This window comes from Paralichthys olivaceus, chromosome 7 (genome assembly GCF_024713975.1).
Source record: "Paralichthys olivaceus isolate ysfri-2021 chromosome 7, ASM2471397v2, whole genome shotgun sequence".
Classification (NCBI taxonomy): Eukaryota; Metazoa; Chordata; class Actinopteri; order Pleuronectiformes; family Paralichthyidae; genus Paralichthys; species Paralichthys olivaceus.
This window is the reverse complement of record NC_091099.1, coordinates 19734989-19786101: the sequence shown is the minus strand read 5'-3', so window position 1 is coordinate 19786101 and position 51113 is coordinate 19734989. Positions and strand designations below refer to the sequence as shown.

Here is a 51113-nt window from a genome sequence, read left to right as displayed (position 1 = left end):
ATAAGCTTTTCAGCCTCTCTACTGTCACTTTCTGCGCGTCAATGCTTGTAAACCTTTGAAGAACAACACAAGTACCCCAAACCCGAGTGTATCTAAAATACATTTTAATCTTGCTGAAATTTGTTTTCACAATATTGTTTACAATATTAATCTGTCTTCATTCTCTTCATCCTCGCTCGGGTCTTCTTTACCGAACTGTACAATCATGTTCATGTAAATTGTTCTACATCAAGGCACAAGACAACAGCCGTTGTGGGGGGGCCTTGGGTAGGCTGATCTTTAATGGCGTCCCTCTGGCACACAGAAAAAACAGGGTACCCTCAAGAGGAAAGGGGTGGGGGGTGGGGGGAGCATGGATCTCAAATGGGAAACATCGCAAGGAAGAAATGTGCTCTAACGAGGTGAAAGGAGGAAGAAAATAGGTGATAACCACTGCTGTTTTCATTTTATTTTCCAATGATAGTCATGTATAAAAAAAGAGGAACCATAAAGGATGATTTTTTTACTTCAGGAGTTCATTTGTTCATGTACACAAACTAAAGTGCTTTTTTTCTCATTTTTTTCTTCTCTTATTTGCCAAAAGCAAAAGATTTCACTAACAGGATGGAGATGGGGACGAGAAGTCCAGTGGTGTCTTTTTTCCATAAGAACGTGAGAGTGGATAAAGGGCCAGTTCAGAGTTTATTTTCTGCTTGATTTTGTATTTGTTGGTTTCTGTTCTCAGTTTTTTTCTGATGTTTTTTTTCAACCTCTGAAAGACAGAAAGACAAAAAGACATTGAATGTAAAACTTGAATTTCAAAGGAAAAATTTACAATTATTATATTTACAAATCATAAGTTGATAAGCCCAATATTATGTGTATCCATTAATAATTTATAAATATATATATAAATATATATATATAATATTAATGCTTAAAATTTGGGGAAATATTTTATTTTGTGATGTGTGTATTTACCATTTCCATGAAGGTTCTGGAGTGCTTACATCTGCACGCTTCTCCTCCGCCTGCCGAAGGCCTTGGCGCCAACGTTGGTGGGGACGAAGTTGCTGTTGCCCATTCCTCCCGACCTGCTGAGGAAGTCCGCCAGGCGATGAGTCACGCAGGTGGCTGTGTTGCAGGCTCGCTTCTGTGCTGTAACGCTGCTTCAGAAGAGCAAACAAGGTATTAACACCAAAATCTGACTGACATTCATATACAGACCCACACACACACACACACACACACACACACACTCTCTTTATCAACATCATCTTCACAGAACAGCAAAAACAGATTTTGAAACATCAAACATATTTTCTGTTTTCTTACCTTTGCACTTGATGAGAGCTTCAGAGAAAATGTGTGAGTCTAAAACCCTATTTATGTCCATTTTATCTACATGTATACCCACTGCCTGTTTTAAAGCATCCCTAAGAATGAAAATGAGCTAAGGCTTCCTGGTAGAAAAATACGTTTATTGAACAACAAACATGGTGTCGCATGAATGGATCATTTATTAATGGTTTAGTTAAGTGATCTCTTCCAACTCCTAGATTTCAGGGGCTTTTGAATTGCCATCGAATGACTCCACGCACAGTACACAAAGATGGACATCTGAACCGGCTCCTGAATTACATTTATGAAAACTAATTCTGATTGTCTGAAATGATGGGGACAAATCATTCTCTGCCCAAAACAAATAGAAAAAAGGGGAGGGGGGATTGCAGTTAAAGGACATATTCTTCTCATGTCAACCAAGCAGGTAAAATCAACATGCACTTGCCAGTCCAAAACTGTTCAGAGAAGGTGGAGAGGGGAAAGAAAAAGAAAGAGGGGAGGGAGGAGGAGATGCGGTGAAGGTAAAAGTATGAGGAGGGGTTAGATGCTGTCAAATGTCTCGCCGTAGCTTGCATAGCTGTCGCTCTCAGGCGCACTGCGCTTCTTGCCGGGCGTCCCTGCTCCGACGTTCGTGCGAGGGAACGTCTGCAACTTGTGCAGCTCCTGAGACAGTTTGCCCAACACGCAGGTGCTGAGGTTGGAGCAGCGCTTGGTTAGGGGCCTGTCCATGCTGTCGGGGAGGGGACACACAAAGACACATGCAGAGAACAGGCTCATAGATATGGGACAAACATGCAGGTAACACTTCCTTTACCTCTGTCTGTCTTTTATCTTCCATCTACACACCGTTTCTCTCACATGCATTCCTTCCTCATGCCATCAGAGGTATCGAAAAGTAAAATATAAAAACATTTCCCAACCAGCACCATGCTCCTATCCCCTTTGCATCATTCAAAGAACTTGTCATCCATCCCCTCATGCGCCGAAACCTCCATCCCCCACCCGCAGTCAATCCCCTCTTGTCACATCTTTTACACCCACAGAACAAACAGAAACCAGTCACTTCCTACTGTCATGCAACTCCATTTAATTGACATCATGCACATTTATTCGTTCCGTTAGGCATACACTGCTCACATGCCCGGCAGGCAGGCTGGAAATAGTCCCTTCAAACAAAGTTAAAATCAAACTTATCCATGCAGGAGCAGGGTCATGACAGAGAATAGGGATTTCTTTTGAGTGTATTAGCAGCTATTCTCGGAAATGATCTATTTTCCCTCTCTTTTATTCTGCTGATAAGTACATACCTCTACGCCTGATTGAAGTGGGGCCCTACAAAGACGCATCCTCAGTGAAACCAGAAAACAGTACAGTTCCGGAATAAGGTCCAACACGGCAGCCCAAAAACGAGCTGTGAGTTTTACCATTTTATTTCTGCCAAAGAAGTTTGGTTACCTTTCTATTAGTTCTAGCCTCCAGCGGCTCATTCTGTGTACGGAGAGAAAACTCCATCACAAAGGGTTAAAATAAAGAGGAGTCATCTGTACCTGTTTCCTTCAGTTGCCTGCTGCTCCAGCTCCTCCGCTGTCATCTGCACAAACTCCTTCACAATGGCGTTGAGTAACCTTCGCGCCTCGTAGTCCGTGAGCGTGACTCGGTCTGACATGGACTCTAAACCCGGTCTGTGCAGTGGAGGGAGGGATGGAGGGAAAAGGGGAGGTTTAGGGGTCAGAGGGGTTGGGGGAGGACAGACATTGAGATCAGTATTAAATCCTTTGCTAGAATTATCACCTGCAGTTAAATGGAAGGCAGGGGGGGTGATGTGCAAGTGGGTGTCAGGGTGGGGCAGGGTGCTGGTGGACTGCACTGGCTGGATAGATAGGACGGGTCAGGGGGGGTTTGCTGGGACGTCACCAACTCTGAGGGGGATGACGTCTGAGTTGGAGGGCCCCCAGCCAAGGCGGGGAAACAATCTGCAGAAAGTGCCCCATCGCAGAGAGGGGCTGATGAGCAGCCGGCGTTAGATTTATTACTAAATCGATAGCTTCATAGGAACAGAATGAGGAGTGGCTTGAATGGAGCTTCCTATAAATGTATAGGCTGCATTTAACTCTTGAAGTCAATTGTACTTTTTGTCCTTCATCTCTTTCAACTTTTTTGATCCTATTTTGTTTCTTTCATTCAAACAGTTAAATTGATATTCGATTCATCCGGTCAGATTACAGGCATAACAGGATATACAAACTTTAAACAGGAAAATTACACTAATGAGATTTAAAATTTTTTATAAACATAAGACACTGAGCCTAGAATTTAGTTTCATGAATTATTAGGTTTAGAACACACAGGCTATACTCAATGTGTGTGCTTGTGCACATTATTTCTCATTGTAATACCTACTGTAGATATATGTGTATTATGAATGTGTCAGTCTGTCCTTTACGTTCATTCAAAGACAAGTGCTTCCCCAGTTCTTTCGATTTTTCTAGCAGCACTGAAAATATATATAAATAAATATATATATATATATATATATATATATATATATATAATTTATTTTTTTTTTTCAAAAAAAGAAAGAAAACTCTACTTGAAACCCTTTACCACATTTTTTTCGGAGGGTGGGGGTGGGGGGTTCCTTTTGCCTGCACCTCTCCAATCCCTCCTTTGTAATTGTTAGAGATTCAGGATTTGAAATCCTGTCTACATGTCCATGCATTTCACGTTGCTGTAAAAAAAGGATGTCGGCTGAGAAAGTGAGGTGTGACATGTGAATGTTGAGCGTCTCTCACCTGGCAGGGGCGGCTTGTGAGCAGTACATCTGGCAAATGACCAGGGCGTAGGCAACAAGGAAAGCAGAGATCTTCAACATAACCATGGTCCCCTACATAGTGAGAAAGACATGCCCATCAGCTGCTTATGTTCACACTCCTCACACCACTGAGATAAGTTCTCAAGTCACCTAAAATTCAACACATAGACAGTACACATGCAAGTGGCTGATCCTCTTTTCGGAAGAAGTTTTTCAACGAGAAAGAAAAGAAAAACCTCTCTGTCACTTTGCTGAGAGGTGAGCTCAGCTCTACCCACATCTCAGCTTGCTACTATTTAGCTCTGGTCTCCTGCTGAACCTCCTCACTTTTACTTTACACTCCGTCAGACCTGAGCCGGATAACAGTGCCCCCTGCTCTTCTTCTGCAACACGCACTGTTCCTCCAAAACATCCAGCCATGAGCACAGGACAGGTAGTTCTCTCATGTTGTACGCCTCAGCACTCAGACATGTCTGCAGGTGGGAGCAAGTGTGTGTGTGTGTGTGTGTGTGTGTTTGTGTATGGGTAGGTGGTGGATCCTAACTGTGTGATGCATGTAGCACTTGCTATAGCGCTAGAAGAGGAGGGGTGAAAGGGAGAGAAAGGGAAGGGGGGGAGACTCCAAGCTCGCCAACTCCCTGAGGGACCAGTGCATTAGTGTAATGAGCTGCCAGCACTCCCTCTCTCTCCCTCACAAACACACACACACACACACACACACACACACACACACTTAAACCTGGTCACCTCCATCTCTTCCTTCTCCTTTCTCTTTTACTTGCTGTTCTTCATTGCAGCTTCTTCTCATTTTTGATCCTGCTCTTTCTTTCATCCACTTTCTTTCTCTCTGTATCTCCCTCTTTCTCAGTCATTGGGCTTCTTCTCTAGTTGCAGACTTGACCCTCACAAAGTGGCTGCTGGCGATACTGGTGACCCCAGTGGCCACACTCCAATCTCATTGCAAACACAGTCACATCACCGCGGTGTAACGCAGTGACTCTGTCTATATCTCCTCGGATCCACACACACATGCAAACAGTCAAACAATCACCCCAACACTTTGCCAAACACAATATAAAAAGTCAACACTTACCTTCAGCGATAATCACCCAGCAAAAAATAAATAAATAAATAAATAAATCTATGTATCTCTATGCAAAACACAATAAGTTGACTTTGTCTCAACTTGCAGAACAACTCTTGATTCTGTTGCATGCAGCGCCAACGCACCAGCCTATATATCCCACCACTTGGATTTGTGCATTGACTGTGTAGGTGTTTAATTATCCACCGGCAGCCAATCGCGTCGCTCTGATGCCACGGTGAACCAATGGGATGCCTTCTCCTCAGTCTTGGCTCACTATGAAGGATATGGGCTCTGCGCTGACGTCATTCCTCAGTCACTAAGTGCTCCATTCACAAAATCCACCAGTCATTTTGATCATTTCCTATCCCCAATTTGCATTGATGTCATTAATTAAGTAGGAGGCAAAGGAAACTGGTGGCTGTGGAGAAGCATCACCAGCAATAAATATATTTTTTAAAAACCTTCCAAAAATGTAACATCGCATGCTGCACCTCAAATGCCAAATCGATAAGGCCCCCACCCCGACCCCACCACCACCCACCCAGCTAAGCACTTGCAGGCGGGGCCATCTGCTGGGGAGGGACGTATACTACACAGTGACGCACTCCCCGGCTCTTCATTCATATAATGCTGTTTGGATGGCACCAACTCCAGCACGACACCCACTTTGCTTCAGCTCAGTATAGTCCATCCACAATCTGCTTATGTAATCCGCTTGTTATTGATTTGAATTTGCAGCAATATGATGTGATTCACTGCACACATTGAACTTCTGGCACTTCACATATGAGTCAACTCTTAAATTACTTTCAAAACTACAAAGCACTGAGCAGTTTTCATCTTCTCCAGCTCACAATGTGTATTGTTTATTATAGTTTGCAATAAAACCTGAGATAACCATGACAGTCTCCCACCCCACCACACTGAAACATCAAACCATATTAAGTTAATAAAGTGATACCACAGTCGGTCCAGTAATGATCACTGCTGCCTGCCTCCTCCCACACACCGAGTAAACAAGTTGTCCTCAGCAAAGATCAATCGATGACAGCCTCTGACAAGAGCCGTTTCTCAAAAGCAATTACACAACTGTTTGTCGTGCACCATCGTCTCAATTCCATTCCTTATCATTAGGGTGCAGGGTAGAGTGTGTGCGTGTACATATGCACCAACCCCTGTGTGCACATAGACAAGTATGTGTGTGCATCTGTGTCTATATGTGTGCACTCAAAATCTCTGCATGCTGCACAAAATGAATGGATGTACAGGATGTGTGTGTATGTGTGTGTGTGTACGTGTAAGATTATATGTCAGTGTAAAAGAAGGGGAGGGGTTGCCTGTCCTTGTCTGCGTCATAGAGGAACCCCATTAGACAGGATGAGCCTTTTAGTGCTATTGAGCCACAAGGCTTACCCATGTCAGACATTAAATCACTGCTGAAAAGACAGCTGCCGGGTCTCCAGCCATATCTACATCACTTCTCCACCTGCATATGTGCAGCCAAACTGGACAGCTGGAAACATAGACCACAGACTCATCATAGAATTACATCTTTCTGTAAACTTTTCATTCCAGATTCAGCTACTTCAATTTCCATCCAGAACTTTAAGCTTTGTTTTCAGTGTTCGACCAGCAGGTCATGAAAGACTATAAATGAAGAAAGAGAAATTGCTTTCATGCATTCCCCCATGCTGCACTCGTTCTTTTTAGTCCTTCAAGCCTCAAGTAAAACTAACTTTCAGAGTTCAGAGACTACTGGTTAGTAAAATCACTCTTTCATTTTCACTGATGAACCAGAAGAAAGTGTGAAGTTAAAATAGAAAGTGCCTAACCTTTAAAAATTGTAATATTTATTTACAATGTGCAGCAAATACGAAAGTGTAAAATGCAAGAATTTTAGGGAGTGGCCAATCATAAAAAAGCAAAGCATAAAAAGAAAACCATAAATTTCTGGCTTTCGTTAAAATCGATTAAACATAGAGAGGTGCTGATTCAACTTTCAGACCATTTTGCAGGTTTGTAGTGCTGTGGAACTGTCTCGCATTAGGTTTTTTATTATTTTGTCTATCCCATTTTTGTCAATGAGGGTAAACTAAAGGGCAGAAACAGAAATAACTCTCCGAACTTAAAACAAATCCTCCTTGATACACTTTAACCCCCTCATGAAGGTAGGATTTCCTGCTGTATTAGACTGCATCAGTGAAGTGTACTGCCAATGTGTATTTAAGGTTCCAAGCAACTGTCTCGTGCCTACATTTCTTCAAAGCTCCTTCTGTATTTATCTACAAGATTATGAATCAATGTCATGAGCTCCTTTAGAAGCCATAAGTCTGTAAGATATCAAAAATGTTTTAAGAAAAACTTTTTTTTTTTGCAATGTCAAGGAGAAAAACTACATTACTCACCATACCCAGGTGTAACAGTGGTGATTGATGGAGCTCTCTGTTACCATGGAAATGTTAACCACAACCATTGCAATGCTATGATCAGAACAAAACAAACATGATTTTTCTTTCTAACGTGTTTAGAAATAAGGAAAAGAGTCCAAAGGGTGAAAATCACTTCAAATCAGTTAATTCTATGAAGAAGTGCTGGAAGTCATTAGAAAGGGATCATTCACAAAGGAATTAATTAAAATAATTATATATACAGTCCTGCAGCTTTGCCTTTTTTTTGCTCCAAATTAAATGCTTCATGGTCAAGATTTATCTCGTAGCTGGTCGGCCTGGTTCCAGGCTTAAACTCTTTTTACAAGGATTTTCTGAAACATCAATAGAGAAAAGGAAGGGAAAATTTACTAGAACTAGAGCCGTCACTGTTACGCTCTGTTCTCTCTATACAAGACAAGAAAAAGCCATTTGTAAGATCCTAAAGATCTCCTTTTAAAATCAATTGGATGAAGAGAATGTGGTGTGGCTGCATCACGGTCAAACTAAAAATTAGTTCCTGGTGCCATTTATTCATTTTTAACTGACAGTGTGTGTGTTGTTCTTCATCTCTGTGTGTGTATGTTGTATTCCTGTGTGTGGGTAAGAACAACACATGAGCTCATTTTGTTCTGTGTGGGTGTTCCTTTTAGGTCATCTACATCCCCCCCCAGGGAGCTTTGCAGGCCACCCTGACTCCTCCGAAGTTTTTCACTCATCTCCTGAAAAAACTTTGGAGCTCTGAGTCGATACAGTAACCTTTGAAGCCCAGCCGCCCCCCACCTGAGATCAACATGCCCACTGTAGTGTAAGTTATTAGTGGGGACATAGTGACGACTATGTCTGCTGCTGCTGCTGCAACTATGCTGCTGCTGCTATGCCATTACTGGATGCACGCAAACGTTGTCATCTTAATGGCTCAGCTCGACTGGGTCAATCGAGTGTCTCATGTGTAAATGTGATGCTGACACACATGAATGGTGTTATTGACTCTCCTGGACATGTAAGACTGCTGTGCTACATGTCAGGGTAATGAACAAGCTCATTAAAGAGGTGGTGTGTAGGTATGTTTCATGTCATGCACACACACATGCACATTAATCACACACACAAAGGATTCAGCGCATGAGCTCAAATGCTTTGCCGCTGTGTCAGTGGCTGGTAGAGTTGTAGCAATTAGTTGGTTAATAAATTATTCAATTAAAAGAAAAATGATGTCGTTTCAGTTGTTGTGATAGAAAAAGCACAGATTATTTGATGGTTCCAGCTTCTCCCTGGTATTATACTGTTATATATACTGTTTGTAACCATTACTGTCTTGGACGATTTGAACACTTGAGTAAAAATTTTTATAAGTTCGACCTATGCCTCTGCTGCTATGTCAAAATTTGAGCAAGTTGATGAGGAAAACCTTACCAGATTGTTTCATTTCATTGATTAGAAGATGGAAAAATGATTAAAACATTTTTTTGTGTTATAATTGAGTTAAGTTTGAGTTGTCTTTTCTACTTTGCTATCCTGTTAAATCTACAGGGTTAATCCCAGAACAGCTAGCAAGAGCAGCCTATACTTGGAAATATGCATCAGATACATCCAATCCCATTCATTGGTCTTCTCTTTAAAGCTACACCCTCAATTCATATGAACATGCACTGACAACTGCTAGAAGAAGACTTTTCTGACTACTTCTCCCTGTAGTCTCTGTGGTGTGTCTCTCTCCACTCTGGTCATGCTAAGTGAAAGCACAGGCAGGCTGCAGGTAGGTAGGTTGGTTAGTCACAGACAGGTATGCCACCATTTGGTCCCAAAAAAATGATTGGTCATGTTTATTCCGTCCTGTGAGGGTCACAGAAACACTTTTTTTTCAGACTACTTTATTTATTGATAGCTGTCGGGACATGAAGAGGATTTCAACAAATAAGATACAAAAAGTGTTTCAGGAACAACTTACCGACCCCACCTTCAATCTTCTCATTAAAAGGAAGGGTTTCACATTACTGCCATCAGGGGTCCAACACCCAGGCTGGCGACCACAAAGCTCCCAGCTCCAGAACAAAGCAACGTAGTAGTGACCATATCAATATTATGTGGCTTCAAAACAACCAGCCAAACAATGAATGACATCGTAGTCACGTAATGGAAAAGTGACCCAACAGCTGTCTCAATAGTCCTCAATGACCTGATGCCACAAAACATGCTGTGTTTGTTCACGGGACACACCTCAGTATTTATCTGGTGACAGCTGCTGTTATTGCTCTTTCCACCTACCAAAAACAATTAGAGTGAAGTCACATTGATAGTGGATAGTCAATGCTCAGTGGCCAATGTTGTTTTCTGTCAATAACTTAAAGGTCCAATATGTAAGATTTAGGTGAAAGGGAACTATTGGCATGTAGAATAATCCTCATGATGTTTTCTCTAGTTCGTTTCATCTAAATTGTATGAATTGTAGTTTTCTTTACCCCAGAAAAGGCCATTTATATTTAAATACTTTATATTTACATCGAGGGGGTCCCCTCTACAGTTTTTTACATTAGTCCAGACTGGACAAACTAAACACCTTCTGAGTTTTTATGACAACTGAAGGCTGCCATAGGTTCTTTTTCATGTTTGGAAGTGGAGAGTGAGGTGAGGGGTGTTCAGCTGCAACATGAAACGTCACCACTAGATATCACAGAATTCTACTCACTGTACCTTTAAAGCAACCGATTAAACCCAACTAATACATGTTTGTGAAGAAGGAAGAAGAATTTACAAGCTTTAGTTTCAGTACAATACTTTCAATATAATGGTATAAAAGATAAATGGCAACAGTTCACATCAGATCTCCCGTGCTTAATGAAGGACATTGTGGGAATAGCAGGAAATCACTAAGTAGCCAGAGGACATGGATGATTGATTAAAATACTGTTAAGGATGTCTCTTGTTGTCACACTGATTATTCTCCATGTTACTTACTGCTTGTTAACCACCTTATTCCTATTACTCCTATAACAAGCCCATTTCAAAATGTATTTAAAAATAAAAAAATGTCATTTTTATTACAATAACAATCTCATATTAGTAGTAGTAGTAGTTGTTGTTATGTATCATTTGTAAAAGGTAAACACGTACAACTATATTTTCAAATCAGTGTTTCAGTTGCATAAAAGTCAAGTTAGGTCTTATTTAAAACAGAGAAAAGTAACAGAGAATCTGAAACCAGACAATATTTAGATTTTCATAATATTCGTCCTTTAAAATGGCTAAAACAATAAATTATCAAAAGATATTATCGCAGATAATTTTTCTGCCTCTGTCTGATGTATTACTCGACTTGTCGTTTCAGCTCCAGTCACTCAGCAAGTCAATCTAAAATGACACAGGACAACTGAGACATTATAGACACTAGGTGAAGGACAAGAACCAGTGACAGTAAGATCCCATCTAATAAGCTGTGAATGTAACCAGTATTGTAATGTCATACTGTTCCATGTACAGAAACCATAAATCCCCATTGGAAGGGCAGAGAGTGTTGTTAGGGTCAGAGCTGGGTGATATGATCTATGAATGGCACTGCTCACCACTGTGCGCCTCCCAGTTACTGAAGGCCAGGCCCATCCAGATAAATCACTTCCTGCAGAGAAAGGAAAGCGAAACAGCACTTAAGTCATTATCCAACCGCTGCCTCCTGTAATGGCTCTCAATCTCCAAATCTAATCAGTGGCTTGCCACCACAGAAGAGGCTCGCCACCTGATTAAATACAAGTTCAAGTGGTGGAACTGGTGTCACTTTGTGGTTTTACATTGAGGGTCAAGTGACTGTATTCAGACATCAGGGATGATGTGTTCACTGGGATTAGTCGGAGCAGTCTGGAGGGAAGGAAATGAGCAGGTGTTTCACTCTCTCTCTTGTTTTGTCCGTTGAACCAACAGCATAAGTGGTGCCAGAAGGTTCATGCTAACATATCAGGAGGTCATCAGTTAAGGGAGCATGTTTAATGTCAAGCAGTGAGCTAGGCACTCTGAGTTTTCAAGCGTTTTCCGTTGTTTATCCCCAGACATTAGGGAGATTACATTCATTGCGCTAAAACCTTAAAGCATCAATCAGCGGCCTTCAGTGGCCTCCTGGCTCTCACATCCTTTTTTGAATGACCAGGCTTGCTTGTATCTCCTCCACATTCATTCAAGAAAAAGAGACCTCTCAACAATCGATAGCTGTACACTAAGGAGGGTTTGTGCTTCCGAAAAGTGCCTGTTAGGAGTTCTATTTATCATTATAACATAATAATGAATGAAGTGACCTGACTAGCAATTGGGTTTGAGTTGAGGAGCTTGACTATGTGGAACATTAAAAGAATCATTCACTCACATTTTCATCCACTTACTTCTTCTAATATAATGCAGGAACTCCTGCAGTTGTAGACAGTGAAACACACACTGTAGAGAACCTTGCAGATGAATGCCAAACCTATCACATCTACATGTTAATATATAGAAATACTGATTCCATACTCCATCAATTTTGCATTTGGGTGTTCCAGTATACCAAACTAAATTTCCCAAACCCATCTCCAAATTGAGCTGCATTCAGACATGCACTGAACTCTGGATTATCTCCTGAAATTATCCTGTATGTGAGAATGTTACTTTCAAAGTCAGTTGCTGTGGACATTCTTCAGAGTTAGGCCCCCTAGTAAAAACATTGACATTTCTCACACGCGACAGGAGCGAAACTGAAAAAAACTTAACAAAAAAGAGGTTCCATAGACGTAGAAGACACCAACAGAGATTTTAACTTGGAAAGACAATGAGATTGCAGAGGTTTTAGTGATAAGGGCCCACAGTGTGGTTGATGGGCTGTAAACAAAAACATGTAATCTTTGCAGTAGCATCAATCTTATGTCCTGCCTCCCGAGACTTTTCTGTTGTGAAAGTGTCTGAAAGGAAACTTATCTGCAGTGTTCTTCATATGTGAAAGGCTGTGGAAAAAAGTCTGAAGTTCATGTCTGACAACAGCTATGAACAGAAGGCCTGTGGGATTCTTTTGAAGCAGTGTGCCTTTGAGCCTATATGAAAAGCCATACAGGATATAACTGAGTGCTTCATTTGCACATACATGCATGAGAACATATCATATAGTCCTTACATACATTTTATGTCAGATGTGATTTCTCAGATGTAAAAACTGTTGCTGGCTAGAAAATAGACTTTTGTATAACTGTCTGAAATTGACGGTCCCATCATTAAAAAAATAACAACATCTCTGATGGTAAATCAGTTATCGTTGTAAACTGCATAGGTTACAAGAAAAGAACGGTTGGCATAGCAGCAGTAATTAAGTAATTACGTGCTGGGCTCAGCGAACAGTCATCTTAACTACTATGCCCTCTACCAGAGTCCAGCTGAGATTAAAACAACTTGTAAATCAATATTTCAGGACATTACTCATCCACACTAACAACTGCCCTTTTAGGATAACAGTCATGCTTGAGACTCTGTGTGATGATGCCTTTATTTTGCCGGAATTACTGTGATGCACCTTAAGAAAACCATGGAGTGACTCAGGCTGCTGCCCTGTCAAAAGCTGGGCAGAGGCAAGCAGCTCGTTTGAAGTATCTTAAGGAAACTTGGCTCCCATCTTTGGAGTCATTTCAGATTCAATCACACTTGATCAACTTGGACCACGTCCCGTGGTATTTATAGAAAGTTAAACGTTATGCGGTTATAAAGCCTGGCCCAGGTCCAAGAATCTGCCATCATTTCTGCCCCTGCAGCAAAGCTGAGAGTTGTACATTTCTGCTCCCCAGTGAGGCTCAAAGATGCTCAAGGTGCAACTTAGAAGGAAAGTCTTCTTTAATGGGATCTAATATGTATCTGTGGAGGATTCATTCGTTCTTTCTTTTATTCATTATCTAACAGTGGCCAACAGCAAAAGTCTCCATCCTTTATTTTCTTAATTTTTTGGAGTGCACTGAGTCCTACACTTAGTTTTTTTTTTTTTTGCAGAGGCTTTTTTTGTGTCATGTCCTGTCAGTATTTTTATCTTCAAAGTTTTATCTTTGTCATGGTTCTTGTTCCTCCTGCTGCCTAAGACAAGCTTTCCTTGTCTCTCACAAGAAAGCACTCATCATCTTTTGGAGAGCTTGTTCTCCCTTCAAAATAGGGAAATTTCTCAAATTGAGATCCATCAAATTCCTGACCCATGATCCTCTTCTATCCCTGGTTATGTCACCCTCGTTTACGTAATTGAGTCTACCAGTTAATGGTTCAGCTGGCATGGCAATGAAATTAATATGGTGTGTTCAGCCATTGCATTTTTTATGCTCACCACAAATGGGACAGTTTTTCCAATCAGTCAAATGCTCTTCACTCGTAAAAGCCATTACTGTGACTTGATGGATCCTGAAGCACAAGAGGCCATTAACGGGATATAATGAATAGATTTGGATCATCCAGGTGTCTCCAGAACAACACTTGATCACACACACCCACCTAAACTTTGCCACCAAATTGTCTAGTGGCCATTAGATGCTCTAAGTCACGGCGACTCACTTCACCAGTTGTAAGGTTTATGTATGAAAGGACTTATGCAGGCAAAACAAATCTGGGTACATAATAGAAAGGGTAAATCATGCTTTCCTATAATGAAAACTGATTCTTTGGAAAAGCCAGCGAAATATGCCCGTACTTCATTGGATTTCCTAAACAGCCAAGTCCAAGAGTCAAATACTATAAATATCAAACTGAGCTAACCTTTTGCAATGAAGCAGAATTCCTCTGTACAGACTGCTCGCTGGTCTGCCACAACTCCTGAGTATTGATTGGCAGGCCTCCCTGTCCTCATTTGGTGTCATGTTTGCTCCATTGTAACCAATGATACGTAATTAATGTCCAGATAAATCCTCCCGTTCAACATGATCACAGAGCAATGCCTCTCACAAATAAGTCAATATCTTTTTATAGCCACCTGTAATCAGTTGAATCGGTCACGCATGCACTGACTAACCATGAGCTGTCATATACATTAAGCACACAAAGGTCACATCAAATGACATTTAAGGGGATGCTGAGAGTCAAGTTCAGAAACAAATAACTTTACAGTGTAGATTTCAAAACAGCAGTCAAAAAGTTCTTACACAGGTGGTCAATCCAGCACAAGCAAATAAAAGCAAGCAGGGGGCAGGCAAACACCCAAAAACCAAGAAACAACAGCAAGGTAACAAACCATGAGGGCAAACGCAAGGTGTTACATAGAAAATCTGGCAGAGAAAGGGAACAGTGGCAGTAAATAAAAGGGTTGAACTGGAGGGAACAGCAGGGGCAGGTAAGCAGGTGGCTACCAGGTGAGGATGATCAAAGAGGCAGGAACTGAAACAGCAGAGAAGGTTTGTAGAAAAAATCAAACCATATCACAAGGTTTTAGAGGACCTGCTCTCTTCACCACAGATCACTGCTCCAATCAGACACTGGCAAGATAGTGGTGAGGTTGTTGAAGAGGTTGTCTTGTTTAACCATTTTCACACAGCCTGCTGTTCATCTAGGCCCGAAACAAAGACCAGAGATAGGTTGGAGACTGGAGTGTTCAAAGTGTCCAAACGAAGGAGGGGAGCATCAGCCACTGTTCTCTCCAAAGTCTCAAAATTCCCTTTGACAATTGAGCGACTGTTGAGCAGTTGTCTCAGCCCTGTGCTCGAAGAACACCGAGCAGAATGGTGTGCTTGCTAGTATGCCTTTCTACTCGCAGATACTATTCTTATCTCTTGCACAGTACAAATCACTCACAAATACGGTTTTGCGATTGCAGATATTGTACGGTGCACTCGTATCATATGCCCAAGTGTGGCTTTTGTATATGCACATTTTGAGACTAAGTAACTGCCATAGTTGACATTGCTGCTTGGGACCTCAGCAAAACATCAACCAGGTTTGAATTCGAACGGATGAACGGTTGTCGAGAAAATCGAAGGACAGAAAGACAAAAGAAAGGAAGACAGAGATTTCTCCATGTATGATTAGATTCTAACTTGATTTTAATACAGACAGAATGCATGGTCTACCTCGGGGCCCCTGACCACATCAGTGTTATTTTGAACCCATTTGGAGTAAATTCAAACCAAGACACAGACAACTTGTGAGACTTTGGTGTTACCAAGGGTGTGTCTTATGTACGTGATCACAATAGATAATAGATAAAGAGGGACTGTACCGACATGATGTCATCAATAGACTAAGTTCTCTTGGAAATACCAATGTCAGTCAAAACTCATTGAACTGAGCTTAACGAGTCAGAAATCATGTATCACACAACAGACTGACATTCTTAAGCAAATCTGATCAGGGCTGAAATGAAAACGATGACTCATGATGTAGAAAAGCAATACATCTCTCCCAGCTTCTTCTATCGTCAAATATTGTCATGTAGAAAAGAACTGATGATCTGTGTGACTCGAATCCATCATGAAGTTTGAATTGATTTGTGTTTTTTGTCTTCGTTTTGTTTTTGTCTTTGTTTTACTTTTTCCGCGGTTCAATAATAATTTCTGGATAATAAACAGATCAGTGTAATGTAATCTGACAGAAGACAATGCTCTCGTCTTCAAAAGTGACCACTCACATTAGTTTTATTCCAAAACTGCATAGCGAGATGAGCAAATGCAATTATTGTTTAAATGTTAGCTGTAGTGCCAAAGTAATGATTGGATGTCTCCATTCTGTAGGCTTGGCATCGTCAGATGTTTCTACATTGACACTGACAAGGGATGAGAAATGAATAAATTGTTCCGGTGCATTAGTTTTCAAAAGGAGCTCAGTTGAGCATCTTTACATCTGTGTTTCTAGGACAATAAAAAGAAGTGGTTGTGATTTTAGATAACAGGGATGGAAGCAACATTTCCATTTTGTCTGGTTGTCTGTTTTCAGGATATTACTGTTTGGTTTTTGACTATGTTGTGTGCCATTTTGCTCAAAGTTCAACCTGACACCCAATAATATGCATCAAAGACATGAAGGCTGGATATCTGAAAAACATTTAACCACTGACACATAATTTTTCATGTATCTCCTGAAACAATAGTCTTACTGAGGGATGTAAACTGATGCAGTCCTTGTGTTATGTTAAATTACAGTCAAATCGATCCATAGAGAGCTGCAGTGTTGCTGTGTTGTCTTGGTGTGTGTCCTGAACTCCATACATGTGTCTTTTTTCACTCTTTACAAAACAAATGTACATGCTGTGTGGACCTAGGTTTTTATAGCAGCTGAAAGTGGAAACAGTACCGCTTTTGTCCACAGAGGCGCCAAAATCAATTAAACTGAAAGTTCCTTGTAGTAGCTTTAATGCACAGTCACGATCCACACTGTAAAATGGGATCTTCTCCCTAATTGTGAAATCTAATCTCAAGAATGTCCAGACCCCGAACCAGCCTCTTTGCATTTTCACCATTTAAAACTCAAGACACTATTACCTCCTGATGTGCTGATCATTGCCCAACACACTTTTGGGCACAAGCTTCTCATTCACCGTTAATTGTTTTTTTTAAAACATGACACATAAATGTGAATCCATGATGGAGACGTGATAGGAGAGCAGACCACAGCAACACATTTTAGCATTGAATAAATAATTACACTCAGTAGACTGTTAAATGAACTCAGGTGATTCAAAAACTGAACCCCAAAAGACAACAGGAGACACAGGAGGTGTTCTGAACTGGAACCAAACCAAAGACAAACTGATGAGGAGCACAAGGGACCCGAGTTTAAATACAGAAGTAAGCAAGGCACAGGCGTAACTAATAATGGTGGGGCATGTAATCAGTGAAAGATGGAAGACAAAGACATGGGTGTTGCACGTCAGGGTGCAGGTCATCGCCGCAGCAGGAAACAAGAGGAAATGAGCCAATGAACATGGGGAGCTGAATACCTTTCTCTAACTCTGACTGCTGAAGCCTTATAATAACTTCACATCAGTTTCAGAACGCACGTTTGTACAAGTTGAGAACAGTGGATTTTGAGACTTTTTTCTTGTGGCTCAGGCCTGATTTCTTACCAGGAGGAAATCTTTGTTTCACTTCACCATTCTCTAGATGATAACTGACAACTGTGGGAGTCTATGAAGTCTTAATGAGGGACGTTTGTTTGTGCACTTTTACAGATACAGTATTGCAGTGAGTCCTTCATCTTGTTGTGTTAACTTGTCCATTACCCAGGCACATTGAATAAATCATTAAATAAATGTATTACTGAACGTTATAGGTGTGTGAATGTGTTGATGCTTCAGTCGTTGCCTGCCAGGGTAAAATAAACCAATAAATCTATTATTCTGTGTAATAACTCTTTCCAGAAATTAGGGAATTTTTAGCAGTGGTGGAGGAAGTAAAAGAACATTTTGCTTAAGTAGTAGTACAAATACATAGGCTTTCTCTGCTTGAGAAAAGTACAGATCCATGAAAAATATACTTTATTACATCTGATTACAGTTTTGTGTATTATTAGTTTCTGGAAATTTTCTTCTGTGGTCAGAGGCAGTCAAAGCATTAAAGTGATGGATAGACAGGATGTGGGTGTATTTCCTGACTTAGAAAGAATAAAAATGATGGATAGGAAAAGTGTAATTAGTGTTAATATAATGACTCAAATCAACTTCTTGCAGGACCACACTTCTTTCTTAGGAACAAGAGTATTACTCACTTTTTCTCGCAATCTCAGTTTACATCGGGTGAGAGGCGGGGCGAAGAGGTCGCCAGTAATACCATAGGGTCAACATACAGGGACAAACAACCACACACTCGCATTCACACCTACATACAATTTAGAGTCTTCAGTTTACCTTTGACCCCAATCTGCAGGTTTTTGGACTGTGGGAGGAAGCTGGAGTACTGATAGAAAACCAACACAGACACAGGGAGACACAGAAAGTCCTGGACCGAATCTGGATTGGAGCAGGAAACCATCTTGCCATGGGACGACAGTGCTAACCACTGCTCCACTGTGCTGCCAGCCTACAATTTACATAACTCAAACAGCAGTATGTGTGTAATGCTCACTGGCATCAGGTGGTTTAAACTAAAACAACTTCTGTCTTATAGATATATTCTAAAGACACCAAATGTGTGGTTTGATACTTATTAGCTGTCTATTCTTAGGTCCACAGACTGAGCAAAGAGACCATCTATCTATCTGCTGATAACATTAAGTGCTCCACAATGTGCTGCTTTTTTTGAGCCAGAAAAAGCCTGTTCAGCCAGTTGCCAATGAAATGCTGCATAAGCGCTTTCGTCAACACCAGGAAACCGGCAGCAATGGACAGAAAAGCACCGCCGCAAGACTCCCACCTCACTTCCTTCCTCGTATACGTAGGCTCCCACTTTTTGCCTAGAGAGATGTTATCAGCAGTGACGACATACAGTATCCAGCACTCATAAAACTTATAGGAGGGGAGGGGATGAGATGGCTCTCCTTTGGTTTGCAGTGCGGCCGCTGACCCCTGACCTGCCTTGTTATAGGACCACTGCCAGCTTAATGCAACCTTGGCAGAGCTGTCACTTTTCCCGCCCATTAGTCCAGTCGTTTTGCAGGCTAAACCATATCACTGACCTATTTATAGCAACAACAGGATGTTACTTGTTGGTTTTTTTAACCACTCAGGATGCAAAATTAATTCTGTATTCAGTAGATATATGCTGAATATATACTGTAGGCTATGTGATGATGTGTTTATCATCATTCACAAGGAATTTGTGGCATGCAGCTTTGGTGAAAGTCACAATAAAGTGGACATAAATTATCTGCACTGATGCAAACATGTTAAAATATATATTATTCATGGAAAGATAAAGGAATTTTATCTTAATCGCATATAAGTTAGAACAGCAAAGGCTTCTCTCTGTGGCTGTGTGATTAAAACAAACTGAAAGGCATGAATGGGTAAGGAATGGGTGCACTCACACTCTCTTCTACTCCTTAAAACACCTCCGTCCCCCTCTCCCCCACCAGCATGTGCGAGCGCAGAGTGCACAGTGTGGCTTGGACCCATCACACAGTGACTCAGGCCGCTCTCCATTTGAAAAATTAAACAGGGGGCCGTTTGGCAGAGTTAAATGAGGCCCCCAGGAAGAAAAAAAAACATGCTGAGCTCAGCGCTGCTCCTACAATCTCAATCACAAAGGAGGAGGTTGGCGTGCTGATGTAATGGCCGCCGCCGTGCTGCCACTGCCTTGGCAAAGGAGGAGAGCTCGTCAGCACAGCCCCACTCATTCATCTCCCCCCCCTCCCCCTGGATCAAGGGTACATCAGATATCATTAACAGAGGAAAAAGGCGAGCAACGGCCAAGCTTAAAACCAGACTCAGGGCTGGATGTGCGAGGGGATGAGACCGTCGGTGGGTATTTCTCTGACTGTTGAGACGCTCATCATCGAAGGTAACAGAATCCCATGAGAAATACAAAATACAAAAATTTGAGCAATCATTTTTTTTCCAGTTTTTATTCAAATGTGGGCTCAAGTCCAGTAAATGACCTTAATGGTATGGTTACGATTGGTAGTAAATGAAGCCTTGAAAGTAAATGCAATCTTCCCACAGATGCAACATCTTTTGTTGGTGATATAAAAACCCTTTGTCTGTGGAAAGTAATGAAATACATTGTTACTGTTACTACAGCCTCCGATGCTTTATCAGGACAATACTGTACTACAGGAAGTAGTACTGCATGTTGGTAATAGAACACTGATAAAAAGTCAAGTAACACACATACTTGTAGTAGAGCACACATCTTTGTCAAGACTAATCAGTCTCCTTTAATTCAATCAAGCTGCACTAAATTTTGCACATTCACAGATGTCAGTTCCACAAGTATGAGTTTTTATCAAGATTCATAAATTATGTAAAAAAAGAAAACACACCATCTCACAATGTTAAAGAAAGTGTTCTTCCCTGACTCATACCACATCCTTCCACCAACTATCATGGCAGTAGTGTTTCTGTGATTTTACTTACAAGCAGACGGACAGACAGGGGTGAAATTATAACCTCTGGAGTTTTATGTACATGTTGAAGAACGGGAAGAAAGAAGCAGGGGAAGACATTTATTACAGGGTCACTGGTTAACCAGCCTTTATCCACCTGTGGAGCTGCTCCACTCTATAACTGTATAATATGGAAAGACAAAAATGATGTGATTGTAATTATATTGGACTTGTGTAATGTTGCTTTTGATCAAACTTATATTGTGATAATTATTGGTATATTTTTTCACCCAGCCCTACTTGCTCTATATGACTTGGGTATAAATGTGTGTTAAGTTAACCAATAAGACAGCTCACTCATTATGTATGAACGATAATAATAATAATAATAATAATAGTGGGTTATATTCCCTTATGAATTTAGCAAAATATAGATTATCCCAAGACCTCATATTTGTTTGCTCTTTAGTCTTCTCTCTTTCTCCATTTGTTTTTGGTTACTGTATTTAAGATAAAAAGTTTAAATCTGATCAGTCATTATCATATCAGATGGTATTAAGACCATATATTGGTGGTTGGTATGAATTAATAGCTTCTGGTGTGTTGTAATTATAACTATGTAGTGGGGCTTACTGACCTGAACCCCTCAATAGACTGCAAAAGTAAATTTAATAGTTTATATGATGAATGACAGAAGAAAAAAATATAAAATTATACTTCTCTTCAAGTGTTCCTGAAAAAACCTGACAATTGTACTTTTTCACGTACAAGTGGACACTACTTTGTTTTAAAGGGTCACAGGATGAAAAGGTTGAGAAGCACTGCTTCACAGAAAACCAATACAAGCTTTAATATACCAACAGAAGCTGAATTCAAATACAACCAATGAATCTATGAGGATTTCCTCTTTTAGTGTGAGTTGTTGACCCTTAATTTCTGTTTTTTATCCATCTAATAGAACAATTATCATAATTTTATATGAGATATTTAAAAAAAATTTCAGTAGAAGGCTCATCACATGGTGTTGCTACAATATTCCCATATAATGTTTTATTATATTGCAGGTTACAGGCAAGTTGATGCTGGTTAAAATGTGTTCATCATTACTGGGAAACATTGAGACAATTCACTTCATACAAATGCAAATGTTCTGCTAGAGGTGAAGCCTGTTAAAATAAGATCCATTTTAACTGTCTCACAATTTAAGACAACATTTTTATTACATTAAATCGACATGTATTTATGGGGACTGGGACATCAATCAGTGTTTATGCAGTTGGTGGCACTTTCCTGAAGACAGATTTCACAGGAAAAAAAAACTCTGAGGCTGCATCAGTGGCTGTTTGGTGGATAATAAATAAGTTGCTGACTTTGCCCAACTGTGCATGTCACTGCAAAATGAGCTTAGTGTATAAACCGGGTTTAAAATCTAATTTTGTCAGTCCAGTTCAGAGTCTGTGCAGCAGAGCAGATTTTTCAATCCAGTTTAAAGGTCACGTGTTTCTTCTACAGCTTCAGTCTTTTAGAAAAACACAGGGGATGAGACGTATTGATTGAAGTGCTCTCTGGCACAGAAATAACAACATATGTGAATTATTTAAATAGGTGGCATTTTCATTTTAAGAAGCAGACTGGACATGAACCACCACAGTCTTCTTGGCTACTTGGTTTTATAGTCAGATTTTCATCAATTAAATCTGTTATTGTATAAGAATAACATAACACACATAAGAAGAACACACAACTACAAAAGTATACGTTGGTTTGACACAATGAAGTCCAATTTGTTGTTGCTTATTTTTAAGTTGTGTACCAATGACCAACTGTTGTTTTCAAGCCAAATCTCAACATAAACTTATTCTAAAGTGAAATGATGTAAAGTCTGTTAAACCTGCTTCATTCACAAGCAGTATTGTTTTGAGCAGACAGACTTCTCGATAACTGACAGCGGCAGACTCACAGTCTACAAACCAGCTTATAAAACACTCACTGTTGTTGTCTGCAGGACAGTTTGTTCTTTCTGGACTTTTTATGTGTGTGAGAAAATGGTTTTAACAGCAGTAAGTAATGTGTCCTCCACAGCCCAGTGAGGCACTCACATTGTCCTCTTCTAATTTACTGCTGCTTCCTAGTGGTCATGCAAACACACTGCGACTGTAGAGCAAAAAGGAAGAGATTCAACAAGTAAATAATTTATTTGACAGCACTTTTCAAATGAAAGTCACACAGTGTTTTACATAGTGACCTTTCAGAATTATAAATTACAAAAATAAAAACCACTGATAATTACACATGATGGCAAACAAACAATGTGCGAAAATTAATATAAAATGTAATTTTTATATGGATAATTGATTTGAAAGATATTACAAATTCTTTCTCACATCCTACATTATATACATGGAGGACCTAGTACTGCTGAAGATATTTAACCTCTCTTCTCTTTTGTTTTGGGTTTTACAAGAAATGATCTGGCTTCAAAGTAAATGTGGAAACATTTGTTTATAAAATATACATAAATCATATTACATAATTATGATTACTGTCATAAAATGTAAATATGCATTTTAAATACATAATTCTGGGGGGGATATACAATATAATAAATTATTAATAATCACCTTTTTTATTCAAAGTGAAAATCATTTATATATATTTATATATATATACATCCCTTCGCTTGTAGATTTTCAGAAAGTAGAGTATGAAGGGATCTGCACAGCCAACACATGAGAGTCATAAACACAATCTATGTTCTGTACTTCATCGATCACTGGTGTGAGATCGGGGCTCTGCTGTTTTCCCTGATTGCGCGTCCAGGAAGAGAAATCAAATTCAGACCGCAGCGCCGGCAGAGAGAGGCGACACATTTCCAAGCAGACATGGTAAGAATGAATGAAATTCACTACACGGAGACCCATTTAACGGAATAATAGTTCTCTGCACAGACAATACAACACACAACAAGTCCAAACTAAGACATTTAAAACACCGGAGTCGTTTAGTGACGCTGAACTGTCGTTCGTTAGCTAAGCTGTGCACTGTGAGTAAGCAAAACACTCGGGAGCTGCTAAAGCTAGCCGCACTGATGATAACTAAACCAAGCGTTTGTTCGAAGAAACCACGAGCAGCTAACTGTTCTCAGACTGCGCCATATTAAACCGTCTATATAATCAACTCAGGTTATCGTAGTGAGAAGCCGAGTGGTCACATATCACAGTCCTGTCACTAATTAGTTAGCATGCTAGGTGCTAACAGAAGTTAGCCTGCACAGACTGAGTTAGCATCACTCCAAGCAGCAGTGGCAGTGACTGGTCTTTTACTTTCGTTTTGTCAAATCACCGGTTAAAGCCAAACTACACAACCCCAGCTGCTGCTCACTGTAATGATTCACACTCTTTACTACTTGTGATTATTGATACTTGTGATTATTGAGCACAGGACCCAGCGACCAGCACCATTTTTAACATGTGCTGGTTGGATGTTTACTCTCGGTTCTCTTGGCGAGTGGCTGTACGCAAAGACGTGATCATCTATAATTCAGACGTGGTGGTAATTTAAAACCTCAGTGCAGAACATTCTGAGATGCAAACAGGTTCAGAGCCGCGTAAAGTAAAGTCTCCGTCAGTGAGTGAGAAAACAGCCTGAAATGCAAGACAATTATGTAAGCCCAGATCTGTGTGTTATATTACAACTGTGTGGGGTTTACTCGTCGTTTTTAAATGTTTCTCTTGTTTCTTAGTTCCGCAATCAGTACGACAACGACGTGACGGTATGGAGCCCGCAGGTAAGTTGCTGTTTGCCTTCAAGTCTTTCCAGGAGAATTAATGTGAGTGAATCAGCGGCGAATTGTTAAGTGTCTGTGTTCATTTGTGCACAGGGCCGTATTCATCAGATCGAGTATGCCATGGAGGCAGTGAAGCAAGGCTCTGCGACTGTAGGACTCAAATCCAGAACTCTTGCAGTCCTGGTTGCTCTGAAGGTAAAATCAGTCGTCTTGTCTGTTCATTTCTAGTTTAAAGTTTTACCCACAGAACAGTCATTGTCTTTGGTTTTGTTTCTGATTACATCCCTGTCATATAGATGGTAGTGTAGAAATGTTTTATTAAACTTCATTTAACAAGGCAGTCAGTATTCATCTCCATGAATCATCAGACTGAACATTTCATCTTCAATTCGCTGTAGAGACATACAGTATATACTCAGTTGGTAGTTTATCAGGTACACCCAGCAAAAACAGTCTGATACAATAGTACGGTAAAGTAAAAGAGTTTAGAGACGTTTATAGCTTTTGGCGGCATCAGTTTGAGCAAGGTGTTTGTCTCATGAACAAAAACGTCCAGCTTTAATCCCCTCCCCCTCAGAAACAACAGGAATTTACCTTTATCATCAAGCTAACTAGCACAACCAGAGACCATCTGCTTCAGAAGAGTTGTATTCAGGTGTCACTTTACTCCTCACTCATTAATATTCAAATCAAGTCCCTTCTGATGTTAAGTACCACACCAGCATCCTTTTTTATTGAAAAAGCATCAAACTATGGAAGAAAGTAATGATCTCTCTATCATTTAACTGGATCTATAGAATATATTTGAACACACTGAAGACCCAAGAAAACAAGGTCGTAGATTGTACATAACTGATGCATCACGTTGTCTGTCGCTGCAGAGAGCCCAGTCTGAACTGGCCGCCCACCAGAAGAAGATCCTCCATGTTGACAACCACATCGGTATCTCCATCGCTGGACTGACTGCTGATGCCAGACTGCTCTGGTAAGTCTCAGATACTTTGATGGTCTAGATGGAGCTTTTCTATAAAGCTGAATTACAAGTATTTAATTAGGTTCACATAATATCAACACTTTCTCTTCTACAGTAACTTCATGCGTCAGGAGTGCCTGGACTCCAGATTTGTCTTCGACAGGCCCCTCCCCACATCACGTCTTGTCTCTCTTGTTGGCAGCAGTATCCTCTCTCACACCTCTTAAATATAAAGTGTAGTAAAACTCTGTAGACAGCATGTTGTAGGTTTTGTAAACTTGTAAACTTGGAACTTTATTGTGTGAATAAGTCATGTCTTTTTACCTGCATTGGAGAAGTAAAATAACAAGTGTTAATGGCAGCGGTGATCCTTGACCAAACCCCCAGAAACTCAAATCCCAACACAGAGGTATGGGAGGAGGCCCTATGGTGTCGGACTCCTCATTGCCGGCTATGATGTAAGTGTGCACACTCATTTACAGTATTATCTCCTGCAGTATTATTGCCTGTGACAAATTTAGAATGTCGGATGAAGTTTTGCTCGTAGCTCATTTTCATTTGTTGTGTCACTCAGGACATGGGACCTCACATCTTCCAGACCTGCCCATCAGCTAATTACTTTGACTGTAAAGCCATGTCAATCGGAGCACGCTCTCAGTCTGCACGCACCTACCTGGAGAGATGCATGGACAAGTTTTCCGACTGTAAGATGGAATTTCATATTCTAGTCTCACACACTTATTTCAGCTATTAACAAGAAGAGCTTTGTTGCTAAATATCAGTGTTTTTGCATCATCATGTCACCTGTGTCAGTTATTTGCATCTATATACTTTTTGATTATTAACAGTACTCAGTGTTTTAAAATGTGACATAATGTTGGTGAATCTAAAAAGCATGAAAATAAATGAATAGCTTAGTACCACTGGGTGTATTTGACTTGCTAATTGACATGTGGACCAACATATTTTTTCTTTGCTCTCAGGTAATCTGAATGACCTGGTCCAGCATGGTCTCCGTGCTCTCAGAGAAACTCTCCCCACTGAGCAGGACCTCACCACCAAGGTACACCAGCTCCCTACTTTTATATTTCAATTCAGCTCTAACATTTTTTTAAGAGGTATAAAGTCTCGTGTATTTTTTTTTTAAATTGAAAACTTCAGTTTTTTACCTTCAAGGTAAATGAGTTACAGTTACAATGAGGTTACAGTTGATAAAATCCTGTTAAAGCTCGACCTTCCTTGGCACTGAAGATGTTTAAGATGTCTCATTAAACACAATCCTGTACAAGATAATTTAGTGGTAAATTTAACACTGTGCTTTGCAGAATGTTTCCATTGGCATTGTGGGAAAGGACATGGAGTTCACCATTTATGACGATGATGATGTTGCCCCGTTCCTGGAGGGACTGGAGGAGAGGCCACAGAGAAAGGTACTGCCAAGGATTCAACAAGTCTGGCTCATATAATGGAATGTTTCATGTTGTGTTCTTCAAGGTAATGTAGGGGATTATTCTAGAAAAAGCAAGATGCATTTCCAGCTCTTTAAGGTTCTTCATTGAAACACACATTTAGCCGATGCTGTTAAAATATGTGAAGGGCTCAGGGCAATATTGTATCTGTATTGAAAATATTGGTATAAGTGTAAGAGTCAGAGGTTTGTGTGTTGATGGACATGTGTGTGTCTCAGGTCGCCCAGCCTGCAGATGAACCCGCAGCAGATGCACCTGATGAGCCAATGGAGCACTGAGGCAGCGAGCTGACCAGAGATCTCCTTCCTATAGATCTCAAACCAACCGGACTCACCTGAGTAATTTCTTAGAGGGGGAAGTTGTTGTTGAGACGTGCCACTTGCTTAACTGTTATTCCAAAATATTCTGTGCTGACATCAACCAGCATGATGTTGCTTTTGTATGAGTAAAGTCTACCATTATACAAGTAATAAACTCTTTTTTTGAATTGTGCCGCTCTGCTCCCTCATCACTCATTTCCATTTTAATACACTTTTATTTAACTTTTGAAACGTGCTACAGCAGAATCCTTTTTAATTAACCAAAAATAAGCTTTGCAGGTTACAAACGGTGAGAGTCTCAAGAGTCGGCTTGTTGACAATTTTAATCTTGTGACAGTCTGGAGTAAAATAACTGAAACAGAGTCTCGAGGAAATTGGAGTAACCATTTTATTCAGAGTATCTTAATCACCGATGTCTTCGGGTGCTTTTCTGAACAGTGAATAAATAAGTTTTATAAAAGTAAGAACCTTTAATAATTTCAAGCTGAAGAGGTTAAACTGATATTGGTACAGAAATGATTTGTTTATCACAAACACTGTCTAAAGGAGAGCAGGGACACTTTCTGTCCAACATGCATTGTCCCATTTCCTCACATTTACTGCAGCGTATTGTCTGCTCACATTAAAGCTGTTAAAGTGAATACAAGTTCCTTGTCAGTAATTTATAAATAATATAAATATATATAGTAAATATATCCACCTGGGATGTGAAGACTGCAGGAAGTTCAGAATGAATTTTGTCCACACATGCTGACAACAGTGGGGGGAGCACAAGTCCCCTCAGTAAATTACAGTAATGTAATCGAATCAATCACTATTTTGTTTACAGATCCAGTTTTCATCAACTGCATTTATTTCTGCCCATTTGACATTTTACAGAAAACTGCCCTTTTTCCAATTAAACATCTCAAGTATATTTATACCACGTATTCTTTTTTCTCTGATAGATAAATCTGATATTGATAAAAACTGCTCTGTTCACATATTTCTCCTTCACTCACTTTAACAAAAAAACAACTATCACCAACTGTCACATTACCGTCCATCTGATGAGAACAGATGTAAAAAAAAAAGAAGTTCTTCTCACATACACCAGACTCAAGTTCATGTGCGTCATGTTAGAGTCAGTGTGCAGCTTTCTTTGCGCTCCTTCTCTTGTTTCTCCGTCTGACCTGACTGTGAGCAGGTTCTGTCTCCACAGGCCGGGTGAGGTCCTCCATCTTCTCCTGCTCCATCATGGTCGTCATCTTCAGCGTGAGCTCCAGTTCCTTTAGGACGACAGCCAGCTCTTTCTCTGGGACGCCCAGATCAATTTGACCCCCTCGCTCCTTGTGTTGATGCAGCGTCACCCTCTCACTTTCACTCTGTAGCCTCGAGTCCTCCTCACTTCCTGCAGTTAGCTCAGATTCTCTCACAGCGTCTGTGTTCACGTCCTCTGCCTCCTCGGCCTCCACTCTGCCTGTAACGTCCTCGGCAGGCACGTTTTCCAGCAAGTCACCTCCGGCAGCTTCGGTCCTGTCGGCCTCCGTCTCTGTGTGTGGACCGTGGTGATGCTCACTGTGCTGACAACAGCAGCGAGAATGTTCCCAGTACTGATGCTGAGGCTCCTCAGGATAATCTGAGGAAAATGAAGAGACATGTCAAGCTCTCCATGTTTGAAAGAGCTATTCACATTGTATTTCTTTCAGTTCTTTGTAAAAGCTGAATGAATCATTGACTGATAATGTTGTTTCAAATAATGTGGAAACCTCCTCTGAGGTGTTGATGAGGATCTTTGTCATCAAGTATTTGAAAATACAGCGATGGTCAAAAGAGACAGTGGTCTCAGATTATTGGACTCGGGGTTCTGCGTACTGAGTCGAGCTTTGTGCCTTTTGTTATTCTTTATGCAACGTTATGAAATAGCAGCTGAGTGTGTGCTGTGTTCAGGTACCTTCCCAGTTGTCCTGGGCTTTCTTCTCTGGAGTCATGCCCTCCATCAGCTGTCCCTCCTGCATCACCCGAGTTATCTCCGTCAGCTGCTGCAGGAGACTCTTCTCCTGATCTGCCATCACACCCTTCACCCTGCACCACAGACAGAAAATATCACATATAGTGCCCTGCCCCAATTCCTCTCCCCTGGCCCTACCCCTAGATATGAAGTGCCCTTGTGTCTGTGTGTGAGTGTGTGCCTGTACGACAGAGTGAGTGGAGTCAGGAGGGACTGACTGACTGAATGAATGAATGCACAGCTATGAAGATAGGTCCCTGATGTGTGGCAGAGGACACACAGCTCTGACCACTAGTGACTGGATCACCCAGGGTGGATGTTAATACCAGGTCTGTACAGGGTCTCAATCATTGCTGTGGATTCATTTGCATGTGTGGAATGAGCAGATAAACTAAAGAGCTCCTGTTGGGACATAGGGAGGAGGTCGTCTGATGATAAGACTCCTCAGCACAGACACACAGGCACCTGTCAGGGCCGTCGTGGGCACTGGAAACAATGTTCTCCATCACCAGCTCTGTTTCCCTCAGTTTCTCCTGCAGCTGAGACAGTTCAAAGTCAGCTGGAGGGAGAAGACGGAAAGAGCAGGAGGTCAAAACAGAGTCTGATCTGGGAAATGAATATTTTAACTATAAGATAAGTTTAAAAACAAATCTGAGCTCAGAAAAACTACAATACAGACAAGAGTGGACTGGGAAATGATTTAGAAAATGTATAGTTTTCACAGCAGGAGTGCACAACCATTCATCTGTTTGACACTTTATAGGAATCAATATGCCAGAAAATAACCAACATTAATTTATTTCTCATTACGTTAATGCACTAAGATGATGAACGTGCACGTCAGCCGGGAAGATTTCTGAGACTGGAAATGACCTAACGCAAATGTGATATACTCACACACACAGACACACACACACACACAGACACAGACACACACACACACACACACACACACAGACACAGACACACACACACACACACACACACACACACACACACACACACACACACACACACAGAAGGAGCTACAGAAAAGCTTCTACTAATTTCCATAGAAATGTTCCCTTTAATGAGTGACAGCAAAAATGGAAAATCCCCTCCAGTTAAAAAGGTTTCAAAATTCGGAGCGATCATGATTAGTACTTTAGTTTTCTGTGATGTAGATGAATGTATGACCTGTTAATTCTTTTTTTCATCACATTTTTCACGTCATTCATCGCACAATTACATCTTAACTATTGAAACCATTTGTGCAATACTGCAGGACATTATCCCCAGGAAATAACATTACATTATATTATATTCCCTTGGCTGATGCTTTTATCCAAAAATCTAAGAAAATAAGAGCATTCAAACTAAATAAAAAAAGACCTATATGTGATCACAAACTGAAAGTGCAACTGTCAGAAACAAACATCACAGAGCTGCAGTGCAGGTGCTCAGGGCTCAATAATTAACAACTGAGATGGAAGCATGTTCTGAAAGCTGCTAAAAGAACGAGTATAACTGTTGTTGAATGTACTCACTGATCTTCCTCTTCATGTTCTCCGAGCGGACTGAAGGAAACCTGCTCTCTGACGGTTTGTTGTTGCCTTTAGATGTGATCTGACAGGGAGACAATAACAGGGTTAAAAATCTCAAAGAACCTCACAGCAAAGTGTCTGTCTGTGGTCAAACCACATCCACACTTTATGTTTCTCTGCACTGGGCGATATGACCACAAATGATATCAAAATAAAACGTTTCACACAATAACCATTACAATAAATGTCACATTTTAAGTGTAAGTTTAAAGACTGATTTCTGAAATAGATTTTTAAAAATACTTCTTTAAAATCAGAGAATTACAAACACTTGATACACAAAAAAATAGTTTACAAATCTGATGTATGTCAGTTATGTGCTATATCACCAAGCATTACCAGTGCAGAGTCTGTTCTAAACCTGCCTGTTTGTTTGTCTGGCCTGTGGAGAGGCAGTTTTCTTTCTGAAACTATAAAAGTAAAGACTGCAGGACTCAGTCCACAGAGTGGTTTTCTGTTGTATTTGTGAGTATTTGACGGTTTAACCATATTAATGTGTACCAGTATCTTTTGAGTAGGTGCATTTTTAAAATACAATCAAATGAAATTAAAAGCTCATTACTCAGCAGCTGTGTATTGTGTCTGCAGTGTTTCACCTTGAACAGTATGTAGAGGATGTAGAATAAGATCCCGAAGCCATACACAGGGATGATCTGTCCCGCCAGGTTGGATTTGCCTCCTGTCCCCACTCCTGTTCCCTTCGCCTTGGTTAAGGCCTCTGGGTTGTGGGCTCTGGAGTAGCCGCTGCCCGCAGCCTTCTGGCCCCGGCCCTCCGGGGCCATCTGACGGTGCATCATGGGAGGTAAACGGCCTGAACCTGAAAGAAGGAGAAGACAGGTGAAGAGGAAATATGAAAATGATATCACAATAATAACAGCAGAGAGACAGAGACAGTATAAAGCAGAAGGAATGTCCAGGAATCTGCTGTATACACAGTAATAACAATAATAATCGAACAGGGTGATTAATATGGGTGTGTTCACGTCGCCAAGCCTGAGAACAAGACTATGTTTTTTTTAATACTAAACCATCACCATGTTCAACATTGTAGCTCTCTAGATGCTCATTTCTCCCTTTCAGTTGAAAAGTTAACCCTGACGCAAAATGACATCAGACTGGTTGTAATGAAATTACTGTGTGGTTTTAGAAAAAATAACTATATATAAAAAAATATATTGAATATAGATTTTTAATAGATTTTTTCTGACAGCTAATGTACACGGGTACAGTATTTTAAATTAAAATATTGGTACTGTAACATTTCATTTAGAACCTTTTTTACCTTCAGATAATTAAGTATTATAAATGTAATAAATGGCATAAGCTGCTAGTTTTACCTGGACGTATATTTCCTGTATTTTATACATATTTTATATTGTTTTCAGATCGTGCGTTTGGCGCCCTCCGCAGGGAGGACAGTGTAACTGCACTAACGATGATCTACATTCATGTCCTGCACACGTTTTGCTTTAAACACAAAAACCAACAAACATGAAGCCACTGCTCTGAAATCAGTCAGTAAATGAGAAGCCTCCATCCTCCCCCGGTGAGCCACCGCACACCGGGGGAGGACGTGTTCCAGGCCGGTGATGGTGACGCACCCTCCGGCCGCTCCGCAGCATCCTTCCTCCCTCGCGACAGCAGCATTTTGGGAAGCAGCAGCGCGACGCACAGCGCGAGGCACGTCGCGAGGGTCACCTTCTGAAACGTGGACATCGCCATGGCGACGGGTGGAGGGTCGCCGGGCCGGTGAGAGGACGAGCGCCGGGATGTGCGCGGTGCTCGCGGGGAGGACCGAGGAGGAGACGGCCGCTGGATCCACGGATCAACTTCCTTGTGTTGACCGAGGCAACGGAAGTAGACCGCGGCTGTAATGAGCAGGTTTCACCGCTGGGTGTCGCTAAAGGACCGTGTTTCAAAACAGGCTTCTGTCACAGCGGACAGTTTGACGTCACAGCAAATAATGAAGCGAATGCTTTTTTCTTATTTTCTTTATCTGTGTGTTTTGATCAACTTTGATATCACTTGTATCTGCAATATTTGTTTGTATACAGGGTTTTAAACAACGTAATTAAAGAGATAATCAAGCTAATTACAAGTTTAGCTTTATGTTAATTGCTAAAAAGTAAATCATCTTTATCTGATCATTGTCTACTTCCTCTAATAGAAGAGCGGTCACATCATTCAATCTCTGCACCAAATATGGTAGATTGATTTAATTTTGAGGCTTATTCTAGATTTTTGTCTTAATTATATATGTTTTATTTTCTACAATCAGTGTGTTTTTGTGACACTATGTTCAAAACCCCTGTCGTTATACATCTATTTCTATTTGTTCATTATGCTTTATGTTATTTTGCTAATTTGTTCATTATGAAAGTTTATTTGAAACATTTTATGAAATTCAAAATCAAAAAGCAAATGAAAAATAAACCATTTAATTTATTTGGAAGCTACAGTTGTTTTAATTATATTATTTAAATAAAACTCAGGAAGATCAGGGTGTAATCCACTTATTAACTTTCATCGGGAAATTTCACATCCATTTAGCCAAAGCTTTCAAGGATTTGTCCAAGTTTTGTTAAATTGAATAAAAAGTTCTGGATCTACACTTAAATTTAAAAGATTCTTCTCTGAACTATAATGTATCCTACTGCAAAATATCATGGAAATCGGTTGAGTAGTTTCTCCGAAAGTCTACAAAAAACAAACCAACAAACAAACGGACAGGGAAAAAGGATTTTCTCCGCACATTTCTTTTCTCCCTATGGATGCTGAGTATTTCCACTAAACCTTTCCAAAGTTTTGGTTCCCAGATCTGTTCTGTGTCTTACTAAATAACATGAACAGGTCTGTTCATCTCCATTATATTATTTCCTGCCTCATGTCAGAGCATAAATAATGAGCACACAAACCGAAATTAAAATTCTCTTTTATTAGTCATGAAAAAAAATAACACTTTGAGACCAGAGTGGAAATAAGGCTACAGCGGGTTTGAAGTCCCACTCGAGCCTTCAGAGTCGAGAAGCGAAGAGATAAAACAGTGGATCCTCCTCAGTTTGTTGAGCTGAACCAAACTGTATTTGCAAATATGTTTCAGTTTGATTTGGGGCGTCCTTCGTGCCAGACGGGTGGAGTTCACCACAAAAACACAGCTCAGTGAGAGGAGGCAGAATGATTGGACATCACTGGGAACTCTGGATTTTCCTCTAATGGATGACTTGGTTGATGCTATGTGTGGCCTGACTGGCTTCACGCCATCCTTCTAGTGTTTCAGCTTTGGAGCAACTGACTTTATTTGCAAGCATAAGTTCAGTCTATTTTTGTTGAATGAAGAGGGGGGGGGGGTAGAATCCCATCCCAGTCCACATGAAGTGCTCTGGAAAATATCCTCCTCACAGTTTCATTATTCCATCCGGGTCTGTCTCATCACAAATATCCATGTTCAGGCTGGTTACAGTGCAGCTCCATCACAGAGGGTTCAAACGTGAGCTGCTGGAAACGTGTCCCATCAGGGATCAGTCCGAGACAGGAAACCACTGATCACAGTCGTCCTGCTCTGATCTGTAGGGAGAGAAGAAAACAAACAACAGCTCCATTAGACATTCAATAACAACTTTTGTCAATGTTGGAGCAACAGAGAGTTTATTAGTCTTTCCACAAACTGTGGTAAAGATTATGAATTCATTGTTTGTGTGATGTATTACTTTCTAAAGTTGATTAATTTTTTTTTATCTTTTTGGAAAAAATAATACATTTAAATTCTACTATATTTCAAAGATATGTATGTAGCATGGCAGTATTCTTTATTTTTCCTATTGTCAATTATTCCAACAATTAACTTTCGAGTATTATCTCTCCTTGGTGCCACAAAGCTCTGCTGTTGTCCAAACAGCATGAACACATCAGTGAGCTCCAATGAGTGACATGTTCCTTCATCACCCTGATCACACACACTTTGAGTTAACTCCCTCAAAAACACACACACAGAGAAACACACACACACACACACCATCCCATTGTTTGAAACGCTCACTCTAGAACACCTACTACTTATTACTCTTTTCTGATTTTACTTGTGTGAATCAACATTATGATTATTTTTATTTTGTCATGACTCTGGACTTTTGGATAATTCATTTTTGTTTTTTGTTGGACTGACTCTTTCGGTTATTTGACTTTTACCTGTGTTTCCTTGTTTAAAGATTTGTGTTTCATTCTGTTTCATTCCGTTTACATTTGTGTTTCATTCTGTGTTTCCTGTTTTATTTTTAAATTCTGATCTCCCTCGTTGTTGTTTACTTCCTGCCTTTGTGTGTCTCCCTCCAGTTGTGTTGCCTTGATTTGTTTCACCTGTTTGTCCTGTGCCACCTGTCTCCAGTTTGTCATCAGTTCAGTTTGTATTTAAGTCCTCTCGTCTGTCTTTGTCGAGGCGTCTCTTTAGTTGCTGTCTTAGTCTCTGTCAGTTTTGTCTCAGGTGTTATCAGATTGTTTTTTTCCCTGCCTTGTTTTTTTCATGTGTTTGAGTTTGGCTTTTTGTTTCCTGCTAGGCCAATGTGCCTCTCGCCTCCTCCTACATTTTGAGTCCACCTGCTCTCTATGCAAATATCTATGAGTCCATGTGTCAGAAATTGTTACAAGAAAAGTTATTTATCTTGTTATTTATCATGTTTCATGAAGAGATTTCACTGATATTGTGGTCAAACTTTAAGTAACACAAGAAATGCAGTTGTGCAGTATTTTTGAAAATAAATCTGGAGGCAGAAACACCTTCACTGTAGACATTTTATCAAAAGTGCAATGTTGGGGCTACATTTCTAAAGTAGAGTCCCACTTGACAAACTCCAAACACAAAATACAGCGAACAAACATCGGACAATACCTCAATACCTTAATTAACAATGAGAGCAACTTAAACCTCCAGGGTTGGTCATGTCTTAAAGGGATGGTTCACCCAAAAATGAAAAAACATGGTGTAAATGTCTGGGCTTCTGGAGACTTGGATGACACCACAACAGCAGTACGGAGGCATTATAGGTTGTCTGTCTTTTTTTACGTCTGAAGAAGTGGTCACCATTTACTTAGATTGTATTGGATTTGGCTGCAATGCTGTTTACCTCTACAACGAAAGGTGATTTGTGGACTCAAACACTTCACCCACCTCTCCATTGACATAGTGCTGAGTGGATAATGAGTGGATTTTCCTTTCTGGGTGAACTGTCCCTTTAACATGAATCAGGACTTTTATTTTGGAAAAAAAAATTCAAAACATTGTTTCAGCATGAACCCTGGATGACTTGTAACCAAAAGTAAAAGTGTCCAGTGTTGTGCTGTGTATCTTATGAATTGCAGTTCAGTTAGGATTATAATGATTGGTTGGGTTGCTTGTGGCTTCAGGGAACGTTTCGGAACTGGACAAAACCCCGAAACCTTCATATCTGTGGATTCTGTGGTATTTGCTTCACTAACGTCTAACTCCAAAATCTTCCCTCACAGTGGACCACTGCTCACACACCCATCAAGAGGCACATAGGAGGAAGCTAGAAACATGTGATTCAGTTAAATCCCATGACACTCTGCCTGGGATGTGATGTTGATGAGCTCATCTTTCTCTGGACAAACAGCTCACCCTCAATAATCCACTATCATTGAGTTACAACCACAGCAGCACACAGCATATACAGTATGTTGTTAAGTGATGAGGTTAGGTAGTGATGTCATCGCAAAAAAGATTAACCGCATAGGTCTGTTTTGTTTATTCTATTTATTCTGTTCATATTCAAGTTCATAATTTAATTTGGGTTATTGATTGAAAAGGTTTCCATCCTCTAATGTTCAGAAAACACATCGCTTTCCTCATAGTACTGCGGCTCCTCTTTTCAGCCTCTGTCTGAAACACTTGATTTTAGATCCTGTCTCTTTAAGACCTGATGAAGCCCAGTCTGCTCTGATTGGCCAGCTGGCCCACTCTGTTGTGATTGGTCAACCACTTCCAGAACACATGGGAAATGCTGGCCTCCGCTCTTGCTTTACTTGGCTCTGTTGTTAGACTAGCCACTATTTCTTTCTCTGTAAATCCAACCATTTCTCATAACCAGAGAATAGAGAGCTATGCCACCACACGACATTCAGAAAAATACTTGATCTTCATTTTGGAACACAAACAAAAAACCTAATGGAGCTCAGTTTAACTCTGATTCATCATTTCCTCTAAGCCGAGAAGTCTCATGTCCACAATTTATTTGAGCAAATATGATAAATGTGGAGTGTCTTTGGAAGGAGTCACTGTCTGATGTGAAGATTTAGAATAATGGTGTATTTTAAGCTCTTCGTTGTCTGATGGCTTTTCTGCAGTGAAATATGTAATTTTTTTCTGGGTTGTGGTTTAATTTGTACAGTTTCACATGTAGCCGATAACTTTGGATCCTTCAGACCCATCAGTCTCTGCAGATGCTGTATGGTAAAATATTGCAGAGATGTAATGCTAAACACAAACTGACTACTGCAATCAGCATGAACCGTCCACAGCATTTAACATGATGAGATTTACAGTTTCCGAGCTACTCATGGGCTGGAAAATCTCTTAACTTGTAGGAAAGCAATCATCTGACAAAGTTTTGCCTCATAAAGTTGTTGCAGAGAGTTTTTTATTTTTTACATATTCAGCCAATATGGAGCATTGTCATTAATGTGAGGTTGGTTTTTTTCACTACCTGTTGAATCTATGTCCAAACTTTTACTGTCGTTGTAGCTCAATTTGGTTCTCCACCAACTCCTGACAAACAATATGTTTTTTTTTTTGTTTTTTAAACTAAAGCTCATTTTCCACTGGTCAAAAAACCAACTAACATCTGGCTTTGAGTCTTTTATGCTGGCTTACCCAAATTTAAAAAACCTGAGTATACCCTTTAATTTTGGAGTAAACGAAGTATAACAGTATCCACGTGCTAAAAAACTGTTCAACTCAACTGGGTTGAGGCTCAACAGTGCTGCTGCTAAGCTAAAACAGGCAAAAACGTAAGTATAATGTAAAAAAACATTTGTATGTAAGTAAGTTACTTGCATCAATAGTATATATATATATATATATATATATATATATGTATATGCTTGAAAGTTATGCTATATGTTTCAAATAAAACCTGATACATGAGCTTGAACTATGTGGTTCGCAGAGCTGGCAACAACACAATATGTATTATCAGCCATCAATCCATTTTATTAGCTGCACTAAAACTCAACACATGTACATTATTCATCTGTGCTAAATGTGACGTAATGCAGAGGTTTTCAAAGATAATATTCTACAGCATATCTTGGCATGGATTCATGTGTGTGCACGTGGTCATATACTCGATGAGCTTGAGAGTTCACTTGTATGCCTCCCAGATATCAGGGTGCATGGTTTAGTTCAAACTGTCAGAGCAGCTGTCTGGAGCGGTAATTTATCATCATCAGAATATTACCTCTTAGTGAGGCTGCCTCTCAGTGCTGCCATTAAGATGGCCTCCTTCATAGTCCAGCTGGCACAGGATCATGTTGTTCTTGAGGAAAAACTTGTCTCCCACGCAAAATCTGCAGAGAGGAATAAGAATATGGAACTGGGTCTTGGTTCTTGCTGGAGCTGAAGTAAATCATGAGATCCCAGAGGAGCATTTCAGGCATATCTTCAGAATACATCCACTGCTATGATAATCAGAAAATTAATCTTGCATGATGACTGCCTGAAGTTACATACAAAGCCCTTAACCCCTGGAGGCTTTAAACTGGGCAGTACATTTCACCGTGGTCTGATTACAATGCAGTGGTAATAGTCTCATGATGACTAGTACACCTCCGTCGACTGAATTTGATCACCCTGGCTAATTGCTCCCCTAATCTTACCTCTGGCGGCAGAGCTGACAGGCGAAGCAATCTAAATGGTAGACGTTGTCCCTGGCTCTCATCACCATTTCAAAAGCAGGGATCATCTTACTGCAGGCTGCACAGTTCCCCGTCACCCCGAAGAGCCTGCAGAGGCACAGAGGGCAACAAGCAGACATGTAGTCAGGACACACTTAGACACATTTCACACAGCGGCTGTAAAGAGAGAAAAAGAAACTTTAAAAAGAAAGAGCCTCAAAAGTAGTTCAACAACTCCCTGAATCTGCTCATGCACACTGTTGTGTACTACACTGCGCTTCCTACAGATTATTGCTGGCTACTGCTGCTCTATTGCAAACTAATGTAGCACTCACATCTTATTGTACAGACACAAGCAGCCATGTAGAAAAAACATTCACATCAACCCTGTAATTCCTGAGGAGGAAAATCACCATCATGCACATAAAAAAGGGTGTAAATCTTGGAACAATCAGCCAGCTAATGGCTAATGTGGCCCTTTAATTTAAATACTGATTTTCTTTCACATGATTATCACACTCTTGCTAACGTCAAAGCTTTTTGTATTTTTCACCATTATTTCATTCTCTTATTTATTTTTATTCTTTTCTTTATTTTAGGATGTATGTGTACGTGTATTGTATTGTGAGACCCATTCATTCTGTAAAATAAATCAAGTGTAAATAATCATAATTAAAAGTAATTTTACTGTACAACAATAACATCTCTATAGAAAATCATTAGCAGATACATTTCTCACAGATTTTTCTGAAATGCAGTGAATGTAGCATTTATTCTTATAAAACAAAACAACACTTGTACAACTCCTGTATTTACTTAAAAAAAGGTGAGTTTGCAGAACATTAACTGTAAAATCTGTCATAAGCTTGGATTTAACTTGGATCACTACTTCAAAATACCAGCTGACGAAAGGGAAAATGGAGATTCCCTGATATGAAAATCTCATGATTTATATGGAACTGTCACTTTGCTTTAAGAACCAGATGCATGTTTTTTTCTTGCCCCGCAGGACGTTATTATGACGTGACACACAAGAATCTGCGAGACAATTTATCACACTTTTCTAAACTAACAATTTATGTGACGGCATTTGAACTTTGTCCTCAACCTACCTGAGAACAAACCCTGCGTTGTTTTTAATACTCGGTGACTCAGAGCTGACCTGCCACAAATTGCTTCACCTCTCATTCACCTCTAAAAGAACGAACAAATGGCTCCCTGAGAGCCTGACACACATGACGGTGTAAGTTACCGTTGCCGATTTCCATATTCCATTAGAGGCCAAATAGAAAAGGAGGCTTGAGATTGAAAAAGGACAGAAGGTGGTAGGAAAAGCATCAAGCATGTGTATCCCACAGCCTCGGACGATAAATGGAAAACGTCATCAAACGAGTGACTAACAACTCGGGAACAAAAGCAACGCCTAATTAACAGAATGTTCGGATCTAACAAGCCTGAGTCCTGAACAGGCACCTGGTGGGTCTTTCCCCCTCCTTAACGAGGCCGTGAAGCTCAATGCTAATTCTCTACTAATGGTCCAATTAAAAGAAATCACATGGTTTTAATCCTGCTCTTCAAAGGCTTTCGGTCTGCAGCCTCACAATGATGAGGAAAACAGGAGGCAATCTAGCCAATTTAACTGTCAAAAGGGGTTTTGGTCTCTTAAGTGCAGTGCAGCTAATGAGAGACTTAACTCCAACCAAATCCAGCTGGATTGTACATGAGACTAACACATGAGTTCAGCAATGTGGCTGAGATATCAGGAGTTCTCCTGCTGACCTAACACCAGACGTCATTACTCCAGGCAAGAAAATGAAGGCTATATAACCCTCAGGAGATCTCAGTTTGAATAGAACATAGTGACATCAAGATTCATGCCCTATAGATTGTTAAAGTGGAAATGTGTTTAAAATCCAAGTTTATTTCAACCACACTTCCTCAATATATTGTATATTGCATCACGAAAGGTCAGATCCTGAAAAACCTCTCGCCACAGGTTTTAAACATGAGATATTGACACAATCTAAAATATGTATTTCTATCTGAAGGGTTGTTAGTGTTTAAAGTGCCTTAAAATGTGATTGACTTCCACATCTGCATTGTAGATAGTTAAACATACTGGACACATCAGCGTGTTGCTTCCGTTACTTGGACTTTTGTACTTTTGTACTATTGTAAGCAATAGTTTGACATTTTGGGAAATATCCTTACTTGCTAATTTAGCTGATACCACTAAACATCTGGCTGACACTGCTAACAGCAGTGGATTAGCTTAGCTTAGCACAGAGACTGGAAACAGAGGGAAACAGCTAGCCTGGCTTCATTAAGTCCATCTACTACGAACCACATAACTCACAAATTAACACTTATAAGTGGTTTTCATTTAATTAAGTAAGTGATGTGATTCTCTTCAACCACTGGGAGTAGTTGTCAGGCCACTAGTAAAAAGCAGGATGTTACTTGGTCCTGATCCAAGACATGAATGGTGCCTTCTAATGGGGCTGTGTTCACCATGGTCATGTGAGGAGACCATGTAAAGGCCCCAATTGTGGCATTCACGACCTCGAACCCCAGAGTGTTCTGAAAACAGAATTCACAAGTTGTGACGTGTTTACTGGTAATTCCAGAAATGCCAAATTGTATTGGATAAGTTAATTCATTAGTATATATTGTATAGCATTTTTGTTTCTATTTTTATAACATTTCATAAGGAAAGTGTTGATATAACAAATGGCCTCATCTTTGCCTTCTCTCATTATGCCTTTGTATTTTCTGAATTATGTTACTGCCAGCTTGCCAATTTGTTAGCCTCTGTGGCTTCTGGATACCAATATTAGCATCCATCTTGCTGGTGCCTATAGTGGCAGCGTGTGTACATGACTTCCTATGTCTTTAACCACAAGCTCAATTTGAAGGAAGCTAAATAAACTACCAACTCTAACCCTATTCCTGAGCATCCTGAAATTGTTGCACTTTATTTCCTTACTGAACGTTCATGTCTGTTTCCTTAGCTGTTTCATACCAATTTCACCAGTTTCTTCTGTTTTCACTGAAAACTATCTGATATAAGTCAAACTTATTAAAGGAGAGACTTGAGCAATCATCCACCGCACACTGCACTGTTGTGGTTTTGAGTTCTTTAACTAATACTTGAAACATGCTGAAATATCTTCTGTTACTGTTCAATAAAACAGCTTAGTTTGAGTCCAGACTATGTCAACTCACAGTGCACTGTTGTTTTTTCTCATCAACTCTTCTTCAAACCAGATCAATTTTTTAGGAATGTAATAATTGTGTTTTTGATACATGGTTAGCCAAAAACATGTCCATGCAGGAGATGAACTATTTTCAAGTACAGAAGAAGCCGGGGAAATGTGTGATGACTAAGATAAGTGCAGATATAACATGTTGACTCAAAACAGACTTCAGTAGCATAACTAAATATGGGTAAAACTCAACTCAAAGTGCATTTGTTCATCGAGGTGTTATCAGAAACTTTACAATGTGGCCATGTTAGGGGTAAAAACATCTGTGAACAGTCGATATTATTTGTGATTTTGTACAGTTTGGCTGCCTGTACTGTTTTTGATAGAAAGCTTTATTGTTTAGTGTTGCCATTATACATGAATGTTTATATTTGTCCATTTAATTTCCACTGGGCTGTCAATGGGAGGCTCTCATGCAGATTTAAGTTAACATCTCTGTTCCAACAGCTTCCTTGATAACCTCCATTATCAAACTACGCTCTTTTACTTGGACCCTGTGTGGATCTATAGTCACAACAATCTGCTTCAGCAAGCACTTCTCATCTTTTACAGTATCGATCTCCCCATTGATTGTACACTGCAAATTCTGCACTCAACCTCTTGATTTGTTTCAAAGCTGCTTGTTGCACCCAGTCATTTTCCATATCCTCCTGATGCACCTGTAGAAAGTTTAAGGTTACCTCAGGTAGTCCCTGCGGCAGAGGATGAGGTTGGCCCGGGTGTATAGGGTGGAGCCCATGCGGCCCAGGTGGCAGTCACAGCAGGCGCACTTCAGACAGTCTTCATGCCAGTACCTGTCCAGCGCCTGCAGCATGAAGCGGTCTCGGATCTTGCCATTGCAGCCGGCACAGCCCCTCGGCTTCTCTCTGGACTGGAGGGACACGAGAGACACACCTTGCAGGAGACGGTCCAGCAGGTAGACAGACGAAAACAGACAAAGGGGGATTTGAGAGCTTGGCAACATGACTGAAGTCCATAATTAATAACTGAATTTATAAGAACATAAGAGAAGAAGAATATTAAAGGCATAATGTTTTCAGTGTCACAGGAGATGTGAGATGAGAAAAGAAACACTTTGATCAATATTAATTCTCTAGGCTACAGTCATGTGTACATGTCACTACAGTAAATGTTATAGTGCTATCTCATTTAAAATAAACAGTAAGGACACTTTAGATGCAACAATAGCTACAAGTCCCCTGTCAGAATATGTACTGGTGAGATGTCTAAAAACACAGGGAAGGTATAAGAACATAAACATTTCCAGTTCTGTATAACTTCATAGCTAACTTTTCAAGTTTCACTTGAAAACATCTGCCTTTGTTTATAGGGAAACATATACAGTCAGTTACTGGTAAAATATGGCATCAGTGCTGGTACATCATTAAATTAACACCTCTATGACAGTGTGACCAAAACCTTAGCTATGGCAAGACACTTATATTAGACTGCACTTCATTGTACATGTGTGCCTAATAAATTGTTCACTGGGTGTTAAGTATTCATGAGTTCAACAGAAATGTATCTTTCCACTCACTCTCCTCCTTGTCCAGCACCATCCCTCGAGAAAACGAGAAGAGTCCAACAGCAGGAGAAAAACCAGCCTCCTTCTTCTTCTCCTGCCAAACAAACACTGAGCTTCTTTTCTGTGACTCTGTATGAATCACAAGCAGGAGTCCCTCAAAGTCGCAGCTCCGCTCCTCATAGTTCTCGAAGAAAAGAAGAGAAGAATCAGAGACAGAGTCGCTCTCCTTGCGTAAAAATCATCCACCCAACCGTGGATGGATGAAAAGTGCGTCCCCGGGTTTATCACCCTGTTGTCCTCAAATCAGGAGCAGGCTGCGCTTTATCTCAGCTGATGTCAGTGCATAAGCATTTCTGTGTGTGCGCACTCAGGCTGCGGCTGCTCCCCTCAAATGAGAATGAAGCTGCTCTGCTCACACTGGACCTCCACACTGCTCCCTCCTCCTCTTCCTCCTCCTCTCTCTGCAAAAAAACTCCCACAGTCAAACGGTTCTTTCAACGCTGCGTGCTAATTATATAAAGTCATTATGCTCGGATCTGATAGTGAGCGGCCCTTCTCCCTCTCCGAATCAATTATTCAATACACACCAGGACAGCTCGGGCCTGAGGTGTTTCAGAATGAGCTTATTCAACTCCAAGGACACCAATTATCTCCGGGGCGCCCTGTAAAGCTCTGTGTGTGTGTGTGTGTGTGTGTGTGTGTGTGTGTGTGTGTGTGTGTGTGTGTGTGTGTGTGTGTGTGTGTGTGTGTGTGTGTGTGTGTGTGTGTGCGTGCGTGCGTGCGTGTGTGTGTGTGTGTGTGTGTGCAGCACCGCAGATGCAAGGCTCCCCTTTCCGGGCGCGTGCATGCATGAGTTCGTCTACGTGTGTGTGACATATAGGTTCAGGATGTTTTATTTTTAAGTAGAAAAGTGATAATAGCTCAGGATGAGGGTGAGAGGATTGCAGCACCAGCTTAAAGAGTCTAAAAGATGTAAGTTCTGGTTTTATGAATGAGCCATTAATAATGAATGATTATAATGGCCTCTAACCATGAAACGAAGGATCACAATCAATTTGCTTGCATTCTGGTTTTTGTAGGAATTTCAGCCAACTGTATGGTGTATGTACCAAAAAGCCTACAACACCACAGTATTGGCAGTGGTTACTGGTTTTATTGCTGACCAGTGTCTAGTGTGGTCACTGGGTTGCACACATGAAAATGAAAAAAATGAGAGTATGTTTTTAACCTTGCAAACGCACCCCTTCCACACAGCTGGTTGTAGTTGATGCAGACTTCAGGTGCTGTTCCGTCTTCTGATAAACACAGCTGGCCCCTCAAGGGGCTTTGTTCAAGGACACCTCGGCACTGGTAAATGGTAGTAGTGCTATTGGTGCTGTGCTGAATATGAGTTACCATATTGTTACAAGATTAAATGTGCAAATGGTGCTTGATTATACAGAGATGCATAAAACCACAAACCTTCCATCAGCTTAAGTCTGTGTCTCAACACAAATCCACTGCATGTCATAGGAAGGCTTGTATATTAAACTGTCACTTGTTTATCTTCCACAGATTTTCCCGCCCAGTCCAGTGATCGGAGCAAACGACCTTCCCCCCCATGCAGTGATCTCCCCTGCTGGGAGTTCAAGCTCTGTCACCATCAGTCAAGCTTCTCTCCTGAAGCACTTTGCTTGTGATTCTTGTATTTGCTCATCATGAATAGAAAGACAGGGGAATTAGTGATCACAGCAAATTAGAAGTTTTATATGGTTTGGTCATGGTTCCTCTGGTTTGGTCCTTGTGTGATTTTGCAAGAGATAAGACTTTTCTCATCATTGGGCCATTATGGGATGTCTTGCTTACTGTCAATTATCTGACAAAGAAACATTAATGGAAAATCTGAGCTTGATTAAACATTCACAACTCAAGGTCGACATTTGGGGTGGAGCTTTTGACTGCTCAGCTATGTCATTGAAAAGTTTAATTCAGGTAATAGAGGGGAAAGTATTTATCTTAGAGGTAGCCACAAGGGTACAACTGCACAGCAGTGCTTCAAGTTAAATGCTAACATCGGCATGCTAAAATGTTAACATGGCCCAACAGTCCCATAATGAAAACACATTAAAATTCAATTTTTTTCTTAGGATCTGCACCACACACTCATAACTTATAAGTTCCCTAAACATGTCAGATTTTTCGGCATCGATGGAAACGTTGAAAAATGACATATCTCGCAATCTTAAAGAAAGTGAAAGAAAAATATCTTGGATCTGCATCAAAATGTTATGGGTTCTTTCTTTGGTCATATTCCACCACTCCATAAAATTTCATGGAAAAAGGTTACATCGTTTTTTGTGTAATCCTGAGAAACAAACGCAGATGAAAACATGAGCTCCTTCATGGAGGTAATTACAAGACAAACTGAAATCTTTACCTGCTGGTTGCCTGAGATGAAAAGTTGCGACCTTGTACAGTGTCTGTGCAAAATATCCTGGTAATTGATGCAACCATATTTTTTTTACAATTTTACAAAAGATAGTCTCTCATCATCTTAAGCAGCTAACAATTGAATTGTGACTGACACCCTAAGTTTTACATTTGGAAAATAAAAATGTGTTGGCAAATCAAGAAAATGTAAAGTGAATGCAAATGGTGGAAAGTTGGTTCTAAGTCAAAATAACACTGGGTTTCTCCTTCTGCTCTGAAAAGAAACAGAGTGGTTTCAGCCACAAATTGCAGTGGTCTTCCAGTAGCCTTGCTTCCTGCTGTAAATTCAGCTGTTACTGTATGAAATGTGCTCCCTGTGACCCAGCCTCTCGTGGCTTTATGTCTGACAAACAGCCCTTCCACAAAACATCTTCTAAATTTGTCCCTGCCCTTTTCACACTGAGGACATTGCGGCCAGGCGAGCCGCAGCAGATGGCCGAAAAGGCTTCCTATTTTCACAGGCTGCTAATTAGGGCCCTAACAACAGCTCACCTTTAATGTCAGCCACAAACTGCTTTTAGCACAATTAGCCTAATGGGGTCTGAGCCTGTGAATAGTCTGTAATGTTTAGTGCAGGCCAGCCGTTGCATGGGAGTTGATGTATGTCAAAATAAAGGACAAGAGGGGTCTAATGCACTGCGGAGCCATCCATCACCACAGCCCATGGAGGACCAGACTGTAACCATGATTACCCAGAGATATTATTTAATTAGATGCATTAATAATTGAACTAATTAGCTCCCATGTGTCTCGCAAATGAAGAGGGAACCTGGAGCTTCACTTGCACCTCATCAGCTGATTAATTAGTCTGTTGATCGTTAGCTGTCTTGATGGCCTACATGCGATCAGATGAGAGGGCGGATAATGAGGGAATAGTCGGTCGATGGTGCTGGTTAATTAGTGTGACCTGATCCAGAGGCCATGTTAGAACAGTTGTTTATGCCACAACTTTTAATGAGGAGGATTTAGGGCCGGATGATCTATTTGGAAGCAGGCTGCCGTGTTGTTTATAGACCGGGCTCAGTGCTAGCCTTGAAAACCCCCAATGAAAAATCATTATATTGCTCCAATAATCTATCTACAGGGACCAATAATATGTCCTTGGAGCTCAATATCAACTTTAAATAATGACCTTACCACACTTTGTACTATTTTTATTCCCAAAGCCTCAGTGTAGTGACAAGCTCTATGAGTTTAAGGACTATTTAGATTTCATCTATGGTAGTATAATATTCTTATGAGGCCATGCAGTGTCTGGTAGTTCTAAAAAGTATATCACTTTATAGCTACTTTCATTTTTTTATAGCTGCTTTTATCTTCAGTGTGTCTCTAATATTCAGGACTTAGAGTGTAGTGCTTCTACCATATGTCATGGTTCTACCATTTAACCTGTGTAGTGTTTTTTTAATTCTTAAAATGTTTATACACAGAACTTTAGAATAATTGGTCAATTGGTAATTCATCCTCCAGGACAATATTAGGACAGTATTATAGATAGTGATCCATAGCTGCTTTACTTTATGGCATCTCTGCTACTACTAGGACTTGTATCAATTATAATGCATAATTCAAATTTTAATTTAAGTTGATTGATTATTATGTATGTATATAAGTTTGATCATTATTGATTAGTGTGATCATGATAACTGATAGAATTGACAGTCAAATTAACATTGCTCAAAGAAATTAAAATATATCGATTTTTCTTTAACATTTTGATTAATGAATGATAAATTACTTATTGATTTTAGAGGAAGAAAATGCAGTTAATTAAAGATAATAATAATTAGTTTCAGGCCCGTGTATCAGTCTGCAGTCTGTTGCAGTTCTTTTTGTGAAATTATTGTTACTTTATGCATTTGTATTGGTGTTTCCCTTTATTATGCGCTCATAGTTTTTCCATAATATTTAAGTGTATAATTCAACAGATTCATCACGTACATGGATCAGCCTCTGTAACTCGAACTGTTTTTAATGTTGCTTTTAATGATTCAAGAGACAGTCTCCATATGTAAAGTATTACCAGGCAAACTGACACATCAAAGTGTTGTGTACAGTTGTGTGGCTTTCACATGTGAGTCTGTGTAAAAGATTGTTCATGGCTTTCAGTTTAGACAAGTCATTTCATCCATGTACATCTGTATCAGAACTCAATCAATAAGGTTACAAGTCTGTTTTGATGGAGATTTCCTGTGATGGTTATTTACCTCAACGTCTGCTGTGGCTTTACAGGCACCAAGAGGCTGTTCTACATTCAAATAGACAAAAAGAAAGAAGAAGAAACTAAAGTTAAACCTCAGCTGTAATCCAGTGAAGACACCTACCTAATTTTCAGACCATTGGCTTTAAAATGTGCGATCTCAGTTGCATCTTTGTCAAATTTCATTAGCTAATTAGCTGCAAGTGTGAAAAGGAACCTTAGAGCGTTGAATAGTTTAATAGCACTGTCATGACTCTGCCTCAGTTGTGAATTTACGAGACACTTATTGTGTTATGTCCATCCAAGTAAATCAAACCAAACCTGGAAAATGACCACCTCAAAGACACAGCATCTTACACTAAAGAGGGATAACGTGATTAGTAATTATTATTTCTTTTGAAACTGCATGATGTGTACAACTGTTACAGGTTTGACAAAGAAAGTAGATTCTTCTGTGAGTGTTGAATCATTAAGCTTGGAAACAGATATACCTCATTACAGTCATAGCTTTTTTTCTTTGCGATATCCCAGTGCCAGTGAGCCAGTCTGCACAGTATCAGGATTCTGATGTACAGAGCCCAGTTTGAATAGACTGGAAAGTTCATCCAACAATAACAAAGACAGCCTCAGTTCAAAGTTCTGTGACTAATGACACAGTCATATGCACAAACAGGCCTTAATGATTTTAGTAGTAGTTTGTTAAACTAGTTTATCTTCCTTGTAAGGACAAAGATCAAGTTCCCATAGTGTGTGTGTGTGTGTGTGTGTGTGTGTGTGTGTGTGTGTGAGTGTCTGAGTTTGTTAAACACTGAAGTGGTCTAGCTTAATGATTGGTTCATCCTGAGGAGGCCACAGACAAAGGCTCTTTTTTCAGGACAGGAAAAGGATTTTAACAAGATTAAAAAAGTTTCAGACTTTCAAACTCTACCTTTAAATCTGACAGTTTTCTTTTTTATTACTCACTGTGATAAAGTTATGACAGCCAGAGCTTCAGAAAGCCTCACTGTGAAATACAGTGCTTAATCAGATTCACCTTATCCGCACAGTTTTGGCAGCATTACAACAAGAAGACACCAACATTTCAAGAATGAGATCAGAGCAGCTCATTCAGAGCACTGCACCATATTTGGGGTAATGTGAGACTGCAAGACACACAAACAATTCATATGAATAATTTTACAATACATGAATAAAAAGCAAATATCTGCTGGACAGGAAGCCAGTGCATGGCCAGAATGAAACCAGAAGGAATGACACCAAATCTGACTCAGCTTTACTCAGAAGTGTTCTGTCTGTTTTCGCTTCTCTCAGAGAAAATGTCTCACTTTAGAAACAAACTTACACGGTGCACATGTGTCCAGCAAGCAATCACTGTGTGCACTCGAGCAGCATAACCACAGTACACCATCAAAAATGGCCTCTTGACCAAGAATACAAGCTCGTGTTCAGACTGACTTGACATGGTGTTATAGAGGGAACGTTTCAGTTGGGATAATTGCACCTATATTTCAGCCGATTTCAAATAGAGGCAAACTATGATGTTAGTGTGCTGGTAAATTCATTTTTGAGGAATATGTCAGTTTGAGTCAGCACTTTAGGTTAAACAACTTAACTAGTGTTTGCAGTCATGGTTGTAGCCACAGAGATGGATGCTGAGCACCATCTGATGTTGCAGACTAACTGGGATCCATTTCTGCGGAGGTTCAATCCCCTGTCAGTCTGACTAAACTGCAGAGTTTTAGATTGGAACGGGGATGTGCTCACCAGCTGTGAGATTAAGGGGAACTGATCGATGGCCTTCCTGATTGGCTCTCGCCACGTCCCAGCAGCATCCAATCCCCTCGGTTCCGATGGTTGTCCTCGGCCGAGCCAAAACCAATTCTTCCTCTGCACAGGGGCCAAATAAGATCAGTGACCTGAAGCTACAAGGCCACGCTGGTAGGTTCCATCTCCATCAGTCTGCTCTCCTCATCTCTCAGGAACGGTTGAGACAGAAAGATGAGAGGAGGGGATTGAAAGATGACGATGAGTATTTTTCACCATTGCAGATTTACATTTTCCTTGTTTTATTTAATACGAGTTTTCCCGACATCTCTGTAATTAAAGGCTAATGCCAGGAGCTTTTCTGCACTCCTCTCCTCAGAAATGACCTGTCAGTTAAACTCAGTGTGTGGCACTGTGATGTCTTCTTCGTGAGATTCCTTGCTCAGTCTCTTTAACTGGAGCTCTTTCAGCCAGGGTCGCTTCTGCCAACCAGTATATGTTTCCTTTTCAAAGCTAAATCTGTTGCTGATGAAATCAAATACATGCAGAACAAGTGAAATTTCTGAATGCATCTCTTAAAATTTCCTGGATCATTAGTTTCAAGACTAAAAAGTCTGCATAACGCAACAAGAAAAACACATGCAAGATAAAACTGCACAATACAAGATGCCTGTGTGTTAAAGGTCCAGTAAAGGATTCAGGCAGCAATTAAATATATTTTGTAAAATAATCCTAGTGATGTTTTCACTAGTGTGTTTCATATAAATTGCACAAATTGTTGTAGAGTGGGATTTAATATTTAAATACTTTATATCTACATCATCTAGTGGAGGCTGCCATAGACTAAGCTAACGAATAACAACTGAAGCTACCACAGGTTCTCTTTAATGGTAAGGGGAAGGTGAGGTAACAGGTATTCAGCTGCAACACGCAACTTCAACACCAGATGTCACTAAATTCTACACACTGAACCTTTAAGATTGTAAATGTATATCTAATGCACTATGTCAACTGAGATTGGCTCCAGCTGACCCCATGACCTTCAAAAGAATGAGGAGGATAAATGGATGGATGTTTTGCTGAACTGAATAATCCTGTATGATGTTTAACAAAGGAAACTTTTACCAACTTCACTGATTCCTAACAACTGCCAAAATCACCCTCGCCACCTGTGCTGTGATGATGATGCTAATGCTGCTGCTGCTGATGATGATGGTGATGATGATTTTGATGATAATGATGGTGAAGATGATGATGATGTTGATAATGTTG

At 40.3% G+C, this 51113-nt stretch overlaps 4 protein-coding genes across 9 annotated transcripts; 1 reads left to right on the top strand and 3 right to left on the bottom strand.

Moving 5' to 3' along the window:
- Window positions 1-82: 82 nt before the first annotated feature.
- On the bottom strand, window positions 83-5380 carry LOC109624232 (calcitonin-1). Of its 5 annotated transcripts, none has more exons than XM_020078776.2 (5): window positions 4486-4617; window positions 4116-4207; window positions 2871-3005; window positions 961-1148; window positions 83-751 (listed from the first exon to the last, which is right to left on the bottom strand). In XM_020078776.2, the coding sequence occupies exons 1-4, from the start codon at window positions 4579-4581 to the stop codon at window positions 986-988; spliced, it is 486 nt and encodes a 161-aa protein (XP_019934335.2). In that variant the 5' UTR covers window positions 4582-4617; the 3' UTR covers window positions 83-751; window positions 961-985. The 5 variants fall into 5 exon arrangements, with proteins under 5 accessions (XP_019934335.2, XP_019934336.2, XP_019934337.1 ...); XM_020078777.2 differs by having other exon boundaries at window positions 961-1145; window positions 4486-4596; XM_020078778.2 differs by lacking the exons at window positions 83-751; window positions 961-1148; window positions 4486-4617 and adding exons at window positions 1444-2053; window positions 5229-5380.
- Window positions 5381-23307: 17927 nt separating this feature from the next.
- Window positions 23308-27314, top strand: psma1 (proteasome 20S subunit alpha 1). Its single transcript, XM_020079455.2, has 10 exons — window positions 23308-23478; window positions 24336-24380; window positions 24474-24575; window positions 25262-25365; window positions 25469-25557; window positions 25741-25811; window positions 25928-26057; window positions 26337-26416; window positions 26679-26783; window positions 27041-27314. The coding sequence occupies exons 1-10, from the start codon at window positions 23323-23325 to the stop codon at window positions 27098-27100; spliced, it is 942 nt and encodes a 313-aa protein (XP_019935014.2). The 5' UTR covers window positions 23308-23322; the 3' UTR covers window positions 27101-27314.
- A 198-nt stretch (window positions 27315-27512) lies between these two features.
- ric3b (RIC3 acetylcholine receptor chaperone b) lies at window positions 27513-32570 on the bottom strand. 2 transcript variants are annotated; one of them, XM_069527972.1, is made up of 6 exons: window positions 32317-32570; window positions 31312-31532; window positions 30659-30737; window positions 29598-29691; window positions 29076-29206; window positions 27513-28760 (listed from the first exon to the last, which is right to left on the bottom strand). In XM_069527972.1, the coding sequence occupies exons 1-6, from the start codon at window positions 32435-32437 to the stop codon at window positions 28267-28269; spliced, it is 1140 nt and encodes a 379-aa protein (XP_069384073.1). In that variant the 5' UTR covers window positions 32438-32570; the 3' UTR covers window positions 27513-28266. The 2 variants fall into 2 exon arrangements, with proteins under 2 accessions (XP_069384073.1, XP_069384074.1); XM_069527973.1 differs by having other exon boundaries at window positions 32414-32553.
- A 1465-nt stretch (window positions 32571-34035) lies between these two features.
- On the bottom strand, window positions 34036-43846 carry LOC109623983 (rhombotin-1-like). Its single transcript, XM_020078463.2, has 5 exons — window positions 43421-43846; window positions 42564-42777; window positions 38600-38725; window positions 38182-38290; window positions 34036-34279 (listed from the first exon to the last, which is right to left on the bottom strand). Exons 1-4 carry the CDS (start codon window positions 43440-43442, stop codon window positions 38185-38187), a joined length of 468 nt encoding a protein of 155 aa, XP_019934022.1. The 5' UTR covers window positions 43443-43846; the 3' UTR covers window positions 34036-34279; window positions 38182-38184.
- Window positions 43847-51113: the final 7267 nt, after the last annotated feature.

Bases quoted from the DNA above. Each gene is read 5' to 3' on its own strand.
- LOC109624232 (XM_020078774.2), bottom strand. From the start codon at position 4,581: ATGAGAGAACTACCTGTCCTGTGCTCATGGCTGGATGTTTTGGAGGAA. The intron at 4,208-4,485 runs GTCTGACGGAGT...CTCACTATGTAG, and splicing joins GGCACTGTTATCCGGCTCAG to GGGACCATGGTTATGTTGAA. The intron at 3,006-4,115 runs GTGAGAGACGCT...TCCACTGCACAG, and splicing joins TCACAAGCCGCCCCTGCCAG to ACCGGGTTTAGAGTCCATGT.
- psma1 (XM_020079455.2), top strand. From the start codon at position 23,323: ATGAGAGTCATAAACACAATCTATGTTCTGTACTTCATCGATCACTGG. The intron at 24,381-24,473 runs GTAAGTTGCTGT...ATTTGTGCACAG, and splicing joins TGACGGTATGGAGCCCGCAG to GGCCGTATTCATCAGATCGA. The intron at 26,058-26,336 runs GTAAGATGGAAT...CTTTGCTCTCAG, and splicing joins CATGGACAAGTTTTCCGACT to GTAATCTGAATGACCTGGTC.
- ric3b (XM_069527972.1), bottom strand. From the start codon at position 32,437: ATGGCGATGTCCACGTTTCAGAAGGTGACCCTCGCGACGTGCCTCGCG. The intron at 31,533-32,316 runs GTGCGTCACCAT...TCCTTCTTTCAG, and splicing joins TGCTGCGGAGCGGCCGGAGG to GTTCAGGCCGTTTACCTCCC. The intron at 29,692-30,658 runs GTGAGTACATTC...TTCTCCCTCCAG, and splicing joins GAACATGAAGAGGAAGATCA to CTGACTTTGAACTGTCTCAG.
- LOC109623983 (XM_020078463.2), bottom strand. From the start codon at position 43,442: ATGGTGCTGGACAAGGAGGAGA. The intron at 38,726-42,563 runs GTAACCTTAAAC...GTGCCTCTGCAG, and splicing joins TGCCGCAGGGACTACCTGAG to GCTCTTCGGGGTGACGGGGA. The intron at 38,291-38,599 runs GTAAGATTAGGG...TCCTCTCTGCAG, and splicing joins TGTCAGCTCTGCCGCCAGAG to ATTTTGCGTGGGAGACAAGT.